Source organism: Nicotiana tomentosiformis, chromosome 1, assembly GCF_000390325.3.
Source record: "Nicotiana tomentosiformis chromosome 1, ASM39032v3, whole genome shotgun sequence".
Classification (NCBI taxonomy): Eukaryota; Viridiplantae; Streptophyta; class Magnoliopsida; order Solanales; family Solanaceae; genus Nicotiana; species Nicotiana tomentosiformis.
In genome coordinates this window covers 70,005,519-70,065,886 of record NC_090812.1, presented here as the reverse complement: position 1 = coordinate 70,065,886, position 60,368 = coordinate 70,005,519, and the positions used below count along the sequence as shown (strand labels likewise).

At 36.2% G+C, this 60,368-nt stretch overlaps 7 protein-coding genes across 7 annotated transcripts in view; 6 read left to right on the top strand and 1 right to left on the bottom strand.

The window, feature by feature from the left end:
* Positions 1 to 431, top strand: part of LOC138906763 (uncharacterized) — a 3,532-nt gene extending 3,101 nt beyond the window's left edge. Inside the window, exon 6 of the mRNA XM_070196348.1 lies at positions 70 to 431. Coding sequence (XP_070052449.1) covers positions 70 to 431 — 362 coding nt within the window. The remainder of the gene's footprint in view (positions 1 to 69) is intronic.
* A 10,866-nt stretch (positions 432 to 11,297) lies between these two features.
* On the top strand, positions 11,298 to 12,675 carry LOC104101107 (polygalacturonase inhibitor 1). The gene has a single exon (XM_009608523.4). It carries the CDS (start codon positions 11,411 to 11,413, stop codon positions 12,560 to 12,562), a length of 1,152 nt encoding a protein of 383 aa, XP_009606818.1. The 5' UTR covers positions 11,298 to 11,410; the 3' UTR covers positions 12,563 to 12,675.
* Positions 12,676 to 19,919: 7,244 nt separating this feature from the next.
* LOC104101114 (uncharacterized) lies at positions 19,920 to 20,372 on the top strand. The gene has a single exon (XM_009608531.1). It carries the CDS (start codon positions 19,920 to 19,922, stop codon positions 20,370 to 20,372), a length of 453 nt encoding a protein of 150 aa, XP_009606826.1.
* An 18,155-nt stretch (positions 20,373 to 38,527) lies between these two features.
* Positions 38,528 to 39,112, top strand: LOC138906760 (secreted RxLR effector protein 161-like). The gene has a single exon (XM_070196339.1). The coding sequence runs from the start codon at positions 38,528 to 38,530 to the stop codon at positions 39,110 to 39,112; it is 585 nt and encodes a 194-aa protein (XP_070052440.1).
* A 4,120-nt stretch (positions 39,113 to 43,232) lies between these two features.
* LOC104090124 (stress enhanced protein 1, chloroplastic) lies at positions 43,233 to 46,224 on the top strand. The gene is made up of 4 exons (XM_009595170.4): positions 43,233 to 43,384; positions 43,467 to 43,559; positions 44,818 to 44,999; positions 45,893 to 46,224. Exons 1-4 carry the CDS (start codon positions 43,339 to 43,341, stop codon positions 45,995 to 45,997), a joined length of 426 nt encoding a protein of 141 aa, XP_009593465.1. The 5' UTR covers positions 43,233 to 43,338; the 3' UTR covers positions 45,998 to 46,224.
* Positions 46,225 to 47,647: 1,423 nt separating this feature from the next.
* LOC104090123 (probable LRR receptor-like serine/threonine-protein kinase At4g37250) lies at positions 47,648 to 51,885 on the bottom strand. The gene is made up of 2 exons (XM_009595169.4): positions 50,070 to 51,885; positions 47,648 to 48,503 (listed from the first exon to the last, which is right to left on the bottom strand). The coding sequence occupies exons 1-2, from the start codon at positions 51,748 to 51,750 to the stop codon at positions 47,836 to 47,838; spliced, it is 2,349 nt and encodes a 782-aa protein (XP_009593464.1). The 5' UTR covers positions 51,751 to 51,885; the 3' UTR covers positions 47,648 to 47,835.
* Positions 51,886 to 54,819: 2,934 nt separating this feature from the next.
* On the top strand, positions 54,820 to 56,405 carry LOC138906759 (uncharacterized). Its single transcript, XM_070196333.1, has 2 exons — positions 54,820 to 55,867; positions 56,038 to 56,405. Exons 1-2 carry the CDS (start codon positions 54,820 to 54,822, stop codon positions 56,403 to 56,405), a joined length of 1,416 nt encoding a protein of 471 aa, XP_070052434.1.
* Positions 56,406 to 60,368: the final 3,963 nt, after the last annotated feature.

Sequence of the window (60,368 nt, the reverse complement as noted above, 5' to 3'; positions counted from 1 at the left end):
TGAATTTACGTCGGAGGCAATAGTTAGCACTATTGAAAGACTATGATATTGATATTTTATACCATCTAGGGAAGGCGAATGTAGTAGCCGATGCCCTCAGTTGTAGATCAATGAATAGCCTATCATATTTACAGCCAGAGAAAAGTGAGATAGCTCGTCAGTTACATGAGCTAGCTAATATTGGGGTTCAATTACTAGATTCAGGTGGTACCGGAGTTACTATTCAGGACACGACAACATCCTCTCTAGTAACTGAAGTGAAGGAATGCCAGTATGAAGATCATGTGCTAGCTCACTATAGAGATACAACCCTTCAAAATGAGAAGACACCATATGAGATTACAAGAGATAGATTTCTTAGATATCGAGGTCGATTATGTATTCCTAATGTGATAGGGTTGCGCCAGCAGGTTATGGGAGAAGCTCACTAATCTCGGTATTCTATTCATCCAGGAGTGACACATACATTAAGGAGATAGTACGACTTCATGGTGTCCCTATATCTATTATCTCATATAGAGGTGTTCAGTTTACAACTAATTTCTGGAGGTCCTTCCAAAAAGGATTGGGGACTCATGTAAGTCTTAGTACAACATTTCATCCCCAGACAGACGGTCAAACTGAGCATACTATTCAGACACTGGAGGATATGTTACGAGCTTGTGTGATGGACTTTAGGGGTAGCTGAGATGATCATCTTCCACTTATTGAGTTCGCATATAATAATAGTTATCATTCCAGCATTCATATGGCTCTATACGAAGCTCTTTATGGACGGAAGTGTAGGTCTCCTATCAGATAGTTCAAAATTGGGGAAACTAATTTAGTAGGACCATAGTTGGTACAGCAGGCAGTTGAGAAGATTAAGCTTATAAAGGAAAGGCTATTAGCAGCTCAGAGTCATCAGAAGTCCTATGCAGATAATATACGACGAGACTTGGGGTTTTAGGTAGATGACTGGGTATTCCTAAATGTATAACCAATGAAAGGCATTATGAGATTCAGTAATAAAGGAAAGCTTAGCCCTCAGTATATTGGACCTTATAAGACTATACGCAGAGTAGGCCAAGTATCATATTAGTTAGACTTGTCTTCCAACTTGGAGTCTGTACATACAGTCTTTCATGTGTCTATGCTCCGTAAGTGTTTTGGAGATCCCTCTAAAGTCATTCCAGCTGACGATGTTCAGGTTATAGAGCATCTATCATATGATGAAGCTCCCATTGCTATACTAGATAGACAAGTTCGAAGATTAAGAACTAAGGATGTAGCTTCGGTTAAAGTACTTTGGAGAAATAATAATGTGGAGGAGATGACTTGGGAAGCTGAAGAAGAAATGAAGACTAGGTATCCTCACTTGTTTCCGCTTACGGAGGAGGATCATACTGAGACATCACAGCCTTTAGATACATATATGATACTTTATTCTTATGTTAGTTATTATTATTGGTGGTGTGAGGCCATTGGTGTTATTGATGATTATGGCCCTGTGTGAATTTGTATTGTTGGGTTTGTTGTATGACAAGTTGGTATTAGTACCGTTACAGAGGAGACTCTGCCAAAATTTTTATAGATTTCTGGGAGTTTAATATTCAAGGACGAATGTTTCTAAGGGGGAAGATCGTTACACCCTGTGCGTTCCAAGGTGACGTAATGAATATGAGAATTATTAATCATGATTTAAATGAATTTAAAGTAATAATATGGCTATATGTGATGTTTGGATAGAAAATATAAAGTTTGAGAAAAATCGGATTAAAGTTGCGGAAAAACCGATTAAGGATTTGCCCTGTAACAGAGCTTTTTGAGCAATACATTCTATGTACTATATAGGGTCGTTTTGGGACATATTATATACCAAATTTAAGGTCTTGGAATTTAGTTTCCAACACTATTAACTATTTGATAATACGATATCCGGATAAAAAGATATAAGCACCTGAAGAAGGGCCAGTGCGAGGGTGCCAAGTAGCACCTTTTTGACTTTTAAACAAACGGGATATTTACATCCCTTATCTCGTATCCTCCATTTTTCCAGAGAGCACTACCAAATAACACCCAAACCTTACCCTTAATCTCTCTACAAGGGCTTCAAACAAGATTATTATCCCGGGCACAATTTAAAGAAGCGATAACATTAAAACGATCCCTACGACGTAAGTACCGCTATATCGCCTCTCTTTTACTTTGTAGTTTGAGTTTTGTAATGTATTTAATAGTTAAGAAAATTCCTAATTTCTGTATTTAAGCTTTTATGTTTCAAGAAAGGTTGATAAATTCATTTCCTAGTAGTAATAACTCACGGGACGGTGATCGGAAGCTGTGAGTTCGAGTTATTTGACTTGTAGTGGAATATTTTGTGGGTTGTTTCATGTTGCTTTTGGGTTGTCTATTTTGCTACTATTTAATGAAATTTTGGAGGATAAATGGTGTGAAGAAACACCACATAATAGCGAAATGGTGGATTAGTCGTTCTTTGTAACATTTTCGGGGTATTTGACACTATTATAATTCTCGCTTTGGGTATGAAGTGATTGGGGTGTGTTGGGTTGTTGTAAGCTATATATAACATGTATTTCGACTTTCATCCACTGTAGGAGGTAATTATATTGTATTATTTCATGTGCTTAAGGTTATTTTGATGTTGATTAAGTTAAATGGATGGACTAGATATGAACTAGTGAATAAAGTTGCTAATTGAGGATAGTTGGAGTTGTGGATTATTTTATTTGTTATAAATATATGGTATAAAGCTGAAATTATTGATGAATGAATTCATTATCATATTAATGATACTGTTAATTTAAGTTAAAAAGTCTATAAGGGGTGATATGGGGTATAAGTGTTTCAATCGAAGCTTGCCATTCGTCGTGAAGTAGTGGTGACTTGTTGTTGTTATATGGTGTCTTGTGATTGATAATTATATATTGCTGGATTGCTCTAGTCATTTTTGTTGGTATATGGTATTGGAGGAGACTCTTATTATAAGGGAGATACTGCCCACATTTACATAAACGAGCTTCTAGTTTAAGTTGCGGACTTAGTTTTTACTCAACACTGATTTTGAACCTCTTTATGCTATGGTAGATTGAGTTGAGTTGTTTGAAAATTTTTTTGGAAGGTATTAAGGACTCAATGGAATTAAGGTATGTTAAGTCTATCCCTTATTTTCTTTTGAAGTGATCTATACGATACAAAGAAAACGAGTAAACGCGCAACTTTCATAAATGCCTTTGTTCATAGAAGCACTAGCAGTGCCTATGTTGTTGATTCCCCATGTGTCCTACTATCATATCGTCTATTCATGGGTCTCATGACATTCCGAGAGATCTTATTGACTTATTTCATTATACACTGCATTCATTTATACATGTATATTGACCCATGACCAGATGACGTTATATACACGTATGGTATATGTAAATGGGGTATGGGAGAAAGGTTATGGCGTTATATACGCACCACCACATGATCAACTAGTATACGTTTATGATTTCGCTCACAGAAGCTGAGATGATATGATGGGATGCCCTCAAAGGCATGATGATATTATGTACGCATATACCTATGCATGATATGACATTTATATGTATACGCATGATATTATAAATATTTTCATGATTCACAAAGCTATTCAGACTTACAGGTTGAGTTGTTTACTCCATGTTTCTTTCATGCCTTTTATATATTAGTTTTTATTTCTTACATACTCGGTACATTATTCGTATTGACGCCCCTATTACCTGGGGGCCTGCGTTTCATGCCCACAGGTGTAGGTAGACAGGCTGATGGTCCCCCTCCTTAGGATCCTAGCTCAGCGAGAGTTGGTGTGCTCCATTTGACCCGGAGCTGCTATTGGGTTTTGGTACGATACTTTTATAATACATATAAGGGTATGACGGGTCCCAGTCACATCCTTTATATAGTTTTGCACTCTATTAGAGGTCTGTAGACGGTCATGTATAGTTGGATAGTATGTGGCCTTGTCGGCTCGCCCTTCGGTCATTTACACTCTTTTGGTCATATTTTCTCACGTATGTTGTTCATATGAATCACTAGTTTATTTCCAAAAGTTATTCATGACCTACACTTATTTCATGTTTACATCTTAGACATATGCTTAGGGATGTTCGATAGGTAGAACTCGGGCACTCATCACGGCCCATCGGTTTGGGTCGTGACATATGCAATTAGAAAAAAATAGACAATTGGATTATAAGGCATGTTACTATCTCACCAGCATGTAAAATCAACAAAGGAGGCTTGGATAATCTTGGTGAATTCACATCGAGGTTCCGCCGGAGTAAAGAAAGTCAAATTGCAAGAGCTAAGGAGACAGTATGAATTGGCCCAAATAAAACCAACAAAGCCCGTTAAATAATTCATTACAAGAATTACTAATATTTTCAACGACATGAGGACCAATGGAGAAGTACTAGATGAAGTTAAAGTGGTTGAAAAAATATTGCGGTCCTTGAGTATAAAATTTCACACAAATAAGGTAGTTCTTGAGGCTACCAAAGATCTTAGCACTTTTACACTTGATGATTTAGAAGGTAAATTGGTGACATATGAGATGTCCCTGACTCAAGACACGCCCGAAATAGTGGAGGAGGCGATGCAAGCAAAGGTGAATCAACCTGGAGCAAAAGAAGAGACAAGTAATCCTAAAGAAACAAATCAAAAAGGCCAGAATTTCATAGCTAGAGGTCGTGGTAGAAGTAACTTTCGAGCCGTGGTAGAGGTAATTTTTCTTATCAACAAAGAAATAGTAAGAATTTTTGAAGGAACAATAAGGTCATCAAAATTTTCAAAGATGTGATAAATCTAAGATTCAGTGCTATAATTGTGGTAAATTTGGACATTATGAAAGCAAATGTTGGTCTAATAAATATGGTAATAAAGAAGTACATGCTAAGATGGCTGAAAATAATGGGGATAAACAAGAGACTTTATTGTTTTATAGTTCTGGGTTGAAGAAACTAAAGAGAATGAATGGTTTATTGATTCGAGCTGCATCAATCATATGAGCGGAAATAAGAAATTATTCACTGAACTGGATGAAACATTTAGAGGTACAGTAAGACTTGGAAATAACGCAAAGGTGCCTGTTGTTGGAAAGGGAAAAATTAGCATTACTGTGAAAGATAGTTGTTCTAATTTTATATGAGATGTGTTTTATGTGCCGAGTCTTCATTATAATTTATTGAGCTTAGGGAAACTATCAGAAAAGGGGTATGATTTGCGTTTTAAGTATAGGATTGGCACAATCAGTGATGATAAATTTGGACTAATTGCAAAGTTTAACATGAACAATAGTCGTTTGTGGCCTCTTTATCTCAATAGTGATGATTTACCTTGCTTTAGTTCTATAAACTGTGATGATACTTGGTTGTGGCATCTATGTGTTGGGCATTTGAATTTTGGGAGTTTGAAATTTCTTGCAAGAAAGAATTTGGTTGATGGTTTGCCTTCTATTAATTTTCCTAACAAGAAGTGTGAGTCGTGTATTTTGGGAAAGAAGTACAGAGAATCTTTTCAGAAAGGCAAGGCTTGGAGAGCTAATGCACCATTGCAGCTAATTCATTCAGATTTATGCTCAGTTGAAGTTTCTTCTAATAGCGCTAGTAAGTATTTTATTACTTTCATTGATGATTTCAGCCGAAAGACTTGGGTATATTTTTTGAAAAATAAATCTGATGCATGTGATATTTTTAAGAGCTTCAAAGTTTATGTGGAGAAGCAAAGTGAGTATTTTATTAAAATATTGAGGACTGATAGGGGCACCGAATTTCTTGTTTGTGATGATTATTCAAAGAAGTATGGTATTAAGTATCAATTGACAGCTAGATATACACCTCAGCAAAATAGTGTGGCTGAAAGAAAAAATAGAACAGTGATGGACATGGTGAGATTTATGATGCATTCCAAAAATATTCCAAAAGGTTTTTGTGCATAAGTTATTTCCTGTGCAATTTATGTATTAAATAGGTGCCATACATGGTTTAATTTTGAAAAAACTCCACAAGAGATCTGGACAGGTAAGAAACCAAATATTTCTCATCTAAAAGTATTTGGCTGCCTTGCTTATGCTCTTATTCCTGATGCTTTGAGAAAGAAATTAAATGATAATGCTGAAAACTGTATTTTTATTGGTTTTAGTCATGAGACAAAAGGGTTACAAATTGTCTAATCCAGATACAGAAAAAGTGCTTATTAGCAGAGATGTGACTTTTGATGAGCAGAGTTCTTGGGATTGGTCAAAGAAGGATTCTGAACCATCTAGGTCTCAACCAATAATTCCAGTCATAGAGGAAGGAAGTTCTAGCAGACATCAAGAGGAACGTGCAGTAGATCTTGTTCAAGCAGAGACGTCCAATCGCCCGTAAAGACAACACCAATTACCAGCCCGTTTGCAAGATTATGTTATTGGCAATGATAATGATTTATCCGATGAAGATATTGTAAATTTTGCCTTATATGCAGATTGTGATCCGGTTACTTTTGAGAAAATTGTTAAAGATGATCGATGGGTTCATGCAATGAATGAAGAAATTCATGCTATTGAGAAAATTAATACATGGGAATTGACTACTTTACCACCCCCAAAAGACCAATTGGAGTCAAGTGGGTATACAAGACCAAGTTCAAATCAACTGGAAAAGTGGATCGCTTTAAGGTAAGATTAGTTGTTAAAGGATACAAGTAGAAGGAAAGTATTGATTACTTTGAGGTGTTTGCACCTGTTGCTAGACATGATACTATTCGTATGATAATTTCTCTTGCTGCTAATAATTGTTGGAATTTTTTTCAAATGGATGTGAAATCTCCTTTCTTAAATGGTGTACTTGAAGAAGAAATGTATGTTGAGCAGCATGCTGGTTATGTCAAAAGGGGTCAAGAAAATAAAGTTTATAGGCTGAAAAAAATATTATATGGATTGAAACAAGCACCTAGAGCTTGGTACACTCGTATTGATTCTTATTTTATTGGACATGGATTTCAGAGATATCCATATGAGCATACTTTATATATCAAATTCAAGTGTGGCGAATATATTCTCATTGTGTGCTTATATGTGGATGATTTAATTTTTACCGGCAATAATCCTGAATTAATTTATGAGTTTAGAGAGGCAATGATTAGCAAGTTTGAGATGATTGATTTGGGTTTAATGTCTTATTTTCTTGGCATTGAGGTATCTCAATTAGATAATGGAATATTTATCTCTCGGAAAAAATATGCCAGTGATATTCTAAAGAGATTTAATATGGATAAAGCCAAATCAATTTTTACCCCTCTTGAAGAAAAATTAAAGTTGGTTAGAGATGGGACTGGTGACTTTGTTGATGCTACATATTTTAGAAAATTGGTAGGGAGTCTAAGGTACTTGACTTCTACAAGGCCTGATATTACTTATAGAGTTGGATTAATTAGCAGATTTATGGAGACTCCGCGACAATCCCACTTGCAAGCAGCAAAGAGAATTTTGAGATATATTCAAGATACGCATACCGATGGTATATTTTATTTAAAGACTAATGATAGTAGTCTTGTGGGATTTACAGACAGTGATTGGGCTGGTGATACGATACAAAGAAAAAGTACTTCTAGCTATGCATTTTATTTGCGTTCTAGTGTATTTTCTTGGTCTTCCAAAAAGCAACAAGTTGTTGCTTTATCAACAGCTGAAGCAGAGTACATGACTACAACAAGTAGTGCTGCACAAGCATTGTGGTTAAGAAGAATGCTTGAATTTCTTCAACACAAGCAAGACAATCCACAATAATTTTTTGTGATAACAAGTTTACAATTGAGTTAACAAAGAATCCAGTTTTTCATGGGCGTAGAAAACACATTGATATCAAATTTTACTTTATTCGTGACTTGGTTCAAGACAAGGAGATAGTTATTGAGTATGCAAGACTGGATAGCAAGTTGATGATGTTTTCACAAAGCCACTAAAATTGAAATTATTCATCTAGTTGAAGAAGATGTTGGGCATGATCAAATTTGAAGATCTTGGTTTAAGGGAGGCTGTTGGAAACTAAATCAAGATTAATTAATATTCTTAAGTTGTCTAGGATTTGATATTTGATAGTTTATTTATTTCATGTCTAGTTAAGTTTTGTTTACTAATTTTTTATTGGAATAGGTTTTTGGTTTTGTAGTATTATAAATAGGGGTGTTACTACTTATTTTCTTGTAGAGAGATTCAAGAGTTTATGAGTTGTGAAAAAGTCTCCTACCACGTTCTCTCCATACTTTAATAAATTTCTTCTATATAGTCTTTGTTAAATTTTTTGCTTGTGCCTAAATTATTCTTGGGGTATTTCAATCCTTCAAGATTGGGTGTATGTTTATGTATAACATTTCATTTTTTTTTTCTCCATCTCTTATGTCGAATATGTTTAAAGTGTTTTTCGGATTTTCCAGTCGGTGTCTGAGTCTCACTAAGTTCGAATTTACATTGGAAAGTCTTATATTGAGGGTAAGCACTCCCTAACATTTAGCACTTAGACCTCTTAACCTAGATTCACCTTTCTCACGAATTTGGAATCCCCTTATTAAGCATAATAATCTTTCTTCTTCACGAGCGGAGGGTCTATCGGAAACAACTTCTCTATCTCTCCAGGTAGGGGTAAGGTCTGCGTACACACTACCTTTCTCAGACCCTAATTGTAGAATTATACTGGGTATGTTGATGTTATAGTACTAGTAAACTTATTTTCTCGTCACCTTATTTTCTGTCATAAACTTAACATATTGTGACAAGATCAAACACTAACACTTCATTTTATTATTGTGGCTTTGGACGAATGTAATGTCATTTGTCACCTGGGACAATGGGGCCAAATTTGTCCAGTTGATAGTACAAAGCCCAAGTTTAGGTGGTGGACAATGGTGCCCGGACAGAGTTTTACTAATTGTAGTATCTGAGAACTGAGACCTCACCACATGCTGATGATGTTACTGCGTCGGTAGTTCCGTAAATGAAGACCACATCACCCACCCCCCACCGTTTTCCTTTACACTTTGTGGTTGTAAGCATCAGCAAACTGTGAAAAATATCACCGTACAGCTTCAACTAGATTCCTTGTCGTAAAAAATCATCTCTTTTTCCTTTTCGTTTTGCATTTCCCCCCTATACAAGGGGAATTGACAATACAAAACTATAATTAAACTTACTTTAGAACTATTAGTGCGATTCTAACATGTTAACTCTAAGATAGTCCTTTAAGGAAAAGGAAAAGACTATTAAAAGGGGTGGGGTGGGGGGTGTTTCATCTTAGAGCTTTTTCAACAATAAAAAGGGAAACCAGCTTTTTGGTTATTCGGTTACTAATAAATCAATCTACTTGTTCTTGGGATTAGTTTTGGAAGTTTTTATTATATAGATGGAGGGGAAAAGAAAATAAGCAAGGAGATTATAAGGTAAGATATTAAGGCCCGTTTGTCCATAAATCTTTTTCCTTCTTTTTCAATTTTTTTTTTCAAAAATGTATTCGTCCATTAAATTTTGCACATTTTTTTAAATTTTTCGAAAATGTATTTTTCAAAAATCAAAATGTTGTTTTGACGACTTTTCCAAAATTTTCAGATTTTTTTTTCCCCACTCACAAAACTGCAATATTTTTCAAATAAAATACATGTACAAACATAATTTTAAATTTCAAATATCATTTTTCAACTTAACTCCAAATACTATTTTTTTTTCAAAAACTACAATTTTTATGTCTTGTCGAAGGCACTAAGAGCCCGTTTGGACATAATAATTTTTTTATTTTATTTCGAAATCAGTGTTTGGCCATAAAAATTCTAATTTTCACTTGAAGATAAAATTTGGAATTTTTCGAAAACTTAAAAAACTCTAAAAAGCCGTTTTTTAAAATTTTCACTCAGGTCACTCGCAAAACTTCAAAAATAACTCAAAATTATATTAATGTCCAAATACAACTCTAATTTTTAAATATTATTTTTTTCTTTAAAAAAAATAATTTTTTTTTACAATTCTTGTGTCCAAACGCCCACTAAATTTTCACGGACCAGGTAAAAGTTTAAAATAAGAAAGAGGCTCGAAAAAGTCAAAAGGATCATCACTTCCCAACTTGAAATAGCATAAGTAGTGCGTCATATTATCCTGTCGCTATCTATGCCAACTTTCACTTTACTAGTTGAATTGTCTGATAGAATTTCGGGAAATTAATCGTGCTTATTCGAGAAAAAAACAATGTTTTTTCAAATACTAAATGTAAATACTCCTGTAAAGCGAAAAAAAAGTTTAATGGTGAATAATTACCATGTTTTTTTCAAAAACACTATAGAACACAAACTAATTTCGAGAAATTATTTATTAAAATAAATTCCAAACTTTCTCCGAATAAAATTTCAACAAAACTGACCAAACGCCCATGTTCCAAAAAGGAACACCTTCGGCTTTGATGAATAGAAGAATTGCAGTGATAGAAAAGCTTTTTCCTTTGTGTTGTTAAACTTTTTGGAAACAATAATGCACCGTTTAATGGGCCATTCGCCAGACCATCAGATTCTCAAGCCTCCCCACTTCCCTCTCCCTCAAGTTCAATCTTCAATTTATTTTATTGTTTTTGAAAATTCTCAGAAAACCGATAATCGCTATTATTTGGATACGAAATGAATAGCCAGCTCATTGTGTAATATCTCGTAAACCACAAAATAAATATAAATCGTACTAAATAATTCTAATACAATAAGCTCTAACGGAAGATGTTGTTAATATAAAACGTAAAACGATAATTTGTTATATTCATCTCATCTTGGTGAGCAGAATTATCTCGTGGTAAGTAATTCATATAATATTTGAGGCGGCACTGAATAGCCTATACAACTCGATAATAAAAAATAAAAAAATAAAAGAGAGCCTATCCATAGAATTATGTCATGACGTTAATAAACAAAAATTTCAATTTTGAAGTAAGCCACTTATATCTTTTTGTGCCAGCATTTTAAGCTCTCTTCTTAATCAAATGATAATTAAAAAACTTTTAAGTTAAGCTTTAGTTTCATCATTATCAATATCTTATAATCATATGGGGATTCCGAATAATTTTATCATTCCTATTTGTTTAACAAGCACCTGCTCACCAACCTTATAATGTAAAGGCCCTATTCCTAAAATAAACCAAATGACAGCAAATCAAATATAAGTAGACTATTTATTTTAATCACGAGTTGATGAAATACTCTATAGATTAGACCTTACTTAGTAACTTAATACTATATATACTGCTATCCAGCTAATGGTACAAAGATATCAGTGGACTTCAAAAAGGTCCCACAAACCTAACCACGTTTCACACCTAAAACCATAACCCTCCATTACAAAACCAAACTTGAAAAACTTTGATCACATTGTAAGCCATTTTCAAACATGTCAAAATCAATAACCTCTGTTTTCTTTTTCTTCTTTCTCTTTCTTTGCTTAAGTTCAGTTCAATCTCTTCCTCCATCTTCTGATATCATCGCACTTCAAGCTTTTAAAGCCGCCATTAAACCTTCTAGTATTCCTTCATATTCTTGTTTAGGTTCTTGGAATTTCAGTTCTGACCCTTGCTCTGTTCCTCGTGTGACTCATTTCACTTGTGGACTTTCTTGTAGTTCTGGTAATAGAGTTACTGAACTCACTCTTGACCCAGCTGGTTACTCAGGTACGCTTACTCCGTTAATTTCTAAACTCACTCAACTCGTCACTCTTGATCTTCAGAATAACAACTTCTACGGCCCAATTCCTGCTTCTCTCTCCTCTCTTCCCAATCTTAGAAACCTCGTTTTGAGACTTAACTCATTTTCTGGATCAGTCCCACCATCGCTCACTTCTCTTAAATCTCTTCTTTCCCTTGATCTTTCTCATAACTCGATTTCTGGGTTACCAAATTCGATGAACCAACTCACTAGCTTGAGAAGACTGGATCTTAGTTATAATAAGCTTACCGGGTCACTCCCAAAGTTACCCCCGAATCTTATAGAACTTGCAGCGAAGGCTAATTCTTTATCTGGGTCTCTATTAAAGTTGTCATTTGATGGGTTAAAACAGCTGGAAGTAGTTGAGCTGAGTGAAAATTTGTTATCCGGAACGATTGAAGCTTGGTTTTTTCAGTTACCTTCACTGCAACAAGTCGACATGGCGAATAACGGCTTTACACGTGTCGAGATCTCAAGGACTGGAAATCTGAACAGCGACCTCGTCGCCGTCGACTTGGGTTTCAACAAAATCGAAGGCTATTTGCCCGTAAATTTCGCGTTTTTTCCTCGGTTGTCTTCACTGTCGCTGAGCTATAACAGGTTTCGTGGACCAATCCCGTGGCAGTACAGTAAAAAGGTGACGTTGAAAAGGTTGTATTTGGACGGTAATTTCTTGAATGGGTCACCGCCGGCGGGATTTTTCGGCCGGCAAACGGGAGTCACCGGCAGTTTAGGGGACAATTGTTTACAAAAATGTCCGACTTCTTCGCAACTTTGCTTGAAATCACAGAAACCTACGTCCATTTGCCAACAAGCTTACGGTGGGAAACCAAAGTCTTAGTTTTGCGTCAGTCAATGTTTCTGAGATTTTTGTCTTGGTTTTCATATTGTAATAGGAGTATTTTATTCTTTGGATAAGAGAAATGCCTAATATAATGTGTTCGTTCATCTGAATTATGCCATCTGTATATTGTATAGTGTAATATGGCCTTTATTTTGTGAAATAAGTTATCTCACATAAGCATAGGTATCTTTGCAAAATATAGATTTTGTTGGCAATATTTTTTGGGACCCAAAATATTACATTGTGTATTGGACATAATTTACACAAGTTGTATCTCTTCTTTTACATCTAAAAAACCAAGACTTTTTTGCCTGTAAAAGGAAAGGCTATTAGTTCATTTTAGACACACCAACAAGACTTGTCTTCAATTCTTGTTTCTTCTTTTCTTCCTTTATTAAGAGTGTTTTGTATGAGAGTTAGTGTCGGGAAGCACTTGTGTGAACCCTTTCTTTGGAGTGATCTTGTGAGGTTATTCTCTTAGGGTGTTTGGAATTAATTAGAATGTTTACTCTAATTTTGTATTCTCTTTTGCACTTTTATTGTTATAGTGAAATTGCTTTTCTCTGCTTGTGGACGTAGGTCACTTTGACCGAACCACGTTAAATTTGTGTCTTCTTTATCTACTTTAATTATCGTTGTTATCAACTTTCATTGTCTTTGTTATTGTCATTATATTGTTGTTTTGCAAAATTTTGCACTACCCGAATTCCCGATCCTAACATATAGTATACGTAGTTATACTAGAAAATTATGGATATCTTAGTACAATAATCCCTTATTATTGTGTGAAACTATGAAAATGTACGCTTCTTATTAGTCCCGGGCCAAATTGTCGGAGAGCATTAACCAAAAATATGTTACATAAAGAAATGGAAACAATGTCAGATACATAGAGATAGGAGTAAATTTGAACAATTTGGCACAAATTTTGACTCCATTTCGAAATTTGTGATAAAAAGGATGGATATCAGTGATATTTTTTAGGACTCATAGATTTTGGTTACTTTAAAAAAAAAAATTAGAATATTGTTTGTTCATAGAATGATTAGTTTTTGAAAAAAATTATTTTCCCAAAAATTAATTTATGGTAGTTTTTAAGTGAAATTTTTTTTTCCACTCACAAAATTCGTCAAAATACAACTTCAACTTTACAAATTATTTTCTAACACAACTTCAAAAATTATTTTTTCAAGTTTCAAACAAATTTATGTTAAAACGCTATCTTAGTGGGCGTTTGGACATAATAATTGTAAAATTCCAATATAGGGAAAAAATATTTCAAAGTGAAAATGTTATTTGAAATTTAGAGTTATGTTTGGACATGAATATAATTTTGGGTTGTTTTTGAAGTTTTGTGAGTGATTTGAGTGAAAATTTGAAAAATAGCTTTTTGGAGTTTTTTAAATTTTTAAAAATTTTCAAAATGAATTTTCAAGTGAAAATTAAAAATTTTATGAACAAACGCTGATTTTGAAAAAATTAAAAAAAATTTGAGAAAAAAGAAAAAAATTCTTATATCCAAACGGGCTCTTAGTTTAACACTTTTTGTGAAGGGTTTTTCAATTAACTTTTCTTTTTTACTCATATATATTTCTACGTTCTAACAGCTTATTTAGCAGCATTAGCAGGTTCTACTCCCTTTCTCCTGTTTATCAAGTTATCTTAAAGCTTTTTCTATTTTAAAATTAATGGTCATATTTTCTGTTATGTGCTTCGAATTTCTATCTCTATGTAACACTTTTTCGTGAAGGATTTTCAATTATTTTTTCTTTTTAATTGATATTTTTAACAGCATTTATCAAGATTTAGCAAATTATCGACTTTGTTAAATCAAGTGTTCGTACCTCTTTTTCTCCTTTTCATCAACTTATCTTTTATTTTTTTAATTCTAAAATTAATTGTCTTGTTCTAGTTTCTGTCCTTTGTTACTTCAAAGATATGTCCAGTTTTTGAAATTCATCATGTAATGAATACTTTATTATTCAACTGACTGTGACAAAAGGTATCATTTGTCTCACTTTCCCTTTAGAAAAAGTTTAAATTTTTATAAAAATTTAACTTTCCCACTACTTTCAAACTTGCACCCAAAATGTTTAACTGTAACCCTAATACAAATCAATCCCAAGGCAAACCAAATAAGCGGTAACATACCAGGAAAATGTATTCAGTGCATCGTTGAACTAATACAGTGACAATGTTAGAGAGGTTTTACACTAAACAAATTTCAATCTATTGTAACATTTTACTTGTCTCATTTTTAGATTTTTTTATCACACTAATTTCGAACCATTTCCTGTGGTTATTTTTTTTAGGTGAAATGATAGTGTAAAAATCCCTTTAAATTTATTAGGTAGAAGTTAAACTCTAGTAGTAATATCTCACATAAAAGCTCAGCTCAGCTACTATATAATTTTATAATTAACAGGCAAAATTAACTTATATTTCATTGGTCATTTTGTTGAATATTACATCAATATAGGATAATTGTTGCTCTGAATATTCTTGTAGTCAGGACTCAGGACTCAGGAGCAGAAAGGTATCAATGTTATGTCATTTCCAGCGAATTCGACGGTCTAAAATATTTGTTTAATTGGATGGACGTTAGTACCTAAGCAGGTTGTCATTGTTTATAAACCCAATTAGATTGCGTATCAGCAAATGTATATATTAAGAAATCTTTGCTCCAAATCAAGACAAATATAGCAATCGTTCATTACTTTATGGTATATATACAAGTGGACTGGAATGACTAGGATATGGCATAACCAACATGGGCGGTAAACTGACCGCAGTCATTGTTACAAATTACTACCATTACATTTCAGTGTTACAGTGTATATTACATAAATACTTCACGGGTAAATTGATCAAATGCAGTTTGAAGTAAGCTAGATCATCATGTTTCAAGATATAATTAGCTTAAAATACTAAAAATTACTCTCGCTGACGTGAATTTAGCTGATAGTGTTAGGATATACTATAAATCATGCGTATTGTTATAGTATTCTTTATGGAATAATTGTTTATTTATTTATTCAATTCAATAAAGTTTTATTTTAAATAGATCATGTATTTGTCTATGCGTCCGTTGCTTATATAGTAGATGATTTAGTGTATAGAATTTAGCTTATACACGGAAGATTAAATCATCGATTCTTATAAGTCATAAAGTTTATGTTCACAATCCAATGATGGAATTGGACAAACCATCGGAATGATTGTAGCACAAGATTAAATATAATTTATCTTGATTATGAGAATGGTTTAATTCCGACTTCTTGTGCTAGTACATTTTGTATGTATTGAACGGATCAAGTAGAGATAAGTATTTTATACTGACTTAATAAGATAATTTCTCTAGTCCATTAAATGTACTTATACTCTTAATCTTGATATAATTATTATTAGTTGTGTGTGTCAATTACTGTTTTGATTTATTAAAAGGCGAAACTCTTTAGTGGGTCAATAAGCATGGTAAATTGGAAAATAATGATATAAATTGGCGAAGTAATAATTAGTTGATAGAATCCATATCTCAAGTTTTGAGATTGATGATACTCCTTTATGAAAGCTTATAAGTTTTCATGTATAAACTCGACCGGTGAATTTTGTATCCGACACATGAAATAAGTTAAGCGAAAGTCTAAAGGAAGTAGTCGATAAATTAAATTGTCAGTAATTTGATTTGATTGGTTAGTATCTGAATCTTAACATGGGGAGTTAAATAAGATTTTATGGAAGAATTTCGAAATTGAACTAAGGATTGCAATTACGAATTTTAGTTGAATAATTCGTGATTTATTATGGTAGAAATTAATTTCAAATTTCGAAATTTATTCCATAATAGGAAGCCTTGTTAATTAAATTTTGTGGTCCCTACTGTGCCTAAATAATAGTAGGAAATGAAGGAAACATTTCTTTAGTGGAAGAAGAAAACCTAATAGATTTTGGAAAAGAGGTTTAACCTAAAAACGTGGCTCTCTCTATATATATATATATATATATATATATATATATATGGCTGGCCGTTTTGTACACTGGTTTTACACGTTTTTCTTCCTTGGAATTTCGCCCACCCAAAATTCTCTTTTTATGGATATTATTTGGGCAACACAGTAGAGGATTGTGGAGGTTTTGCAGAGATCGCGGTCTTGCAACTCTGGAACTGGAGACCGAGATTAATCTGCTTTGTTCACGCTTCAAGAGGTAACTCGAATAATCTCCGTGTGTGCTAATTGTTTAATTTACACGTGAATATGATACTATAATTGCTTCCGTTAAGATACATAATCCAACAATTGGTATCAGAGCCTACTCACGTCTAATTAAATGATTAGGATAAATATAAAAGGTAGTATCATGTTAATAAGAAAGTTTTGAATTACATGCAAAGATTGTTTTTCTGTAAAACTGCACTATTTTTTAGCATGAATACTTGTTCTGAATATTATGATTATTCTGAAAATCATGTAATATCTGCTTATTGTTGATGATATTTGATTAGAGTAATCTGAAAATTTCGTTAATTCAAGAAAAACGCAAAAGTCACTATTTGGCCGAATTGGCCAGAAAATCGGAGGTCAACATGTTGACGGACTCCGATTGACCTGAAAGTTGGCAGGTCCATGTGAAACGACCGAGTGATCAATACACATCAGCTTCGCTCATGACATAAGCTGTTTTTCGAGCTTTCGGGGTCGTTTAGATGGTGTTTTGGATGTTTTTTTTTTAATTTTCTGGAAATTTTTCAAATTTGTTTTTGAGTTGTTTTTTATTCAATGGTGGTAGGGATCGTTTCCTATGGACTCCAGGGTTAAATTCTGGTGATATAGTGATTTTACACGTTGACGCAGGTCTTCTTCCATATCGGATAAACTCATTATAGATAATCACTAGGTTATACTAGTTGTTGATTACTTATATTTACTCTCTATCTGAGTATGTATCTTGGTTCAATAGGACTAGTATATTAAATGTTGATATTCACTTGACTTAAATTAACAGTTTGCTCTCCATCTGAGTATGACCTATTTAAATTCTTGGAGTGAATAATTTGTCATTACATATATATGTTGCAAGAATAGCTCTTTTTCCATCGAAAGTTGTTGTTCAAGGTGCGTGGATTATACGTATGTAGTGTGTTTTGAATTTTAATATTCAATAATACGTGACCGATTTTGATCTATTTATTTAATTATCTCTCACATTAACAATGACTGCTTTCAATCCCTTTGCTGCTATTCTTACTCAAAACAAACTTGAAGGTCCGAATTATGTTGATTGGAAACGAAATTTGGATATTGTCCTAATTGCTGAAGAGTACAAATTTATGCTCGATGAGGTGTGTCCAGAAAAACTTGGAGATAATGCTACGGATGATGAACATAAAGCTTACCAAAAATGGGTTAAGGCTGATGAGATGGCGCGGTGTTACATTCTGGCATCTATGTTAAATGTTCTGCAACATCAACATCAGTCTATGGAGTCTGCATATGACATTCCAGAAAATCTCAAAGAAATGTTTGGAGATCATAATCGTGCGGCTAAGCAGACTGCCATGAAAGCTTTTTTGAATACCAAAATGGTTGAAGGTTCATATGTTAGGGACCATGTTCTGAAAATGATGAGTCTTTTGAATGAACTGGAGGTCCTTGGATCTAACATTGATAAGGATACGCAGGTTGAGATGATCCTGCAGACTCTGCCTGGCTGTTTTCAGCAGTTTCGCCTGAATTATAATATGAACAGAATGGATTTGTCACTTGCAAAATTGTTGAATGAGCTGCAGTCGGCAGATACTATTATCAAGCAACAAGCTCCCCTTGTGGCATTAAATTTTGAGGTAGGTTGTTCTTCTAAGCTGAGAGGCGGGCAGAAGAAGAAAAAGGCTCAAAAATCCTCTGTTGGTGGTGCAACTGTTGGTGTGAAAAAGGCTAAGGGCAAGTTTTATCACTGCAACAAGCCTGGGTATCATAAGAAGCAATGTCCGGCTTATCTGGCTAAACCGAATAATAAACCAGGTGATTTACATCTACTTGTTTAGCGGCTATTTCTACCATGTCATGGTGTGTAGATTCGGGAACCACTAATCATGTCTGCACTTATTTGCAGGGGTTTCAGGTAACGCGACGGCTAAGTAGAGGAGAAATCAATGTTTATCAAGTAGATGGTTCAACAACCCCTGCTTTAGCAATAGGAAATATTAGTATTTCGGTTGGTAGTAATAGAGTTTTAGCTTTAAAGGACACATTATATGTACCTTCCGTTAGAAGGAATTTAATTTCAGTTTCTAGCGCTATGAGAGATGGTTATGACATTAATTTTTATGATATTGATAAATGTGTTATTAGTCATGATAAACGTTATCTCTCATCAGCTACATTGATTAATGGTCTTTTTATTGTTGGCTCTATTCCTAAACCGTTACAACATAAAGAACTGAATTATATTGATTTACTAAATAAGAGAAAACGTTCTTCTGAATTGAGTGAAACATATTTATGGCACTTGCATTTAGATTATATAAATCTAAAAGAATTTCAAGATTGGTTAAGGATGGACCTTTAAGTTCATTAAAAGTAGAGGCACTACCAACTCGTGAATCTTGTTTAGAAGGAAAAATGACAAAATGAAATTTTTCCTCAAAAGAAAATCGACCAAGTGATAAATTAGAGTTAATTCATTCTGATTTGTGTGGTCAAATGAATGTCCAAGCAAGAGGTGGTTATGAGTATTTTGTTACCTTCACAGATGATTACTCAAAGTATGGATATATTTATTTATTGCATCGAAAGTTTGAATGTTTTGAAAAGTTCAAAGAATTTAAGACAGAGACTGAAAAGCGACATAATAAATATATCAAAACACTACGATCTGATCGTGGTGGGGAGTACCTCTATGCGGAACTCATTAGTTATTTATCAGAATGTGGAATAACCTCTCAATTATCTGCACCTGGAACTCCACAACAAAATGGTGTAACTGAAAGAAGAAATAGGACTCTTATGGAAATGGTTAGATCAATGATGAGTTATTCTAGTTTGCCTTCGTTCTTTTGGGGACATGCCTTAGAAACAACAAATTACGTTCTGAATTTAGTTCCTTCAAAGTCAGTACCATAGAATTGTGGACTGGGTGCAAACCTAGTCTGCGGCACATTCGAGTTTGGGGTTATCCAAAAGGGACGAAAGGTGGTTTATTCTATTGTCCTAAAGAAAAAAAGGTAATTGTTAGCACAAATGCCAAGTTTCTTGAAGCGGACTATTTGATGAACCATGTTCCTAGAAGTAAACTTGTTTTACAGGAACTTAGAAAAGGAATGGAAACTCGGTCATCTGAAAAATAAAATGACCAAATGCAAACCCCGAAAGTCGATTTTGACACACCATTGCATTTTAGTAGTGGGAGAAATGTCAATAGACTTGATGTCCCACAAGAACAAGTGCCCGAAGTCATACTACCACAAAGTAGTGGGAGTTATGTTGAGCAAACTGCACAACAGGATGAAGTCGTTGATATCCCTGTGGATAACATAGAGACTGGGGTTCCTGATAATGATGTGGTTCAACCACAAGATCATAATGGTGTAGTTGCAACTGATGTAGTGCGTAGTCATAGTGGGAGAGAAATAAGACAGCCAGTTCATTATACGCTCTTGGGAGAATCATATGATAGGATCCCTGAGGAGCCAACTTCCGAACCTGTCAATTACGACCAAGCACTACATGATAAAGATGTTGATAAGTGGGTTGCTGGTATAAAATCAGAGATGGGTCTATGCACTCTAATCAAGTATGAGATCTTGTAGAATCACCTGATGGGGTTAAACCCATTGGATGCAAGTGGATCTATAAGAAAAAGAGAGGTTTTCACGACCCAAACTCCCTCCGTATAATATCGTGACGACACCTAGTCTCTACGACTAGGTAAGCCTAATAAATTGCAGAAATATAACAAAAATGAAAGTAAAACTTGGAAAGTAACAACAGTGGGTAACTGAATAACTAATAACAATGCCGTTTGGCATGTACAATAACCAATACTCTATAATACATAGTCTTCCCAAAACCTGAAACATCGTAAGTCACAAGCTACAGAAGAAAACTAGTATCTCTATACACCAGAGTCTAACAAAAGAAGTACGAAAGGTAAATGACATAGGAGAGAATAGAGAGGGACTCTAAGTTATGCGGACACGACAGATGTACCTTGAAGTCTCCGTACAACAGCAAGCACTCTCAGCTAATAGCAGAGCTGATAAGTAGTACCTGGATCTACACACAAAAAATATGTGCAGAAGAGTAGCATGAGTACAACGTTACCCACTAAGTGCCAAGTCTAATCTCGGTCTAGTAGTAATGAGGTCTGGTCAGGCCCACTGGTATATAATAAATAAAGCATGAGAATATACAATATAATAAGAGACTAGAATTTAACAAAAGGAAACACAGCAAGGCAACAGTACAACACACAGGGATAAACAGCAGAGGATCTCCCGAGATACCGTTTTGTAGTCCCAAAATAAATATACATAGAGAACTCCCGAGGTACCGCCCCGTAGTCTCAAAAGTAAATATGCAGGGAGAACTCCCGAGGAACCGCCTCGTAGTCTCAATGTAAATGTGCAGGGAGAACTCCCGAGGAACCGCTTCGTAGTCTCAAAAGTAAATACGCAGGGAGAACTCCCGATGAACCGCCTCGTAGTCTCAAAAGTAAATATGCAAGGAGAACTCCCGAGAAACCGCCTCGTAGTCTCAAAAGTAAATATACAGCTCAACCGATAAATACCATAGTTAACAGCAAGAATTTTACAGTTAAGACTGATAAAGAACTAGGAAAAACAGGAAATCAACTAGGCATGCTTCACAGAGTTCAAATAAGCATTTAAAGCACGTAGACATGTGATATTAGACTAAGCAGGATAATTATGCATATTGGGTTACTCAATTAAGAATGAAAAATAGACTAATACTCATTTAAACGGTATAACTCAAATTAAAGGAAACAAGTCGTTACTCAGTAAAATAAATTAGATTTTTCAACAAATAGCCCATGTACGTACTCGTCACCTCACGTACACGACGCTCACATGTCACAATAGTACCAAATCCTAAGGGGATCTCCCCCACACAAGGTTAGGTAAGCCACTTACCTCGAACCAAGCTCAAATCAATCCGTAACAATGCTTTTTCTACGAATATCCGATTCCGAATGACCCAAATCTAGCCAAAAATTATATATCATAAATATAACTATAAGAAACTAATCTAGTTAATGAAATCAAAGCTAAAGCGAGAAATTAGAAAATTGCCCTAAAAAGTCTCCCCGGGCCCACGTCTCGAAATCGGGTAAAAGTCACAAAATACGAACATACATTTACTCACGAGTCTAACCATAAAAGAATTACTCGAATCCGACCTCAAATCGCCTTCTAAAACTCGAAATTATAGCCTATGAAGTTTCTACCATTATCCCCCAAATTTCCAACTCAAATCCTTAATTAGAAGATGAAAACAACAATAGATTCATGAAATATAGTCCAATCCGAGTTAGAATCACTTACCCCAATAATCTCCTTGAAGAAATCTTGAAAAATCGCTTCACACCGAGCTCTCAAACTCCCAAAATCGAAATGGGAAATCAACCCTCGAAATCCTATTTTCTGCCCAATAAACTCGCTTCTTCGAGCCTTCAACCGCACCAGCGGGAAAACCATCGCAGGTGCGAAAATGACTTAAATGGCTAGGACCGCATCTAGGAGTTTTGGGCCGCACCTGCGAGCCCGCTCCTACAGTTTGACTTCTGCATCTGTGACCCTTGCCCATGCCCCCCATACCACTCCTGCAACCATCATTCCACACGTGCGATCCCGCACATGCGGTCTCCCCACTGCAAGTGCGAAAACACCACAACTTAAATAGCTTTAGCAATTGCATAAGTCCAAAACTCAATCCGTTAATCATCTGAAATACACCCGAGGCCTCCGAGACCTCAAGCAAACATACCAACTAGTCCTAAATCACCATACGGACTTAGTCGAGCCCTCAAATCACATCAAACAATGCAAAAAACATGAATCACCCTCCAATTCAAACTTAATGAACTTTGAAACTTCAAACTTCTACAACCGATGCCGAAACCTATCAAATCACGTCCGATTGACCTCAAAGTTTACACACATGTCATATTCGACATTACGGACCTACTCCAACTTTCAGAATCGGATTTTGACCCCGATATCAAAATGTCCACTACCGGTCAAAATCTCCAAAAATTCGACTTTCGCCATTTCGAGCCTAAATTAGTTACAGACCTCAAAAACACAATCCGGACACGCCTGTAAGTCCAAAATCACCCAATAGAGCTAACGAAACCTACGGAACTCCATTCTGGAGTGGTCTTCACACAGTTTTGACTACGGTCAAAATCTTAAGACTTAAGCTTCCGTTTAGGGACTAAATGGCCCAAAACACTTCGAAACCAAAAACAAAACCTCCCGACAAGTCACATAAGCAGAAAAAGATACGGGGGAAGCAGTTAATAGGGGATCATGGCTATTACTCTCAAAACAACCGGCCGGGTCGTTACATCCTCCCCCTCTTAAAACAGTCATTCGTCCTCGAACGAGCATAAAGACATACCTAAAGTGGTAAAAATATGAGGATAACGACTGCGCATATCCTGATCGGTCTCCCAAGTCGCCTCCTCGACTGACTGACCCCTCCACTGAACCTTCACAGAAGCAACGTTCTTTGACCTCAGCTTTCGAACCTGCCTGGCCAAAATAGCCACTGGCTCCTCAACATAAGATAGATCTTTGTCCAACTGGACTGAGCTGAAATCCAACACATGAGCCAGATCGCCGTGATACTTCCGGAACATAGAAACATGATATACTGGATGGACTCCTACTAGACTAGGAGGTAAGGCAACCTCATAAGCAACCTCCCCAACTCGTTGCAATACCTCAAATGGACCAATTAACCTTGGGCTCAACTTGCCCTTCTTTCCGAACCTCATAACGCCCTTCATAGGCGAAACTTAGAGCAAGACCCGCTCTCCAACCATGAATACAACACCACAAACCTTCCGATCCGCATAACTTTTCTGTCTGGACTGGGCTATGCAAAGTCGATCCTAAATCACCTTCACATTATCCAGGACATCCTGAACCAAGTTTGTACCTTTAACTGCTAGAAGATATCGGTACGCCATGAAGCCTGACAATCTCACGGATATAAATTCGAGTCAACTGCTCGAAAGAATTGGTAGTCATCACACGAATGAAATAAGATGACTTGGTCAGCCTATCCACAATCATCCAAACTGCGTCAAACTTCCGCTGAGTTCGTGGGAGTCTAACAACGAAATCCATAGTGATCCGCTTCCATTTCCACTCCGGAATCTCTATCTTCTGAAGCAATCCACCTGGCCGCTGATGCTCATACTTAACCTGTTGGCAATTTAGACAGCGAGCCACATACTACACTATGTCTTTCTTTATCCTCCTCCACCAGTAATGTTGCCTTAAGTCCTGATACTTCTTCGCGGTACCCGGATGAATGGAGTACCGCGAACTGTGAGCCTCCTGAAGAATCAACTCTCGCAAACCATCTACATTGGGCACACATAACCTGCCCTGCATCCTCAATGCACCATCATCCTTAATAGTGACCTCCTTAGCATCACCGTGCTGGACCGTGTCCTTAAGGAAAAACATATGGGGGTCATCATACTGACGCTCCTTGATCTGGTCATAAAGAGAAGACCGAGAGACCACACAAGTCAATACTCGACTCGGCTCAGAAATAGCCAATCTCACAAACTGGCTGGCTAAGGCCTGGACATCCAATGCTATGGTCCTCTTTGCTGCTGGTAGATATGCTAAGATCCCCAAACTCTCTACCCAGCGACTCAAAGCATCGGCCACCACATTGGCCTTCCCAGGGTGGTACAAAATGGTGATAGCATAATCCTTAAGCAGCTTTATTTACCTCCTCTGACACAAATTAAGATCCTTCTACTTGAACAGATGCTGCAAACTCCGATGATCGGTGTAGATCTCATAAGGTACACCATACAAATAGTGCCTCCAAATATTCAAGGCATAAACAATAGCTGCTAATTCAAGGTCGTGGACAAGATAGTTCTTTTCATGTACCTTCAGCTGTCTGGACGCGTAGGCAATCACCCTACCATCCTGCATCAACACCGCACCGAGACCAATCCGCGATGCATCACAATATACAGTATAAGACCCCGAACCTGTAGGCAATACCAATACTGGGACTGTAGTCAAAGTTGTCTTGAGCTTCTGAAAGCTCTCCTCACACTCTTTTATCCAGTTGAATAGAGCACCCTTCTGGGTCAGCCTGGTCATAGGTGCTGCAATAGATGAGAATCCCTCTATAAAATGATGGTAATACCCTGCCAAACCAAGAAAAATCCGGATCTCCGTAGCTGATGACGGTCTAGGCCAACTCTGCATTGTGTTACGCCCCATAAAATTTCTTAATTATTTAAGTTTTTAAAGTGCGCCAACGGTATTTGGGAATAACGTATTTGAGTATTAAAGGAGACCTATGGGATAGAGACACATCATGTTGAATTGATAATGTATGTTTAAGGTGTGTTGGAACATACTAAGGAGTTTTGGAAATGACAAGAACTTGTATGGAACAAGTTGGACACATTAAGTGGAAAGGATGTTTTAATTGGCACAAGACCCAACTTCAAATGAATAGAACTCCCTAAATATAATGACTTATATGGTGTATAACTTATCATATTAAATCCTTTTTAATCTAGTTTCCAACGCATCAAACCGTTCGTCATTATAATTGGACACATTAAGTGGAAATGATATTTCAATTGGCATAAGATCCAACTTCAAATGAATAGAACTACCTCAATATAATGACTTATATGGTTCTAACCTATCAAATTAAAGCCCTTTGAATCTAGTTTCAAACTCATCAAACCGTTTGTCATTTGGATATGTATACAGAAAGTTATGGCCATTTTACAGGACATGTGTCATATGCGTGGCCAGATGCGTGGCCAGATGCGCGGCCAAATCCGCGGCCGCTCATATTTGAGAGTTTCTGCCTCAAATCCGCGGCCAATGCGCGGCCAAATCCACGGACGCGCACGTGGGAACTCATTAAATAACCCCAAGGCCGGAAATAAAGAGGGGTTAAGTCATTTTGGCCAAAAATCTGATATTTTTAGAGGGAGGGGGGGTCTTTTAGAGAGATAGGAAACCCTATGCTAATTATTCATCAAGTCTTGCTCAAATCTTGGAAGATTAACAAGGAAATCTCGCATGTTCTTCATCTAAGAGGTAAGATTAAAACCCCTAATCTTCAATTTCGAATTTGGATAAAAGATGGTTGATTTGGAGTATGATTCTTGGGTATAAGAGCATTATTTATACATGCTTGTACTAATAAGGTTTGTGGGAAGATTTGTGAGACCCCAGGTGTTTCTCTCTTCTCTTACGTAATATATGTAACGTGGCGTGGTTATATTAGGTATATATGATTGGGTATAGCACATTGGGAGAATAAGACTGAAAATGTGTGGTAATATCAAGGAACTAAACTAAAGCTTTAAGTCAAAGGAATCCCTTAAACAAAGGTTCATGGTTAAAGAAATGGCTCGGGTAGCACCCCGCGCGTTCGGAAGGTTTAAGTTAACTTGCACCTATGGGATAAGACTAAGAGTGTATAATATGCTAAGAATAATGTATTATGAGGTATTATAATATTACACTGGTCACATGTTAAATTTTGGAGTCAAGCAAGTTGCGAAATAAAGGTGGGCAAAAGTTATCGTAAATTTCTCTAATAAATTTTCTAAACTTTGGGTCAAATGTATAAGATCATTTCTCCCAATATATAACGAGTTATGGGACCCACAACCTACCAAATCGAAGGTCTACGAGGCTAGTTTGCAACCAAAGAAATCTCAAATTAAACCGACATTGGAGTAAAACGTTATGACTGTTTTACCGCGGACTGTCCGGACTGAAATCGGGTCGCGAACCGGGTCGGGTCAAACAAGTGGTATAAGTCAGAAAATCCGACTTTTAAGACCCCAAAATATTTCATCTTCGTCCCAAAATAGTGAGAAAGCTTAAGAGAGGGTTTCATGGTGTTCTTGAGTGATTAAGGTACGTTTTTAACGATTTCTATCGTTAAAGTTTGCCCCCGTGCCTAGAAGCGCAATCTCTACGCTTTGCAATCATTTTCCCCTTCTATTAGCTGTGTTTGTAGCTATTTTTGGAAGATAGGAATTTGTTGTTCTTGCTGTTTCTTCAGGATTTATACTTGGTTTGCCAAGGTAATCATCTTGGGACTCTTTTATGATCGTTTTTACAAAGTTCTACGGGCGTTCCGTCAAGTTAGGGTCATATGGCAAATCTGCCGATTTAAACTCATTTATGAACTATTAATAGGTGTGTATAAGCTGCATATATATAGTGGTTTCGAAGCTTAGGACGTAAGGAACAACTTTCGTGAAGGAACTACAGGCATTCGGACGTTCGTTGGAGAGGTATGTTAAGGCTAAGCTTCGCCCTTCCTTTTAGCACGAATTTTGGGAAATTCCTAAGACGCCAAATGTGATATTTCACTATTCTGTTGCTAGAAAGACCTTCTGTGAAAGGCATTGGTATCGTAGCTGAAGTATTTTCATGATGCTATTAGGTTGATATTCTACTCGTTCGGTTAAAAAGAGTATTCGACATCTATATATGTCATTTTGTCGGCTTTCTTAAATATATGTCCATATATATGAATTCTTATTCGTCTTTGGGTTGTGTGACTTAAAAATAAAGGCATTTAGTATTTGCGATCAGTCCTTCTTCCTTGTTAAAGTGTATTTTAAAATCTCTAAAGTGACACGTTGATTTCAAAATTTTCAAATATAATTTTTATGTTTAAACTACTAAAACATTTGATTTTTTTTGAAATACTTTCTTTTACTAATTATCAAGAAATCAGGTATAAGGACTAAGTGAAGCACCTTAAGCTTTTTATGAACATATTCAGAGTTAAGTTATCTTTCTAAAAGTTGAGTTAAGTTTTCAAACTTATTAAAAAAGATATGAGGTTCCACGAGACATTTGTATGCGATACGAAGGTGATTATGAGATTATGAGAATAAGAGTACCAATGAGCCAAGGTTGGCTAAGTTCTTGTTATGGCCTATTATGTGCATTCAAAGTTCATATCATACATGACATATTATGTATGGACTTCGAGCTATAATCGGAGGTAAGGTGCCTATTTGCCCGAAAGACTATATATATTGTACAGATGGCCACAGGTTGGCAATATGATACCGGTTAGCTACCGGGAGAGACCGCCATTGCTAGCATTTGGTTGGGTATGTCATGCATTTACATCAATATATATGTATTCACGACATACGATTACACGAGCATACCATGCATATTTTATTACTATGAGGTCGGATGTCGGCCATGGAGGCTATCAGAGTTTCAGTGTCAGGTGGTATCTTTATTACCTTTTTTACATCAGCTATGTATGATTCTACTTTCTGCCTTACATACCAATACATTTTTATTCGTACTGATGTCCCGTTGCCTGGGGACACTGCATTTTTGTTTCGTGCGTGCAGGTCCAGGTAGGGACTCTGATCGACCCCTCCGCTAGGATTTCGGGGTTCAGCTGTGAGTTGGTAAGCTCCACCTCTTCCTGGAGCTTTCATAGGATGGTTACTTTTGTTGTACAATTTGGGTATAGTTGGGGCCTTATCCCGACAGTGCTTATGACACTCTTAGAGGCTATTGTGGACACAATATTCTTGGTTTCTTTTTTTGCTGCTTTCAGTCTCCAGCCCATAGGCTTGGCATGTATATATAGGTGTGTAGGCATATATGTCTTCGGTCGCGGCCTCGTCGGCCAGCTAGTATTTTATTATTTTGGCTTGTCTACCTATGTTTATATGGCTTATTGTTATTCATGTCATAACCTTACGGTCCAGGCTTAGTATTTCAGATGTTGTGCTGCCCGATCTGTTGGGCCCCCAGTCTATTTAGCTAGTATGTTTAGTGGCTAACTCGATCGAATACAGTATCGAGTGCCAGTCGTGTCTCCCCTAGTTTGGGGCGTGACAAGATTGTTGAGCTCAAATAGTAAAGATTATGTTGTGGAGTGAAGAAAATCTTGTAGAAGAACCTTGTAGTTAGATTTGCACACCTAGTGTTTGATGAAATGCTCGAATGAGCTGAGATCATGAATATCTTCCAAATAATGGTTCAATTTTTGTTATGTCTCAAAATAGATTAGGATTGCTAGAATTTCCGAAACATTGTAGTAATTTAAGGAAAGCTCAAATCAAGGTATGTTGGCTAAACTTTCTCTCTTGGAATTGAATTCCATAATATTTTCGTAAGATCAAGTATGATTGGCTCAAGATTCCTAACTTCTATATTTCGGGTTATTTTCTATAAATTTGATTATCCCGAATGAGCCTTATGTCGAAAGATAGATGTTCAAAGTATGGGTTGAATATTAAAATATTATGGGTTTGAGTCGTGTTTCAATGAAAGATAGTATGCCAAATTGTGTGAGAAAATCTCAATATTCTTAAGACTCTTAATTGTTCATATGTGTACCTAAAGTCTTGATTGAAAATGTATTAGTGTTGATGACCTATAAAGATGGTTGGAAGTGAAATAAGTGAATTGGAGATATAAAGTGTGGCCAACATGCCAATAGTAAAAGTTATACTTGTGGCCAATGGTGCCAATGAAATGAAATAATGTGAGAAAGATTATGAAATGGGCTTTGACTCAACTATTCCAAAATTGACTTCGATAATATAATTGACTAAAAGCTTATGAACTCAAGTGATACCCAAATGTGGCTGTTTTAGCTAATGCTATGCTTTGTAAGTATTTTTCAATGTATTTTGTATTCTTACACATTCGTGAGTGAAAATTGTGTATGATTTTAACTTGTGCTTCGATTGCCAATCATTTTACTCCATTTATTGGAAAGAAATTTATTGTGTTTAAAGCCTTCATTACTAATGAACTTAAAGTTGTGAATTCCAGAATATTCTACTTGTTGATAATTATGATGATGATCTATGAAAGGGAAGAAATGAAAGTGTAGAATATGATATACGACCACAGTGCCATGAATGAATAAGAATATGTATGACCAAGAGAGCCAATGAAATAATGATGTTGTATGTAGTTGAAAGTAATTGTGAAGTGATATATGGTGGGAAAGGTTATGAGACGAATGTATTTGTACTTATGTTTCCAATGTGTTATAAGCTCTTACGCCCTCATGAGGAGAGGCTATAGCGTTCCTTAATATTTTAAATGTTCTTGATATCCTATGATCACCTATGGCAAGTACAATAAGTGATGGTATGAACATGAAATGTTGTCGTTTGCCAAAATGAGAATTATGAGGTGTTGTGTGTCTCTATGGTTTCTATCATAGTATGTATGCTACTAAAATAATTAATGTAAATGACTTCGATGTTAAGTCCCCAAGAATCATGAACATAGCTAATGACCATAAGTTGATAAGAAGGTATATATGAGGTGGAAGAGAGATGTCATGCTAAATGATGATAAATCTTATGAAAACGAATTTGGGTCATGTGCCACTGAAATTGGCTTATTGATTCACCATACATGTGCTAATGTAATGAGCGATGTTTCTCCATAATGAGCATGAACATGAAGTGTCTCAGTGATCCGGGAACTTACGATCTTAAAATTAATGTTAATCATATCGCTTTGAGTATATACAGGGTTATATGCATAATGATGTGTTATAAACCCTATGAGCGGTTTATGAAACACATAGGTATATCTTGTTATGAAATTCTATGGACGGTCTATGAAACGCATAGATATATTATGTTATGAAATCCTGTGGACGGTCTATGAAACACACATGTGTATTTGCATTGTATATGAAATCCTATGAACGGTCTATGAAACGCATAGGTATATTGTGTAAGTAAACACTGTGAACGGTCTATGAAACGCACAGATGTATTTATATTGTATATGAAATCCTATGAACGGTCTATGAAACGCATAGGTATATTGTGTAAGTAAACACTATGAACGGTCTATGAAATACACATGTGTATTTGTATTGTATATGAAATCCTATGAACGGTCTATGAAACGCATAGGTATATTGTGTAAGTAAACACTGTGAACGGTCTATGAAATGCACATGTGTATTTGTATTGTATATGAAATTTTATTAACGGTTTATGAAACGCATAGGTATATTGTGTAAGTAAACACTGTGAACGGTCTATGAAATGCACATGTATATTTGCATTATATATGAAATCCTATGAACGGTCTATGAAACACATGGGTATATTGTGTAAGTAAACACTGTGAACGGTCTATGAAACGCACATGTGTATTTGTATTGTAAATGAAATCCTATGAACGGTCTATGAAATGCATAGGTATATTGTGTAAGTAAACACTGTGAACGGTCTATGAAACGAACATGTGTATTTGCATTGTATATGAAATCCTATGAACGGTCTATGAAACACATAGGTATATTGTATAAGTAAACACTGTAAACGGTCTATGAAACACACAAGTGTATTTGTATTGTATATGAAATTCTATGAATAGTCTATGAAACACATAGGTATAATGTGTAAGTAAACACTGTGAACGGTCTATGAAATGCACATGTGTATTTGCATTGTATATGAAATCCTATGAACGGTCTATGAAACGCATAGGTATATTGTGTAAGTAAACACTATGAACGATCTATGAAATGCACAAATGTATTTGTATTGTATATGAAATCCTATGAACGGTCTATGAAACGTATAGATATATTGTGTAAGTAAACACTGTGAACGGTCTATGAAACGCATATGTGTATTTGTATTGTATATGTAATTCTGTGAATGGTCTATGAAACGCACATGTGTATTGTGTAAGTAAACACTGTGAACGGTCTATGAAACGCATATGTGTATTTGTATTGTATATGTAATTCTGTGAATGGTCTATGAAACGCACATGTGTATTGTGTAAGTAAACACTGTGAATGGTATATGAAACGCACAAGTGTATTGTATGGTATATGTGAATCCTATGAACGGTCTATGAAATGTATAGATGTAAGATAAGAGAGTGATATAGACGGTCTAGTGAGACGCATTGTTAACGCAGACATTACGTGCCATTTTCATTGGCCTTGTCTGTACATGTTGTTTCAATTACTTTATATTATGTGTTCCACATATAGATCATATTGGCATTCTATTTTGAAAGAAGATTTTTAGCTATACATACTAGTGCTATTCGATAGTACTAACGTCCCTTTTGTCGGGGGCGCTGCATCTTTTAATGGATGCAGGTATACTTTTATAGGATGATATGGATCTTTGATAAGGATCTTCTGCGCAGCAGATTATGGTGAGCCCGCTACAATTCCAGTGGGCATTTGAGTCTAGTTGGTTTTATGTACTTAGGTATCTATTGTCATAGAAGCTCCATGTATACTGTGGGTCATGTACTTAAGTTTTTTGAGTTTCATCATGTATTTATGTTCACAAATATTTATGAAGTTACGTACCCATCACGAGAAAAAAAAAGAATTTTTTTACGGGCCATTGAGCCAAATGCATTCAAATATGAAAGTCATGATTTAATTATGTTTTGATAAATCAAGCATGAGTTATGATGAGAGGTTGATGTAACGTAGGCTTGCTCGACTGGGTTCACTCGGTTGAGCGCCGGTCGCGCTCCTCGAGTTCGGGGCATGACACACTGCTTCCACCTTCTTTAGATCCACCTGGATCCCATCACTTGATACTACATGACCCAGGAATGCCACTAAGTCTAGCCAGAACTCACACTTTGAAAATTTGGCATATAACCTCTTTTCTCTCAGGGTCTAAAGCACAGTCATCAGGTGTTGCTCATGATCCTCCTGAGTCCGAGAGTACACCAGAATGTCGTCAATAAACACAACTACGGATGAGTCAAGATAAGGCCGGAACACACTGTGCATCATGTGCATTGCTGGGGCATTGGTCAGCCCAAATGACATCACAAGGAACTCGTAGTGACCATACCGAGTTCTGAAAGTAGTCTTCGGGATATCCGGCTCCCGAATCTTCAACTGATGATAGCCGGAACGTAAATCAATCTTGGAAAATACCCTGGCACCCTGTAGCTGATCAAATAAATCATCAATACGAGGCAATGGATACTTGTTCTTCACTGTAACTTTGTTCAACTGGCAGTAATCAATACATAATCTACATAGAACCATCATTCTTCTTCACATATAAGATAGGAGCACCCCAAGATGACACACTGGTTTGAATGAAGCCCTTATCAAGCAACTCCTGTAACTGCTCTTTCAACCCCTTCAATTCAGGAGGAGCCATACGATTTGGAGGAATAGAGATGGGCTGAGTGCCCAGCAACAAATCAATGCCAAAATCAATATCTCTGTCGGTCGGCATGCCCGGAAGATCAGCTAGAAACACATCTGGAAAGTCCCTCACTACTGGAACTGACTCAATTATAGGGGTATCAATATTGATATCTCTCACATAAGCTAGATACGCGTCACACCCCTTCTCAACCATTCGTTGAGCTTTAAGAAATGAAATAACTGTGATGGGAGTATACTCTAAGGTACCTCTCCACTCAAATCGCGGTAAACCTGGCATAGCCAGCGTCATGGTCTTAGCGTGACAATCAAGAATAGTATAATGGGGCGACAACCAGTCCATGCCCAAGATAACATCAAAGTCTACCATGCTGAGTAATAATAAATCAGCTCTGGTCTCAAAACTACTAAGAGCAATTAAACACGACCGATACACGCGGTGCACAATAAGAGAATCTCCTACAGGAGTAGACACATAAACAGGAAAACTCAAAGAATCCCGAGATACGCCCAAATACGAGGTAAAATAAGAGGACACTTAGGAATATGTAGAGCCTGGGTCAAATAATACCGACGCATCTCTATGACAGACTAGAACAATACCTGTAATGATAGAGTCGGAAGCAACTGCCTCTGTACGAGCCGAAAGAGCATAATATCTAGCATGGCTTCCCCCTCTAGGGCGACCTCGACCTCCTCGAATTCCACCTCGAGCTGGCTTAGTAGGTGGGGCGGTAGCTGGTGCTGGAATCATAATTTGAGGACCCGATGGAGCACGTGGTGGCTGAGAAGTCTGTGGAGGTGCACCCCTCCTAAGTCTGGGGCAATACCTCACCATGTGGCGAGTGTCGCCACACTCAAAAAAATACCCTCGGAGAGCGTAGCTGCTGTGACTGACTCGGGCCAGGTCTGGTGGACTGGCTGCTAAAAGCACCCCGAGCAGGAGACACACTAGATACTGGCGGTGCATAATAAGGCTCCTAGGGCCTAGAAGGGACCGGAATACCATTGGTGGCTGGAAGAGCTGAATGAACGGGGCGACTCACATAACCCCTACCATGGCGAGCTGTTGGGTCACGAGCACCACAATAAGAACCAGTATCTCGAGACCTCTTGGCCTCTCTCTCCTCTAAATCCCTGGCAAGCATGCCCTCCAATCTCCTGGAAATACTCAGAACCTGCTAATAAGAAATATCCATCTCCAACTTCCTGACCATACTAATCTGAATACTGGGGTGGAGTCCCTCAATAAACTGACGAACCCTCTCTCAAACTGTGGCAACCAAGGCCGGTGCATGTCAGGCCAAATCACTGAAATGAACGGTATACTCTGACACAGTCATAGCACCCTGGAGCAGCTGCTCAAACTCCGCGCGCCATGCATCCTTGAGGATCTGAGGGACATACTCTCTCAAAAATATGTCCGAGAACTGAGTCCATGTAAGTGAAGCTGCCTCATCCGAACTACTCAACTCATAAGCACGCCACCACTGATAGGCTGCTCCTCTAAGCTGGAAGGTGGTAAAAGAAACCCCACTCGTCTCCGCTATGCCCATAGTACGGAGAATACGATGACACTCCTCCAGAAAACCCTGAGCATCATCTGACGCCAATCCACTGAATGTAGGTGGGTGGTACTTCTTGTACCTCTCAAGTCTGAGCTGCTCTGCCTCAGAAGTGGTTGTCCTAGTCTCGTGCTGAACCGGAGCTACCGGCTGCATCGGTATAATCTCTGGAACCTGGTCGGTCTGAACCCGCTGCTCTGGAGTATCGGCGACGGGAGTCTGTGCTCCTCCCCCGGCCTGAGATGTGGCAGGAGCAAGTGGAATCAATCCAGCCTGAGCTAAGGTGTTGAACATGCTCATAAATTGGGCTAGAGTCTCCTAGAGGGCTGGTACAGCAACAGGTACCTCAGGTGCCTGCCCTCCATCTAGAGTTACAGGGGGCTCCTCTGTAGCAACTCGTGCGGGTGCTTTGGCTGCACCGCGTGGACGTACTTAGCCTCTACCCCGGCCCCGGCTTCTCGCGGCTCTAGCAGGGGGCGAGGGTGCATGGTCATCAGATCTGCTTGTACGTGTCCTCACCATCTGTGAGAGAATAGAATACAGAAGTTTAGAATTTTTGATGTCAACAAGTTTGGCACAATAACGAATCAAAGAAGTATAATTTTTCCTAATAGTTCCATAGCCTCTCGATGATAAGTACAAACATCTCCAAACCGATCCGCGAGACTCTAATAAACCGGCTTGTGACTCACGACACCTATGAATCTAGAGCTCTAATACCAACTTGTCACGACCCAAACTCCCTCCGTATAACGTCGTGACGGCACCTAGCCTCTACGACTAGGTAAGCCTAACAAACTACGGAAATATAACTAAAACAAAAGTAAAACTTGGCAACTAACAACAATGGGTAACTGAATAACTAATAACAATACAGCTCGGTATGTACAATAACCAATACTCTATAATACGCAGTCTTCCCAAAACCCGGAACATTGTAAGTCACAAGCTACAGAAGGAAACTAGTATCTTTATACACCAGAGTCTAACAAAAGAAGTACGGAAGGTAAATGACATAGGAGATAATAGAGGGGGACTCCGAGGTCTGCGAACACGCCATATGTACCTTGAAATCTCCGTACAGTAGATGTACCATGAAGTCCCAAAAAAATATATAGGGAGAACTCCTGAGGTACCGCCTCGTAGTCTCAAAATTAAATATGCAGGGAGAACTCTCGAGGAACCGCCTTGTAGTCTCAAAGTAAATGTGCAGGGAGAACTCCCGAGGAACCGCCTCGTAGTCTCAAAAGTAAATATATAGGGAGAACTCCCGAGAAACCGCCTCGTAGTCTCAAAGGTAAATGTGTATGGAGAACTCCCGAGGAATCGCCTCGCAGTCTCAAAAGTAAATGTGCAGGAAGAACGCCCGAGGAACCGCCTCATAGTCTCAAAAGTAAATATATAGCTCAACCGATAAATACCACAATTAACGACAAGAATTTTACAGTTAAGACTGATAAAGAACAAGGAAAATTAGGAAATTAACTAGGCATGCTTCACAGAGTTCAAATAAGCAGTTAAAGAATGTAGACATGCGATATTAGACTAAACAGGATAACTACGCATATTGGGATAACTCAGTTAAGAATGAAAAATAGACTAATACTCATTTAAACGGTATAACTCAAATTAAAGGAAACAACTCGCTACTCAGTAGAATAAATTGGTTTTTTCAACAAATAGTCCATGTACGTACTCGTCACCTCACGTACACGACGCTCACATATCACTACAGTACCAAATCCTAAGGGGATCTCCCCCACACAAGGTTAGACAAGTCACTTACCTCAAACCAAGCTCAAATCAATCCGTAACAACGCTTTTTCCACGAATATCCGACTCTGAATGACCCAAATCTAGCCAAAAATCAATTTCATTTCATAAATATAACTATAAGAAACTAATCTAGGTAATAAAATCAAAGCTAAAGCGAGAAATTAGAAAATCTTCCCAAAAGGTCTCCCCGGGATCACGTCTCGAAATCGGGTAAAAATCACAAAATACGAACACACATTCCCTCACGAGTCTAACCATACAAGAATTACTCGAATCCAACCTTAAATCGCCTTCCAAAACTCAAAATTATAGTCTATGAAGTTTCTATTATTATCCCCCAAATTTCCAACTCAAATCCCTAATTAGAAGGTAAATACTGCAATAGATTCATGAAATATAATCCAATCTGAGTTAGAACCACTTACCCCAACAATCTCCTTGAAGAAATCTCGAAAAATCGCTTCTCACCGAGCTCTCAAACTCCCAAAATCGAAATGGGAAATCAACCCTCGAAATCCTATTTTCTGCCCAGTAAACTCGCTTCTGTGAGCCTCCAACCGCACCTCCGGGAAACCATCGCAGGTGCAAAAATGACTTAAATGGCTGGGACCGCATCTGCGAGCTTTGGCCGCACCTGCGAGCCCGCTCCTGCTGTTTGACTTCCGCATCTGCGACTCTTTCCCAGGCCGCCCATACCACTCTTGCGACTATCACTCCACACGTGTGAGCCCGCACCTGCGGTCTCCCCACCGCATGTGCGAAAACACTAGAACTCAAATAGCTTCAGCAATTGCATAAGTCCAAAACTCAATCCATTAATCATCTGAAACACACCCGAGCCCCCCGGGACCTCAACCAAACATACCAACTAGTCCTAAATCACCATTCGGTCTTAGGCGAGCCCTCAAATCACATCAAACAATGCTAAAAATACAAATCACCCTCCAATTCAAACTTAATGAACTTTGAAACTTCAAACTTTTACAACAGATGCCGAAACCTATCAAATCATGTCTGATTGACCTTAAATTTTGCACACATGTCATATTCGACATTACGGACCTACTCCAACTTCCGAAATTGGCTTCCGACCCCTATATAAAAAAGTACACTACCGGTCAAAATCTCCAAACATTCGACTTTTGCCATTTCGAGCCTAAATCAGTTACAGACCTCCAAAGCACAATTCGGACACGCCCCTAGGTATAAAATCACCCAACGGAGATAACGGAACTGACGGAACTCTTTTCGGGAGTCGTCTTTACACAGTTCCGACTACGGTCAAAATCCTAAGACTTAAACTTCCGTTTAGGGACTAAGTGTCCCAAAATACTCCGAAACCAAAAACAAAACCTCCCGACAAGTCACATAAGGAGAAAAAGATACAGGGAAGCAATTAATAGGGGATCGGGGCTATTACTCTCAAAATGACCGGCCGGGTCATTACAGAGGTGTAGACGGAAAAGTGCAAACTTTTAAAGCAAGGCTTGTAACGAAAGGGTTTACTCAGAAAAAAAGGGATCGATTATGAGGAAATCTTCTCGCCGATAGCCATGCTTAAGTCTATTAGGATTCTCTTATCCATTGCTGCTCATTATGATTATGAGATTTGAAAAATAGATGTCAACATAGCTTTCCTTAATGGAAGTCTTGATGAGTGCATCTATATGATGCAACCAAACGGTTTTGTGGAAAGTGGCAAGGATCACATGTTGTGTAAGCTTAAAAGGTCCATTTATGGACTGAAACATGCATCTAGGGCATGGAACACTTATTTTGACAAGGCGATTAAAGCTTTTGGTGTTGATCAGTGTCTTAACGAGTCTTGTGTATACAAAAGGTGGGATGGGGACAAAGTGGCATTTTTAATCTTATATGTAGATGACATATTGCTCATAGAAAATAATGTGGGCATGTTGGGTTCAGTTAAACAGTGGTTGTCTACGCACTTCGATATGAAAGATTTGGGAGAAGAGGCTAATATCCTTGGGATCAAGCTCTTGCGAGATCGCAAGAAAAGGATATTAGGCTTATCCCAGGCTCTTTATATTGATACAATACTCTCCAGGTTTAGCATGCATGATTCTAAGAAAGGATTTCTCCCTTTCAGGCATGGAATTTCTCAATCTAAAGATTAGTCTCCTAAAACTGATGAAGAGATAGAAAATATGAAGGTGGTCCCCTATGCATCTGCTGTATGGAGTTTGATGTATGCTATGTTATGTACTAGACCTGACATCTACTTTGCTATTGACGTTGTTAGCAGATTTCAGTCTAATCCCGGGAGAGAGCATTGGACATCGGTTAAGCATATAATTAAGTACCTGAAAAGGACTAGGGATTACATGCTAGTCTACTATTCGGATGACCTTGTGCCTATTGGGTACACTGATTCGGATTTCCAATCAGATAGAGATTCTAGAAAGTCTACCTCAGAAAATGTGTTTACTTTGGGAGGTGGAGCCATAAGTTGGAGGAGAATCAAGCAAACTTGTGTTGTTGATTCCACCATGAAAGCCGGATATGTGGCAGCCTCTAAGGTAGCCAAAGAGGCGGTTTGGCTCGGGAACTTCTTAAGAGAGTTGGGTGTGGTTCCCTCGATTCAAGCACCAATAACACTTTATTGTTATAATAGTGGTGCGGTTGCAAATTATTATTTAATTAGTGAGATAGTGCGAAAAGGGGATGTAGTAGTCACCAAGATTGCATCAGAGAACTACTTGGCGGACCCGTTTACTAAAAGCTTGCCATAGAAAACTTTTGATAGGCATGTAGACGGAATGGATGTTAGAATTATAGGCGCATGGTTATGAGTCTAAGTGGGAGATTGTTATGATATACTATAAACCATGCGTATTATTATAGTATTCTTTATGGAACAATTATTTATTTATTTATTCAATTCAATAAAGTTTTCTTTTATATAGATCGTGTATTTTTCTATGCATCCATCGCTTATATAGTATATGATTTAGTGTATAGAATTTAACTTATACACGGAAGATTAAATCATCGGTTCTTATAAGTCATAAAGTTTATGTTAACAATCTAATGATGGAATTGGACAAACCATCGGAATGATTGTAGCACAAGATTAAATATAATTTATTTTGATTATGGGAATGGTTTAATTCCGACTTCTTGTGCTAGTACATTTTGTATGTATTGAACAGATCAAGTAGAGATAAGTATTTTATACTGACTTAATAAGATAATTTCTCTAGTCCATTAAATGTACTTATACTCTTAATCTTGATATAATTATTATTAGTTGTGTGTGTCAATTACTGTTTTGATTTATTAAAAGGCGAGACTCTTTAGTGGGTCAATAAGCATGGTAAATTGGAAAATAATGATATAAATTGGCGAAGTAATAATAAGTTGATAGAATCCATATCTCGAGTTTTGAGATTGATGATACTCCTTTATGAAAGCTTATAAGTTTTCATGTATAAACCCGACCGGTGGATTTTGTATCCGACACATGAAATAAGTTAAGCGAAAGTCTAAAGGAAGTAATCGATAAATTAAATTGTCAGTAATTTGATTTGATTGGTTAGTATCTGAATCTTAACATAGGGAGTTAAATAAGGTTTTATGGGAGAATTTCGAAATTGAACTAAAGAGTGCAATTATAAATTTTAGTGGAATAATTCGTGATTTATTATGGCAGAAATTAATTTCAAATTTCGAAATTAATTCCATAATAGGAAGCCTTGTTAATTAAATTCAGTGGTCCCTATTGTGCCTAAGAGTAGGAAATAAAGGAAGCCTTACCTTAGTAGAAGAAGAAAACTTAACAGGTTTTGGAAAAAGGGTTTTAACCTAAAAAACGTGGCTATATATATATACCATATAGGGTTGGCAGTTTTGTACAGTGGTTTTACACGTTTTTCTTTCTTGAAATTTCTCCCACTCAAAATTTTCTTTTTCTGGATATTATTTTGGTAACACAGTAGAAGACTGTAGAGGTTTTGCTGAGGTTGCGGTCTTGCCGAGATTAATCTGCTTTGTTCACGCTTCAAGAGGTAACTCGAATAATCTTCGTGTGTGCTAATTGTTTAATTTACACGTGAATATGATACTATAATTGCTTCTGCTGCTATACATAATCCAACAGATATAATGTGATAGATGTTTATGATGAGATGACAAAATGTTTTGTGCCAAATCGGATAGCTCGTTGAACTATAGGGATGCTAGTGTTTGGTATTTTCTTAACAGCTTTGAATAACAATCAATATTTAGTTTCTAAAAAGATTACAAAAGTTTAACGCAAAAATCATACAACAACACCAATAAGCTAAGTGTAGTCTCACAAATAGGGGTCTGAGGAGAGTAGTACATACGTATACAGTCTTACCTCTACCTTGTGCAAGTAGAGAGACTGTTTCTCATAGACCTTCGACTCCAACCTCCAAGCAAAGCATGCAAATCATAACAGTATAGAGAAGAAATAAAGTAGTGTAAAAGTCGGGAAAGCGGTAACAACACCAAGGAAGTTGAACAACCAAAATACAAGCAATATCAGGTAGTAATAGAATTTTAAGCATATGAAAATACTAAAATTCGATACTACTACTGGAAAGAGAGGAAAGACGTGCAACTTCCTACTTGACTTCTACCCTAATCCTCGCCCTCCACACCCACCTATCAAGAGTCATGTCCTCGATGAGTTGAAGATGCATCATGTCATGTCTAATCACCTCACCCTAATACTTCTTCGACTTATATCTTCCTTTCCTCAAACCCACCATCGTCAATCTCTTACCCCTCCTCAATGGGGCGTCTCGATACCTCCTTTTCACATGCCCGAACCATCTCAACCTCGCTTTCCGCATCTTGTCCACAACGGAGGCTACACCTACCTTATCACGAGTATCTCCATTCCTGACCATATCCCTCCTGGTATGCCCACACATCCATCTTAGCATCCTCATCTCCGCAACCTTCATCTTGTGGATATAAGAGTTCTTGACTAGCTAATATTCCGCCTTATACAACATAGTAGTTGATCTAACCACCAGTTTGTAGAACTTACCTTTAAGTCTTGTTGGCACGTTCTTATCACATAAAACACCGGATGTTAGCCTCAATTTCATCTACACTGCTCTAATACGATACGTGACATCAACGTCGATCTCCCCGTCGTTGACTACAAGGATGTAAATGTTTGGTATTTTTCTTAACAACTTTGAATAACAATCACTATTTTGTTTCTAAAACATGAAGGGATATTATCACTGTTAGCCCGCGCCTAAAACTATTTACATTTGATAGCCGAAAAAGTGTATCATATATAACATACAAAATGTATATATACACGCAAAAAATATAAAAAATACACTTTTTTGGTTATTATTTTGAGAGCGGCTATATAGTGTCATTTTCCCAAACATTGAAGGGATTGTTACACAAATAACTTGTCAGATTCAATGTTTACTTTTTTTTAGCTTGCATACATACATTATACAATTATATACATATACTATATATAAATTATACATATATTATAAATCCCCTGACTATTTTTAGTTTAAGAGATTACGTGAGCGACTATTTGTGTTAATTCTTCAACATTGAATTGGCACAAAACCACGAAGGCCCAAAATATTTGCGTTAAACTTTTGTCATGTTGTAGAAACAAGTAAAAATTACACGGGGTTCCCTATTTGGTCGCCCCCATTTAACCTATATCCACTCTTAAAATTTTTTTTTAATTTGTACCGACTTTTTAAACAACTTGGGCCTCTTTCTCCTCTTCATTCTCCTCATTCGTTTTCTTCTTCTTCTCCTTCTTCTTCTTCTTCTTCTTCTTCTTCGGGTGACAATGATTTTATATGATGGTTGTGAACATATTTTAATGCAGTTTATGATGTTTTATAATGGTGAGCTGTTATGATGCTATTTTTTGTTATTGCTTAGAGTTTCTTCTTCTTCTTTTTCTTGCAAAATGGGTTCATTAGATTTATTTTTGTTTTGACAAATTAATAATTGTGGTTTGTTCCTGATGATATTTGAAGGTTATGTTTCAAATTTGAGATCATTTGGAGTAGATTTAGGTATTAAATCGTATATTGAATTGTTATAATTCGAAAAACAAATTTATGTTTCTAGGCAGACCTTTTGGCCTTAAGTGCATCTGAAGTGCAATTTTTCACTTCAGACTTATTGGCTTTAAGTGTAACAAAATGTTTGTTGCACTTCAGACCTTTTGGCCTTAAATGAATCTGAAGTGTAATTTTTCACTTCAGACTTATTGGCCTCAAGTGTAGCAAAATGTTTGCTGCACTTCAGACCTTTTGGCCTTAAGTGCATCTGAAGTGCAATTTTTCACTTCAGACTTATTGGCCTTAAGTGCATGAAACCATTGGTTACACTTCGAACCTATTTGGCCTTAAGTGTATCTGAAGTGCAAATTTTCGCTTCAGACTTATTGGCCTTAAGTGAATGAAAACGATTGTTGCACTTCAGACTTTTTGGCCTTGAGTGCATCTGAAGTGCAATTTTTTACTTTAGATTTATTAGCCTTAAGTGCATCTGAAGTGCAATTTTTCACTTCAGACTTATTAGCCTTAAGTGCATGAAACCATTGGTTGTACTTTGGACCTATTTGGTCTTAAGTGCATTTGAAGTATAATTTTTTCACTTCAGACTAATTTTTTTTAATTTCAGACCAGATAAGTTTGAAGTTCGAAAAGGAGCTACGCTTACAAACTTTTTTGCAAAGTAGTATAGGTTCAATTGTAACCCAATACCAGGTATAGACGCAAAAGCCCCTGGAACTAGATAAAGGCCCAAAATACACCGTGCTCTTAAGGTCCAAAGCCATAAGATGCAAAATATCTCAGATGATGACACGTGGCCTGCATTGGCCGTGCTTACGTAATTCCGAATAAAGAAACAGATACTCCTATTGTTTCTGCAAAGTGTAGTACAGATAGAAATTAAGAGGTGTACCTCAAATCTCCCTCTAGACATGGCTGTCGTTCAAATTTCCAGCTCTCTCTGCACTTCCATTCGCGGTATTTCTATTAGCAATTTCTTCCTTTTTTTTCGTTTCTTAAAAAACTGAAATACTTAATAAATACTATGTGATTTTTGCAGATGTTGTTATGTCAAACCCAGTAAGCGTTTCTTCTGTTAGGGGATCAACTCGTACTCAATTTGGGACTGTTTTTGCAACTGGTTCTCCCCTCTGTAAGTCCACTTCCGTTGTCTGTTCCCTTTTTTATTTTGTTTAAATCAATTTGTGCGTTGTAATTGTTCTATATTGCTGGAAATAATGGGTTTCAATTTTGTTTTGAGTTTTAAGAAGTGGTTACATCAATTCAAATTCGGTTATGGTTTTCAATTGTGTTCTATACTTTAATTCGTTAAGTAATAAGCATTTTGTCATTGTTAGGCCATTTTATGCCCGCATATTACTCAGGTTTTAGTTCGATTATAGATTTTTTATGTTCATAGCTAGCTCACACCAGGGAATTATTAAAAGTTTTGAAGATGAATTTATCCTTTACTAAATTATTAGTGAGTAATAAAGCTTAAGTGAAGTACTTCGTTTTCGAAAAAAACTGGAGTGGAGATCAGATGCCAACTTTTGAAATGAATAGACGAAGACTAAGATCATCTATTGTCATTTCCTCATTTGCTTTCAGTCTTCGTTTATTTGTATACTCGTGACTATTTATTAATTTCCCGTGTTCTCAAAAGAAGAGAACTAGAAATGGATTTTGGGCAGCATGTAAGGGATCTCATTAACCATAAATTATTAATGTTAAACAAATCTAACACAAATCTTGTCATGACTTTAAGATCGTGGAACTAGTGACTCTCACAAATATGTGCAAAATAACAAGTAATCAGTAAGTCTATTATATTCTTGTATGGGTGATCAACTCTGATATCCTTACATTGCTATGATTTGAGAGAAAAACCTCATTTTTCTCCCTTCCTTCACTTTTTCTTTCAGTTGACATCTATAGAGAACATTGTTCTTTCTTAAGGTAGAGAGATGACCAGTTTCAATGGAAGTTTTTTTGTATCACGTTACATCATATGAGAAGTTACTTAATCATTTAATTAGAGAGACCACTCTAGCTTTGATCACTTAGGTTTTGGCCTCAATATTTGTCCAAATTAATTACCACTTAATAATCAAATAGATAAGTGCAGGCTATCACGTGGGTCACACCTTAATAGACACTAGGAAGAATGCAAGTTATCTTTCTTCTTGGTAATCAAGCCTAATGCTTTTGTATGTTCTCTTTTCTTTTCTGTTTTTTGGGTGGTGGTTGGGGTTTGAGGGGTTGGTTAAGTAGAAGAGGTATACTATAAACATGTGGAGCCATTTACATCACATTTTAGATTTGCTAGTCCATTTTTTTATTACCTTTTTAACTGTATTTCAAGAAGCTAGTAGCTAGGATGCGTGATATCTGATCCTCTGCATTTGCAGTGATTCGGAACAGTTTCTACCGAGTAAAGGCTATTCCAAGTAGGGCGACATCAGTTTCCATACGATGCGGGCAGAGTACCAAGGAAGAAGGTAATTTGGACGTATGGCTTGGTCGATCCGCCATGGTTGGCTTTGCTGTTGCTATTAGTGTGGAAATAGCCACAGGCAAAGGACTTCTAGAGGTAGGGCACTTGTTCTCAGATCTTTTTGTTATTGTGTATATTGTATCACAGATTGGATATTAACATTTCTTGCGGTGGAACACGTGAAATCATACATATACTTTGATATATTAGCTCTTACCAAATTACAATTTATCCTAATGTCAAATATATGTAGATTGGAAGCACCTAACATGATGTTTGATATACTTCTTGAAATAATTTCTAATTTTGCTCATCCAAGTGAATAAAGAAAAAAAGAATTTCCCTCGTGCATCTACAGGTTGTCATGCTGCAAAAAATTGAAACAATTTAGCTATAGGCAAACACCATGGCTATTAGGGGCATGCGCAGGATTTCTTATAAGTGGTGTCGATATTCACATAAGAGTGTATAACAAAAAACGTCAATTATCACATTTCTAAATGAGTAATAGTATTAGTGCATTATTTTTGTGGAGTTTTAAGTTAGAAACGATCTTGAGTTCAATTAAACACAATTTTTAACAAGAGGTTCTTCAAGTATTTACTAAAAATATGTTCTAGTTGAGGTTCGAATCTCCGACCTCTTAAAGCAAAAGAAGGAACCTAACCATCATGCCAAACAAGAATACGTGTCAAGTGGTGTCATTTTATATTTGTTATTCGTTTTGACACAGTATAGCTGCATATGCTTAGTAAAATTTTCCGACGAAACGGTGTAGCGTGACACCGCTTTGTTCAACGTATGTCCGCCCTGATGGCTATAGTAACTGAGTTCAGCAGAGACCATATATATTTGAGGTTCTGCTTTTGTGTTGTGATGTTGAATGGTCTGCAGTTTGTATATTATTGTCTATATATCAGAGATTAACCATCATATAACTGTTTGAGCAACTACATGAATTAGTAATTAACCTTATTCTGGTTTTTCAGAATTTTGGGGTCACAGGGCCCTTACCTACAGTTGCATTGGCCGTCACTGCGTTGGTGGGCATTCTGGCCGCCGTCTTCATCTTCCAGTCTGCTTCAAAGAACTGATTATTCTTTTCTCTTCTTGTTTCATGTATCTAAGAGTAATATTGATGCATCATTAAATGAATATTGTCAATTTGTCAATAGAAAAACTATTTTCTGCAGAGTTTTCCATCCCTTAACCTTGTAAAATTTGTGTTTGCTTGAATCCAGACCAATGTGCAAGTGGTCCTTCAATCAACATTATAGAATGGTTTTTTCTATTATATATGACATGTTCCTACTTCTACTGACATGTCGAAATGGTTGTTTGGAGGAATAAAAATAAGTATAAGCAGGAGTAGCTGCTATAGTTCATGCTAAGATAGACCATCTAACAGTTGCTCTTATTCAACTAACTTTTTCATATCGGATGGACAAAAAATGTTATGTGACTTCTTTCCTATATGTCCAAGTTTGTGCGCAAAGTTGGTGGAAGGTAGCATGTACAGTGACCGGGCCGGACGAGTGTATTACGGACGGATTCAATTGAACTCATAACTTTTTGATACAAAATAAAAATTCATAACTTTTTGATACAAAATAAAAATTCATTAAAATTATAAAAATAGTAGATATGAACTTGTAACTTTAAAAATATAATGAATTCAATGATTAAAAGTTGAACTCATAAGATTTAAATTCTAGATCCGTCCGGAGAAACAGTGAAATAGAGGAGGTATAGAAGCGAACGACTACATTGTGAAATGTAGTTTCATTGGGTTGTCGTTCAATTGGATTGGTCCCACTTGGACTAGAAAACCTGATCAATGTGTCTTCGAGTCAAGTATTTTCTCTTAAATGGGTTTTTAAAATAGGTTTCGACAAACTTTGCATAGTTTATGGCTTCTTTGTTTTGTTAGCTTTTTATTTTTCAAAAAAACTTTTAGAAAAGAATAAAAAGTGTTTTTCGCAAAGAGCAAAAGTGCTTTTAGGCACTTTTTTGGGGAGAAAAGTGACATTGCTTATTAGATTTCGGTTCCTGTTTTGCAAGGAAGTTATTCCCAGTATATTTTATACATAGAGTGAGAAGTTCAAATACAGATAAAATATAGTATTAATTTGCGAAAAGAAAAAAGCCTACGATGGAGCCTTGAATACTCAAGTAGTGAATCTGTGAATGGATCAACTCATCTTTTTTGCCACTAAACTAAATTAATGCACCTCTTTGGCAATATTCCGACAGCTCAAATAATGAAAATCCTTTTTGCCTTTCTCAATAACGATACTTAACAACAAAGCAATCTCACGCGAAAAAAACAGGGTTTTAAAGGGGTCTTCACCGTTAAAAGCACAGACAAAATTATTCATCTTACTATCGAAGTGTAAATGAATTTTACACCCTTAATGTAATTTAACCTGATGCAGGAAGTTGCTTATCGTACTTTTGAGGTTATCAATTTCATTTATAGTTGGTAGTTACGTACAAAGATTCAAAGTATTAAGTTATATTCATTGACAGAATAGGAATTGTTTTTAACACTATCCGTGAATTTTAACCGAGAATAACATCTTGCTTAGTATTTTTGTTGAGTAATCAATTAATTTTTGTTATGAAATTACCTTTACTTACCTAATAGGTGATGTGACTGTGTCATAGAACTTAAATCCTACTTTTAATTGGCTTTAAAATTATCTAATAGTGTAACTTTTTAAGCGTAGTCAGTGTATAGAAGGTTAATCCAAAATAAATAAATTCTTGATCAATTAGTCAAACTTACAACACTTTCATCAATTACAACAACGGTTCTCTCCCCTCTTTATGTAGCAAAATCTTTCCAACAGTCAAAAGAAGAACAAAGAGAACTACAGCCCTTTACACCCCAAATAATACTTTAGTAGCTTTTCTTGGTCCAACATAATGATTAGTAATGTGAATAACCTGGTACTTTATCCAGCATATGAAGGGCATCTTTCATTGTAGGCCTTTTTTGTGGATTCAATGATGCACAACTAAACCCTAGCTTAAATAATGACACCGTGGTCTCTTCCTTTCTCTCCACGTCAGCTCTAATTGCCACATCAGCCATTTTCAACACCCGGTTCTTGTCATCCACTACTGGACCGGTGGTCCACTGGCTCAACTCCCGGTCCGAAAATACTTTCCCGGTTAGAAGCTCAAGCAACACAATACCAAAGGAATAAACATCCCATTTAGGACTAGGCTTGAGGCTCTGCAGCGACTCGGGTGCGTGGTACGGGGACGTGCACCCAACGAACCCGGCCGGGGCAATATAAGGGCTGCCATGAATCGGTTGATCATTTAAACCGTCTCGGGAGGATGTGGACCGCTTGCTACCAAAATGCCGGGCCGAATTATCCGGTTTGCAGCTATTTTTACCATGCATTAGCCCATGAAGCCCAAGGTCACTGATTATAGGCTCCATATCTTGAGTTAAGAGAATGTTACTAGGTTTGATATTGCCATGCACGTGTTTCTTCTCGTGGATGTAGGTCAATCCTCTTGCAATTCCTTTTGCTATCTTGAGCCGGACTTCATATGGTAAAAAGTAAGGAGAAGAACCAACTTTTCCTGAAAATTTTGAACAATTATGTTTTCAAGTTCTAAATGTTTAATACAAGCGTAACATGCACATCTGCTAAAATTCCAGTAAAGTTCTATACAGTGGCAGATACAAGATCCAAATGCAATATGAATCCAACAGATGAGCTCAACATATATATTTTACACAAAGGATATATATATATATATATATATATATATATATATATATATATATATATATATATATATATATAAGTGAAAAATTAATAAATATTTAACAAATACTAAATTCTGAATTTATAGTTGCAAAAATACAATGGATTCAAAGAAAATAAATATTGAACCCGTCAAGTTTATATCATGAATATTCGCCTGTAGTTCGAGGGGAAGAAAATAAGGAAATGAATTAAAACTTCAAAAATTCATCACGTTTCTAATAATTTAAACTCAGTACGTACTAGATAATAAGTTAGTATCATAGTATACGTTAGCATCAGCAAACACAATAATAATGATAAATTCAGTATAATTTTAAAAATGTAGTCTGGAAAAAATAATATATACCTAAATCTTACCGAGGAAGAGAGATGCACTAAGTTAATATTACTTAATTGTATACTCCTATTTTGTTTGTGTGAATTGAACGTTTGTGTACAATATTGAGGAAAGGGGTGCACATGTATTTTGGCGTATTACATGTATTCTAGTATAGTTTTGGGGGTGGGGGGGACTTTCACGGATTATGACAATGTCACATGGAGGACCATCGGGAGCCTCAAACAGAACCACATAAGTATAGGTCTGCATATTCAGCAACAAAAATCCATTCCTATGTATAGTATATATACACTTAAAACTAAAAAACCCTATTTTCTAATGACTAAATATAGTAATATTATATTAAGGGGCAAATCAGGGAATGTTGCTGGAAATATACCAGAGACCATTGAAGGAAGATACCCTTGACTAATCAGAATATTTGGGTACGTAATTATTGTTAGGACCAGAATTTTTTTTATATCAAAAGTATAGCAATGATTGATTGGACTATATTTTGACCAAAGAAGAACTAATTTTTCTCTCAATGAAGAAATTCAACATGTTCTTTGGCTTTTTTGTGTTATTTTTATGAATGAACCATGGGATAATTCTTGAATTTTCAAAAGCTATGACTAGTACGATGAAAGTCATTTTCTGAAGAAAAAAGAAGTTTTGGAAAATGACTTATTTTCTGAAAATATTTTTCTAGTTTAGTTTTTTTAGAATTTTTTTATTAAACATAATAAAAATTTTGAGTAATAAAGATTGATAGCAATATTTAAGTGTTGGCTAAAGGAACAATATAAAGATAAGAGTTGAGATAATTGTGAAAAAAAATGACTCCCGCAGGCAAAAAAAAATGAGGGATTCATTTTCCTCCTATAGATAAAAATTGTCCATGAAAAATATTTTTAGTATATTTTCTAAGCAAATATTTTTCGAAAAATATTTAATTTTCAGTCACGCTAAACAAACCCATAATCTCTGCCAAATTTCCTAAAAATTGAAGTAATGTAACGAAGAAATGAACAGAAGAAGGAAAAATAAACTTACTGTAACCAACATTAGCTAAGCTTCCATTTGAAACATAGTCATAGATGACAAGCTTCTCATCATCTCCCCAATAGAACCCTCTAATACGAACAAGATTTGGGTGTCGCAGCTTATTAATTGCTTTAACTTGATTCTCAAATTCCTTCAATTTTCCAACACCACTTTCTCCAATTCTCCTAACAGCAAATGCAGACCCATCTTCTAACACAGCTTTATAAACAATGCTAGCTCCACTTGACCCCAAAATATAAGCTGAAGCTTTTAACAAAGTCTCTAACTCTAATTCTGTTTCACCATCTACCATTACAAAAGACCTTTCTTTCTTTTTCTTCTCATCCATTTCATACTCAACTTGTTCTTCAATTTCATTCTTCTTGTTTTCATCAGTATCTGAACCAGTTGCTGATGTTTCTTCACCATTTGTTATGGTCAAACATGGCCAACTTGCAAGACTTGAACTTCTTCTAGTAGAGTCTTTTTGTTTTACAACTACTATTGTTGGTTCTGGAGTTTTGTTGTATTTTTGGTCTTTGTCTAATGAGCTTTCTACCTTTGCTTCACTTGCTTTTTTCTTCTTCAATTTGTAAATATAAAGAAAGACAATAGCAAGAACACCAACACCAGCTAAATCACCAACTATGATTCCCGCTATAGTTCCTGGTTTAAGCCCATGTTGTGGTTGATCTTGACCTGCACTTTCTGTATTTCCATATGAATTTTGAAGTGGGGTTGAGTTAATTTCTTTTGGAATAGCTGCAATTGCTGGAGAAGAAGTGTTTGTGGTGACATTAGGTGGAGATGATAAAGTTGAAGGAATAGTACACAGTTTCTTGAGTGGTTTGCCACAGAGATCTATATTTCCAGCAAAAAACTCTGTTTTCTGATTGGACAAAGCTACAGATTCTGGGATTTCACCAGTGAGGTTGTTGAAAGAAAGATCAATTGTAGCATTAGCTGGTATTTTCTTGGCAAATTGTGGTGACACTAAACCTGAGAGCTTGTTTGAGGAAAGGTTCAAGTATTTCAAGCTATCACCACCAAATTCATCAGGTAATGTTCCATTCAACAAGTTAGAAGAAAGATCCAAAACTTCAACAAACTGAAATCCACTTGGTATTGTACCAGAAAAGAAGTTGTTCCTTAAAGAAACAACTCCTAAATTCTGCAAAGAAGTTAACTTTAGTGGAACATTTCCAGCAAATGCATTCACAGAAAGATTGAGAAGTTTTAAGCTCTTTAACCCTCCAATAGACTCAGGAATTTCACCAGAAATAGCATTGTTGGACAGTGAAAGGACTTGAAGTTCAGAAGCAGTGAAAAGTGAAATGGGAAGAGTTCCATTAAAGAAATTATTAGAGAGGTCAATAGTATGTAAGTGTTGAATGAAGCCTAATTGTGCTGGAATAGAACCAAGAAGCTTAGAATTTGGGAGGACTAAACTTGTGACTCTAAACATGTCTGGTGCACAAGTTACACCAGTCCATAAACATGGGCTTGCATCATTATAATCCCAATTATCAAGAACTGATAAAGGGTCGTCAAGAATTGAGTATTTGAAAGATAACAAGAGAGTTCCATCTATGTTAAGACCAAATGAAGGACACAAAAGAAAGAAGAGAAAGACACAAAATGACCACAAAGAATAATGCTCAGAATCAGTTTTTGAGAAGCTCATCATCATTTCTTGAACTGATTATTCATCATTACTGCATACTCCTAAGTCCTATTCATAGGAAGAAAAAGAAGAATTTGAGAAAGAGGAAGAGGTAAACCAACTTTTATAGAAGTTGTTTTGGTGACCAAAAAGGCAAAGGGATATGGAGAAGAGTAAGGCAAAAAGGAGTTCTGGTTCACTCTGCTGCATAATGATAATATTTGATATTGATATACTAGTAGTAAAAGGGTACTTGAGTTAGCATGGGAAAACAAAGTGAATGGCTACTATTGTACTTCTTTTTGTTCTTATTATTGAGTTTAATTTTTATACGCTTACAATAAAAAAAATTATATTACTTCACTAAAGGTTAATAAAGGTAATTACGTATAACCAATAGAGTTAATAATCTAAAAAATAATGTGAGTTACCTTCCATAGTAGATTAAATTACACTGATTACTTAAAAATTCATTTACACTTCCAGTAATTTTTTTTATACTATCGGGTCAATTTTTTAAACGTTAATAAGTGTATTTAACTACCTACAATCAATGGGTTTAATTATTATAAAATAAAGCAAGCGACTTATTATGATAGGTTAAATTACACTAAGTATAAAAATTCATTTAAGTTGCTAGAGGACCTCTTAGTATAACTTAGAGTAATCATATCATTAATTTATCAAAAAAAATATTATTAATTTAGAAAAAGAAAGCAGAGAGGAATCTTTGTTTTTTGCTAGAAGACGTCTTTGTATGAGTTGGATCTCAATTTACAAGTAGAGTAACGTAACTAAAGTCCACCTCCTATCGACTTTTCCCCCACTCCATTTTTTCGTTTCCCATGCTATCTCCTTTCAAATTACCTTACGAGTGAACATATAAGATTATTGTGCCCTTGTAATTTTACACAATTATAAAAAAAAACTCATAGAACTGCTGGCTAAAAGAGTAATTGAATATTTAAAAATCGACTAAACCGATAGAATTGTACTGTACCGAATCGATTTTTAGTTTTTTTAATAAAACAGTAGTTTTTTTTTTATATAAATCTATAATTGTATCGATAATTAGGATATATTTTTAATTTTATAAAAATAAACCGAAAAATACCGAACCTGCACCGAATAAATTTATATGTAAAAAATATATTTATATATTAAGTTTAAAAATAATAATGCATTAAATTTTTGCTTGTGCCTTGGAATTATGAAAACGATTATCAGCCAACAAGTAATTAAAACTCAAAATCCTAATTCTCAAACCTATTATGCTACTCTTATCGAAACGAAATTATTTTCATCATATTCACTAGCAAGACACAAGGTACTCTAGCGATTATGAGTAGCAAACTACAATGTATTGAATATGTTTTCTTTCATATGATTTAGATTTATTTTTTTAAATATTTAATCTTCCAAAAACTTTATTCTCGAGTCCCAGTTTAATTAATATCTTTTTACTCATGTGATTTATATTTTCTTTGTCATTGCTTAATTTCTTTTATGCTGTTATAGAATAGTTGATGGATCTAACTCTAGCCATCTTTCATGTTTTCTTAAATCATCTCCATTTTAACAGTAAAAATATCTAGAGAATTTTATTAAGTCATATAAAAGTACGTATGTTATTGCATATACTTCTACTAATGACTTTTACATGACTTTAAAAAATATATATCGAAAATTAACCGAATCGTACCATTATTGAAAAGAAACCGAAATGATTGTGACGGTTTCTAAAAATTTAATTTTGATTATACATAATAAAATAACCAAAAAATTAGTATTGTACAAATTTTATAAAATAGACGACCAAACCGAACCATTTACACCCTACTTATGGCTACTGATTAATTTTGCAGAAATTCTGAGGTAAAAAGCCTCTGTTTTCCTTTTATATTTGTAAACGGAGTGAGAGTTTCGGTGTAAATTTCTTTACACAATTAAGCTAGATACTTAGAAATAAATTTCTTGATGAACACTAATTGATAATTTTTGGTAAAAAAATAAAAACCAACCTTCTATCACAGATTAAATATGGAATAATAGATTTTTCTAGTTCCCACCTAGAGTTTTCCTTTCTGGCTTTTGATCTCGTTATTTACTTAATTATCTTGCAAAAGTGAAATGATGCATCACTACGCTAGCTTTAATGAGATGACATAGAGTCACGGAAACAAACTTTATTATATTTGTGTAGAAAAGCAGAGTAAATGGATGAAAGAAAAGTGGAAAGTTATGTGTGGTAATTTTTGTCTTATCTGAAAAGACATGCATTTACCGACATATTTTTAAATGGGTCCATTACAAAAATCATGTAATACAAAGTTGGGTGAAAATATTTTACAAAATACTTCTTCTTTTTTTTCAACTAAAAATTATTACAGGTCCCAATTGATTCACATCTGATGTGAAGAAGGGTTAATCATTTTTTTTATTTCCTGATCAGTGTATTAAGGCCTGAAGAAATCCGAATTCGCGCAAGAAAATCCCATGTTAGAAAATAAAACGTTCTCTAACAAAGGCGACTTCATACTCAGGGTTCAAACCCGAGACCTTTGTGTTGAGATGGTTAGGGTGACAGTTGGTGACAGTTGCACAGATGAAAGCTTAGAGGGTGACAAAGTTAGTTAGGTGACAGTTGTGTATACTAGCAAAATTAATTAATTAGTGAATGGTTAGGAATTAAATATAAATTCCCACGTGTACAGTGGGTTAGCAGTAAGCCATTGTACTCTTTTTTCATTTTCTGTAATATTGAAGATTCGATTTTATCCAGAACCTTCTTCTTCTTATTTCTTCGATTCAATCTTGGCTTACATTCTCCACCCTCTAATGGTGGATTTTATCATGGTATCAGAGCTTGAGTGAATCGATCGAGGACAGAGTAAGTTCATTTTTAGTTTTTTGTGAAGACGATACTTTTAGTTCGTCGAATTTTTCTTTGAGTTGATTTGAAGCTCAACAATGGCGAATTTAGACATCGACAACCCTAGACATTCATTCTCCCTGCAACCATCGGATAATCCTAGCAATGTGATTATCTCAATTTAGCTAAAAGGAACGGAAAACTATTCCGTCTGGAGCAAAGCTATGGTGATTGCGTTGCGAGCGAAGATGAAATTAGGGCTTATTGATGGGAGTTGCACAAAATTTCAATTCACTGAAGATTTGGGCGAGGACTGGGAGCGAGTCAATATGACAGTGTTGACATGGATCATGAACACTGTATCTTCAGAATTGATAAATGGTATCGTATATGCTGAGAATGCTCATGAGGTTTGGTTGGACCTTGAAGATCGATTCAACAAGGTAAATGGTTCTAAGGTCTATAATCTCCAGCGAGAAATAGCTACAATCTCTCAATGTACCTCTAGTATCTCTGTTTATCACTCTAGGTTGAAGTCATTATGGGATGAATATGGTTCTTTTATACCCTCACTCCCAGTTACTGCTGGAACAAGAGATTTTATTGAACATTTAGAGCAACAAAAACTTTTTCAATTCTTAATGGTATTTAATGAATCATATGGAGCAATTAGAAGTCAAATTCTGTTGCAATCTCCATCACATTCGGTTAGTCGTGCTTTTGCAATGCTAATAAATAAAGAGAATCAGAGAAAAGTTTGTGTGTCTAATTCTCAGATTAGTTTAGCAAACGAAATAAATGAATCCACAGTATTCATGAGTACAAGGGGCAATCCGTCGAAGTTTAAAAGGTTAAATGACTTGTACTGTGAGTATTGCCACTTCAAAGGTCACTCAAAGGATACTTGTTACAAGTTACATGGGTATCCACCGGGATACAAAGGAAAAAGACAACAACAATACAAGCAAGCAAATACAGCTATGAATAACAACAGTCATGGTCAAGAGAATGTCATGAACAAAGGAAAAATTGAAATGCCTCGAGGAATGTCAAACTTCTTTACTGATGAGCAGTATGGCCAGATAATGAGGTTGTTAAACAAAGAAAAGGCAGAGGAGCACACAGCTAATATGGCAGGTAATGATGATTCACATTTGTTGAAAGATTGTAGGGATCTTTGGATCATAGATACTGGAGCAACAGATCATAATATGTTGGATGCTGTAGTAAAGTTACTTGAACATATGAGATGTAATATTAGCCTGCCAAATGGTAAGTCTGTTCCTGTTACTTATCAAGGCAGCTATAATCTTACAGGAGATGATACCATACATGATGTGTTGTGTGTGCCTGAATTTAGATATAACTTGCTGTCAGTCTCTAAACTGACAAGAGAGTTGTAATGTTCAGTGAACTTTTTCCCAACATTTTGTGTCTTCCAGGATCTGTACACTGGGAGAGTGAAGGGGTTGGTAAGGATAAAGGTGGTTTGTATCTACTAATCCCAAGAAAGACAGACAAATATAAGGAAACACAAAAGATTAGAAGCTGTCTTGCAGCAGGAGTGAAGATTGATGTTGGAACCTGGCATAGAAAGCTTGGACATATTCTAGTAGCAGTCATGAAGAAGCTGAATTTTATGAAGAATAAAGACTTCCTAGGTTGTAGTCTCAGTAATTGTACTGTATGCCCTTTGACAAGACAGACTCGAAGACCTTTTCCTCTTAGCAGTAGTAGAGCAAGTAATGAATTATGTGCTGTTTTGATAATGCCAAGAGCCAAAATGAAACAGCAGAATAAAAATTATTGATGACAACGAAAAGTAAGGTATTGATATCGTAGAGACGCGGCGAACCTGCAACGTGTCAACTCTTGTACTGTACGCGGCGAATTGTCACTTCATCTTCCACCCAATATATCCTTTTTCTTTCATTATTATTAAAAAAATATATTCGTTCTTATCCTTTAAGCTTCTGACAATATAACAACTCATCTTTCCACATCCTTGTCTGAAAAAAGGCTCTCTTTGATTTGTCCGTGAATGTACGGATCTAAGATTTAAAACTTCGTTAGTGAGGACTGATAATGGTGCAGAATTCTTTAGTAAAGAATGTAAGGATTTCTTATCAAGTTCAGGAGTCCTTCATCAGAGCAGTTGTCCACACACTCCACAACAAAATGGAGTGGTGGAAAGGAGACATAGGCACATCCTGGAGGTGGCAAGGGCATTGAGATTTTAAGGCAGCATTCCATTACATTTCTGGGGAGACTGTGTGTTAACAGCTGTCTATCTTATAAATAGAATACCATCCTCAATTTTGAGGGGCAGGTCTCCTTATGAGGTATTTCACAAATCCAAGCCAAGTCTAATGCATTTAAGGGTTATGGGTTATCTGTTCTATGCCACCGTTACAGAGAAAATTGACAAATTCTCACCTAGAGCTGTAGCAACAGTTCACATGGGGTACTCAGTTTCTCAGAAGGGTTATAGGTTGTATGATCTTAAGGCCAAGAGATTCTTTGTGAGTAGATATGTGACATTCCGGGAGAACATCTTTCCTTTCCAATCAATGAAGAAAGGTGTAGACTTGCCATTGTTTCTGGAGATTAATGATGCTCAGACAATTACCTCAAGGGCACCTGCACAAGTAGCTCAGGGTACAAATGGAGATGATGCAGGACAGGATGCAACCACCACAACTGAGCCTTCACTTGATGAACCAACTTATGACACCCAGTAAGCAGCAGTTAATAAACATACCTCTGATGAACAACTTCAGCATGATGTATTGCCTATCATTGATCCTACTATCCCATCAATTCAACTGAGGAGATCTTTAAGAGATCCAAAACCACTAACATGGCTGAAAGATTATGTTTGTCCATGGAAAGCAAGCTCATCCTCCAATTGCATCTATCCTATGTCCAACTACTTGGACTATTCTTCTGCCTCACCACAATATCAATCATTTCTGGTAGCCACATCTGAGATAGAGCATGTATCTTATATTGAAACAATGAAGGACCCTAGATGGATTGAAGCTATGAAAACAGAAATTGATGCTCTTGTCTTAAACAACATATGAGAGGTAGGTGATGTACCCAAAGGAAAGGTTCCCATTGGATGTAGATGGGTGTACAAGATCAAGTATAAATCCAATGGGAAGATTGAGAGGTTCAAGGCCAGGTTAGTGGTAAAGGGTTATAGTCAGCAAGAGGGACTGGACTACCAGGAGATATTCTCTCCAGTAGTTAAAATGGTCACAGTAAGGGTGGTTATTGCTCTTGCAGCCATGAACCAGTGAAATCTCTATCAAATGGATGTCTACAATGCATTCCTTCAAGGTGATCTTGAAGATGAAGTTTACATGCAGCTCCCACAGGTTTTGGTAGTCAAGGGGGGAACAAGGCATGCAGACTATACAAATCCCCGTATGGGCTCAAACAAGCGTCAAGACAGTGGAACTTGAAATCATTGAGGCACTGATAAATGCAGATTTTGTACAGAGCAAGCATGATCATTCTTTTTTCACTGTGAGGAAGAATACTAAACTTGTCATCATTCTTGTTTATGTTGATGACCTCCTCATCACAGAAAATGATGCTGATATGATTCAAGAAGCCAAGACCATACTTCATAAGGCATTCAGAATTAAGGACTTGGGCTTTTTGAAATACTTCTTGGGGATTGAAGTTAGCAGATCCCAGAAAGGCATATTGCTGTGTCAAAGGAAATATACAGTGGAACTAATAGCAGAATTGGGACTAGCATGGTCTAAACCTGCAATTACCCCAATGGAGCAAAACATGAAGTTAACAACAGTGGAGTATGATGCGCATTGTAACTTGAAGGATGGTCCAGCACTCACAGATGTCAAAGGATATCAAAAGCTCATAGGGAAGCTTCTGTACTTGACATTAACTAGGCCTGATATTGCCTATACAGTACAGACTTTAAGCCAATTCATGCAAGCTCCTAAGAAGTCGCACTTGGAGGCAACACATAGATTGGTGAGATACTTGAAGAATGAACCAGGATTAGGCATTCTCATGAGTGCAGATGGTGACATGACTCTAAGAGCATACTATGACGCAGACTGGGCAAGCTGCCCAAATTCAAGGAAGTCAGTAACAAGTTACTTGGTGAAGTTTGGAAAGTCCCTAATCTCATAGAAGTCAAAGAAGCAAAGTACAGTAGCAAGGAGTTCAGCAGAATCAGAATATAAGAGTATGGCACTAACAGTTTGTGAGTTGATCTGGCTGCTAGGAGTTTTCAAAGAATTGGGAGTTGAATTGCCTATTCCAATTCAGTTGTTCACTGACAGTAAAGCAGCAATGCAGATAGCAAGCAATCCAGTATTTCATGAACGAACCAAACATATAGAGATCGATTGTCACTTTATAAGAGAAAAGGTGCAAGAAGGACTGATTCAAACTATGTATGTTCCAAAAGAAGAACAAACATCAGACTTGTTGACTAAAGGACTTGGAAGTGTTCAACATCACCATCTGATGTGCAAGCTAGGTGTTTTGAACATCTTCATAGCACCTAGCTTGAAGGGGGTGTTGATATGGTTAGGGTGATAGCTGGTGACAGTTGCACAGATGAAAGCTTAGAGGGTGACAAAGTTAGTTAGGTGACAGTTGTGTATAGTAGCAGAATTAATTAATTAGTGAGTGGTTAGGAATTAAATATAAATTCCCACATATACAGTGGGTTAGCAGTAAGCCATTGTACTCTTTTCTCATTCTCTATAATATTGAAGATTCGATTTTATCCAGAACCTTCTTCTTCTTATTTCTTCGATTCAATCTTAGCTTAAATTCTCCACCCTCTAATGGTGGATTTTATCACTCTGGTTAAGGATGAAGGAGTACTTACGACTCCACTATAATCCTTATTAGTAAGGGTTAATCATTTGTATATAAGAGATGTAGTAGGTGAATTGATGAAATTCACCCATTTTTAATAAGAGGTCCAAGGATTGAGATTTGAGAATGAAAAAAAAATCTGGCAAGTGATAGAAAATACTTTCCGTGGATCCTATGCAACGTGAATTTGAATTCGTCGAGCCAATAAATTTTAGATACCAAATGATTATACAAAAATAACATTTCTTGTCAACCGCTATTATAGGTTCTTGTGTTGATACTCAACTACTCTACTTTGATCATACCAAAACAACAAATATCCTATGTTAAACCATACATTAAAATAATATAGTAGCAGTTATATTATATTACTAGTAAACCATTTGAATTTCAAACATAGGTCAATAAAACAAGTGACAAATGGCTAATTTACTTCAAAAAGTTTGTCAAAATATGTCGTCTAAATTACTATTAAACCATTTGAATTTCAAACGTAGGCTAATAATACAAGTGACTAATGGCTAATCTACTTTAAAAAATTTGTCTTATTTCTTATATTGACCACTAAACTACATTGTCCTCGACATATTTTTAATAATTTCTTTTTCTTCAAAGTCTATGCTTAGCTTAAATTACCGACTTTGTTTATGGTTACATTTCTGTTTGGCATACTCGGCCAATTTCACAGTTTACTTGGTTTGATAGACGTTACTCTTATGTAATTTAGTGAAATATTGAAATTCTTTCAAGTTATTTATCCAAGAAAGGTTGCTGAATAAGAGCATGCTCCAGCCAGTATATAAAACAATTATTTTTGAAGTTGAATTCAACTAGAAACAAAAAGAGAATGCACATTAAATTTGAACATATTTTACGATTTGAGTCTTCGTCTAGTTGTATT

Coding starts and splice junctions, on each gene's coding strand:
- LOC104101107 (XM_009608523.4), top strand. CDS start 11,411: ATGTCAAAATCAATAACCTCTGTTTTCTTTTTCTTCTTTCTCTTTCTT.
- LOC104101114 (XM_009608531.1), top strand. CDS start 19,920: ATGCAAACCCCGAAAGTCGATTTTGACACACCATTGCATTTTAGTAGT.
- LOC138906760 (XM_070196339.1), top strand. CDS start 38,528: ATGAAGGTGGTCCCCTATGCATCTGCTGTATGGAGTTTGATGTATGCT.
- LOC104090124 (XM_009595170.4), top strand. CDS start 43,339: ATGGCTGTCGTTCAAATTTCCAGCTCTCTCTGCACTTCCATTCGCG. Junction 43,560..44,817: donor TGCAACTGGTTCTCCCCTCT/GTAAGTCCACTT, acceptor CTGCATTTGCAG/TGATTCGGAACAGTTTCTAC. Junction 45,000..45,892: donor CAGGCAAAGGACTTCTAGAG/GTAGGGCACTTG, acceptor CTGGTTTTTCAG/AATTTTGGGGTCACAGGGCC.
- LOC104090123 (XM_009595169.4), bottom strand. CDS start 51,750: ATGATGATGAGCTTCTCAAAAACTGATTCTGAGCATTATTCTTTGTGG. Junction 48,504..50,069: donor CTTAGCTAATGTTGGTTACA/GTAAGTTTATTT, acceptor CAAAATTTTCAG/GAAAAGTTGGTTCTTCTCCT.
- LOC138906759 (XM_070196333.1), top strand. CDS start 54,820: ATGGTGATTGCGTTGCGAGCGAAGATGAAATTAGGGCTTATTGATGGG. Junction 55,868..56,037: donor TAATATTAGCCTGCCAAATG/GTAAGTCTGTTC, acceptor TGTGTCTTCCAG/GATCTGTACACTGGGAGAGT.